At 31.6% G+C, this 71,239-nt stretch overlaps 7 protein-coding genes across 12 annotated transcripts; 4 read left to right on the top strand and 3 right to left on the bottom strand.

Moving 5' to 3' along the window:
- Window positions 1–10,020: 10,020 nt before the first annotated feature.
- On the bottom strand, window positions 10,021–10,599 carry LOC113859867. Its single transcript, XM_027492535.1, has one exon. The coding sequence runs from the start codon at window positions 10,597–10,599 to the stop codon at window positions 10,021–10,023; it is 579 nt and encodes a 192-aa protein (XP_027348336.1).
- An 8,619-nt stretch (window positions 10,600–19,218) lies between these two features.
- LOC113858854 (negative regulator of systemic acquired resistance SNI1) lies at window positions 19,219–25,357 on the top strand. 5 transcript variants are annotated; one of them, XR_003503456.1, is made up of 16 exons: window positions 19,219–19,333; window positions 19,598–19,664; window positions 20,032–20,125; window positions 20,226–20,309; window positions 20,434–20,526; window positions 21,230–21,301; window positions 21,977–22,046; window positions 22,126–22,175; window positions 22,413–22,625; window positions 22,712–22,782; window positions 22,906–22,975; window positions 23,378–23,443; window positions 23,589–23,741; window positions 24,430–24,563; window positions 24,857–25,057; window positions 25,285–25,357. XR_003503456.1 is itself a non-coding variant. In XM_027491629.1 (16 exons), exons 1-15 carry the CDS (start codon window positions 19,219–19,221, stop codon window positions 24,927–24,929), a joined length of 1,425 nt encoding a protein of 474 aa, XP_027347430.1. In that variant the 3' UTR covers window positions 24,930–24,933; window positions 25,285–25,353. The 5 variants fall into 5 exon arrangements, 2 of the variants coding, with proteins under 2 accessions (XP_027347430.1, XP_027347429.1); XR_003503457.1 differs by having other exon boundaries at window positions 24,857–25,061; window positions 25,285–25,353; XM_027491629.1 differs by having other exon boundaries at window positions 24,857–24,933; window positions 25,285–25,353.
- An 8,347-nt stretch (window positions 25,358–33,704) lies between these two features.
- LOC113859866 (peroxidase 19) lies at window positions 33,705–38,312 on the bottom strand. Its single transcript, XM_027492534.1, has 3 exons — window positions 38,046–38,312; window positions 37,485–37,685; window positions 33,705–34,283 (listed from the first exon to the last, which is right to left on the bottom strand). Exons 1-3 carry the CDS (start codon window positions 38,310–38,312, stop codon window positions 33,705–33,707), a joined length of 1,047 nt encoding a protein of 348 aa, XP_027348335.1.
- Window positions 38,313–42,070: 3,758 nt separating this feature from the next.
- On the top strand, window positions 42,071–45,921 carry LOC113858781. The gene is made up of 4 exons (XM_027491533.1): window positions 42,071–42,537; window positions 43,472–43,551; window positions 43,646–43,704; window positions 45,325–45,921. The coding sequence occupies exons 1-4, from the start codon at window positions 42,232–42,234 to the stop codon at window positions 45,627–45,629; spliced, it is 750 nt and encodes a 249-aa protein (XP_027347334.1). The 5' UTR covers window positions 42,071–42,231; the 3' UTR covers window positions 45,630–45,921.
- A 2,131-nt stretch (window positions 45,922–48,052) lies between these two features.
- LOC113857595 (apoptosis inhibitor 5-like protein API5) lies at window positions 48,053–58,036 on the top strand. Of its 2 annotated transcripts, XM_027489659.1 has the most exons (17): window positions 48,053–48,251; window positions 48,361–48,456; window positions 48,556–48,717; window positions 49,057–49,156; window positions 49,246–49,311; window positions 51,111–51,208; window positions 51,309–51,383; window positions 51,502–51,651; window positions 51,825–51,890; window positions 51,964–52,029; window positions 53,120–53,230; window positions 55,378–55,467; window positions 55,565–55,671; window positions 56,784–56,898; window positions 56,982–57,047; window positions 57,177–57,277; window positions 57,697–58,036. In XM_027489659.1, exons 2-17 carry the CDS (start codon window positions 48,370–48,372, stop codon window positions 57,884–57,886), a joined length of 1,650 nt encoding a protein of 549 aa, XP_027345460.1. In that variant the 5' UTR covers window positions 48,053–48,251; window positions 48,361–48,369; the 3' UTR covers window positions 57,887–58,036. The 2 variants fall into 2 exon arrangements, with proteins under 2 accessions (XP_027345460.1, XP_027345461.1); XM_027489660.1 differs by having other exon boundaries at window positions 48,053–48,456.
- Window positions 58,037–58,595: 559 nt separating this feature from the next.
- LOC113859865 (glutamate receptor 2.7-like) lies at window positions 58,596–62,568 on the bottom strand. The gene is made up of 6 exons (XM_027492533.1): window positions 62,295–62,568; window positions 60,888–62,185; window positions 60,153–60,470; window positions 59,866–59,899; window positions 59,326–59,723; window positions 58,596–59,105 (listed from the first exon to the last, which is right to left on the bottom strand). Exons 1-6 carry the CDS (start codon window positions 62,566–62,568, stop codon window positions 58,596–58,598), a joined length of 2,832 nt encoding a protein of 943 aa, XP_027348334.1.
- A 2,350-nt stretch (window positions 62,569–64,918) lies between these two features.
- LOC113859864 (glutamate receptor 2.9-like) lies at window positions 64,919–69,375 on the top strand. Its single transcript, XM_027492532.1, has 6 exons — window positions 64,919–64,928; window positions 65,091–65,402; window positions 65,705–66,990; window positions 67,729–68,035; window positions 68,157–68,554; window positions 68,920–69,375. The coding sequence occupies exons 1-6, from the start codon at window positions 64,919–64,921 to the stop codon at window positions 69,373–69,375; spliced, it is 2,769 nt and encodes a 922-aa protein (XP_027348333.1).
- Window positions 69,376–71,239: the final 1,864 nt, after the last annotated feature.

Here is a 71,239-nt window from a genome sequence, read left to right as displayed (position 1 = left end):
ATCTCTTTTTGATCTATTTTGTAGCTGGATCACAAAAGAAACATCACTTAAGGTTAAAAAAGATTAGAAAAAGACAGAGGAGGAGTAATTGAAGCATGAAGTTGCAGAAAAGTCAACTTCTAGAGGTTTCTCGCTGCAGCGAGAATGTGTACTGAAAAGATGGTGAATCTATTCCCATGTCACTACAGCGAGAAGTGGTCATTGTAGCGAGAGACTTTTATGTCACTCTAGCGAGAGTTAACGCTGCAACGAGAAGAAAACAGAATGACATAATTTATATCTCCATTTCTTGCTACAACAAGGCCATGTTGCTGTAGCGAGAAAAGCTCGAGTAGACCAGTATAAAAGGAAATTTTTATGTTCAAGTCGGAGGTTACTGTTCCAAAACCATTTCCAGAGGTCCAGAACAGCGCAATGCAAAGAAAGAGAGTAGGAATACTTGATTTTTTATGTTTTCTCCCTTTTGTATCTCCATTTTTTGTTGATATGGTTTCCATGAGCAGCTAAACCTTGTATGGGATTAAATGTAAATCTTCATACCTGATGTATTCTCAGTAATCTATATAAATATAGTTGTTTCTTCTTCATTTCTAATGATTTGGTGATCTCAATCCATTTTAATGGTTGAATCTAGTTATTTAATAGTTTCTGGAGTTCAGATCTAAGTTGTATTTAGGAAAATATTATTTAGATCTAGATCTGATTGAGATTACTCAATAATTGGTTGTTCTAGGAATAGATTTTAAGTTGTTGATTGCTTTTAAATCTTGATTTTAATGCTGGATAGTTTATTAACTGTTTAAGGAATTAACAGTTGAGAAATTATCTTAGGAATATATTTTTAATGAATTAAAATATATAACTTTCGTATTTTGCATCAGATTCATTAGAAATGGTTGCTATAATTATCACTGGATTACTAGTATATAGAGGGGGAGATAGATGAAATTCAATCCTAACCTTTTTTAACTTAAATTTTACCATATTTTACTTTAGTGCTTTACATTTTAATTATTGTTTAATATTTCATGAAAATCAATATATTTGAATTGCTCTCTGAGGATGATATTCTGATACTCTACTGGTTATTACTTGCAACAGACTCGGTATAGTTGCCGTGTTTGAAGGAAAAGATCCAACAATGACCTATCAAAAGAGGTTCCATGGGTGGTGAGGAAAAAGGTGTTGGTAGGGTAAAAGGTGCTGAGGTGGGTGTTGGAGGTGGTGACTTGATGCTTAGGCTGAGGATTGTGCTTAGCATGGTTAACACAATTATATTTTATGAACTGAATGTTGATGGGCCTTTTCAGCGGGATAGGTGGTAATTATGCAAGAATCTTAACTCCATGGGCTTTGCAAAGGGCTGTGATCAAGACATGGAAGCCTAAAGGTCTGAAGGATTGCTGAGACGAACTAGAGATTATATAATGATGAATCTCCTCAGAAATCACTGTAGCTATATCTACACTCACCTGCTTCATGATGTAGTAGATAAGGTAAGTTCTTGGCATACTGAGGTCCGATGTGTGTGTGGTGGGAGCTATATTTGCATACAGGAATGAGGCCCAAATCTTTGTGAGAGTCTTCAAACTTTTCCTCCTGAATTGCATTGGCTTCTCCTGCCCATTAGTTTCATAGCAGTGGCCTGGGAGGCATAACACTTTTGGCACTTCATCATCTTTGAAGCCTATGCCTATATTTTTCTTCTTCATACGCTAATAAGTGTAGAGTTAACCCTCCTCCAAAATCAATGGGTCCCTTAGCAAAATGTTAATTGCATTATGATTATACAACATCACTGACTTACGCACCCAAGATTTTCACTCTGACGCTCTAGGTTTCAATGGCCAAGCATTGACATAGAACTCCTGCATAATATCCTTATTGACTTGGTTTAGAAGGTTGCCCAAAAATGACATTTCCTTCTTTTTAGCTCATCTTGAAACTCCTGATATTCATCTTGTTCTAGCTGGATCTTCCTCTTAGGTAAAAGCTCCCTATGCTCAAGTGTATAATACCTCTGTTGTTTAGGCCTACATTGAAACCTTGACCTATTTAATGGGGGAAAGGTGGGTGGTAAGGTGGGGATTGCTTCATTTTTTCGGTGGGCTACATTGTGGGAAGTTTCACCAAGCTGAGAAGCCTTACTCATTCTGCTTGCAGGGACCTTATGACTTGCTTTTGGAGGGGCTATCCTAGATTTAAATAGCAAAACAAAGCAAAATTATTCCAAAGAAAACCAATTACTGCTAATGTAAATCTACTATACTCATATAATTATTTGCATTAACAACCTTAACTTGAGGATAAGCCAACATGTTTCTTAACACAAAACAATCAATTAGTTGGAAACACATTTGGTCTATAGTGAAAAATATGCGCTTCACCTATAGTATGTAGGCTTAAGCGAGATCTATTGTTCATTGAAATAGATTGGTTTCTGTTGACAATTTGCTTAAGTGTCATTATATGGCCCTAGCAAAAATTACAGTGGCATGGTTATTTTCATGACCATCACAGTTTCATCACAAGCATGCATAGGTTCATACATACTAACCCACAATGTTTACACAGACAAATCATCAACACAAAACCTAAAATGTTTAAACATACAAAAACTAAAAATGAAACCATGTTCAAATTATATTCAAACTGAAAAGCAAGAACTGAAACCAAACTAACAATGTAGTAGCTTACTTGATTGGAATAATGAACTTAATGACAATGTGATTGGGACTTACTTAACAAAGGAAGATAGAAGAGATAAGGGAAAAGTTAGGAGAAGTGCAAAATGGGAGAAAAAGTGGTGATTTGGAACAAAAACATAAAGTGAAAAATGGAAACGTCTTTGTCTTCAAACGACACGTCGTATTCACTTACACTACCAATAGTACGCTTAAGCTAGGATAAATTTGAAAATAATTTTTTGAAAAATTAGCTTAAGCTATCTTTTCTTGCTTAAACTGACGTAACATGGAAATATGATTGCCACTGACTTATTTTTGCTTTAGCTATATAGAATCACCTAAGCCCCTAAGAATTTGGTAAAGGTAAATTCTGGTTTATCAGTGCTAAGCGAATAAAAGAGCTTAAGCACTTGCACAAGCAAAATTAAACTCACTAAGGCTAAAATTTAGGAAAATGTTGAGCTAATCCTTCCTCGCTTAAGCCAATGATATTTAGATTTAGAGAAAATGACACAGTGAGACCAAATAAACATTGTATTCAGTTTCGCCTAAGCTAAATATTAATAGTTAAAGCAAATATCACAGATGATTTTTATTTGCAGATTTAGCTTAAGCATAAACATGGAGGGCTTAAGCTCATAATAATAGCTCAAAAGGATATGGAATAGCTTAAGCGAAGTATCATCAGATCAAGCGAAATAACTCTAGCTTAAGCGCGTAATGTGATGATCTAGGCAAATAACATGTAGCTTAAGCAAATGAGCACTTTATGTATTATCACTATCAATTGATTCCTTTTTTGAGCTCACTTTTGAAAAGGTAAAATGATCTTAACTGGTAATTATATCATTCATCAAAGTTTTGTTTTTAGTTTGAGATTCAATCCCACATTCAAAACTTACAAAATATGTAAAAATGAAAAAGAACAAAACAAAATAAAGTTAAATATTTGGATGTCTTTCTTGTGTATGCAGACTTCAAATCTGTCCCAGGAGTTGATACCTAAAACAAAAGTTTTTACTTATCATACAACATTTATACATTCAACAAATATAATATGTAAAACTGAAAATCCAATAAATTATGCATTAAATTTTTCAACAATACTTACCTAGTTAGCATTGTAATTCTCAAAGTCTAGAGGCGTGTCATCTTCTTCATGCTCCAAAGTTGATTCAAATGTAGATTATGTCATCTGACAAAATCCCTTAAGCTTTGTTTAAGAGTTAGATTTGAGAGGGAAGGGGAGGGTTAGATGGATTTAATTTATGTTTGGGAGTTAATTATTTTGGAGGGAAAAGTTTAGGGAGTTTTTTTAAACCCCTTAAAACCCTCTTAATCTTAATTTTACAAGTTCCCCCATTCGGGGGTTTTTTAAAATAAAATTGTGATTGACTAATTTACCCTTCAATTTTTTCTCCTTTCTCACTATTAGGGTTACTCTTTCATTTTATCTCTTGGGCCCTCAATACGCTATTTGCTCTGTATCTCTCTCACTCTTTTCCCTTCACTTTGTATCTCTCGCTCTTTGTTCTCTACTCTTTATCTCTTACTCTTTGCTCTCTCGCTCCCCTCTCTATCTCTGGTCTCACTCTACAGGTAATTTTTTATTCTCAACCAAACTAGTATGAGAAGACATGGTGTTTCCATTTGTTTTGTAGTAAATAGAATTGAGGAATATTTAAAATATGTAGTTACAATGTTTATTTGTGTTAGCCATTATGGTAATTACCCAGTTGATAGTTGGAGACAAGTTCTTTCTGTCACATAAAAATCACCAAAGTATGGTTTTTCTCTCAACATAGTCTTTTCTATACACATGATCAGGAATGGTGATTAAGCACAATTTGGGCTGGTAGATAGATAGGTAGCCGTTTTACTAGGTGTTCATCTAGTAAGCTTGTGACTGGTAAAATTATTTTTACTTTTTTTTTTCTAGATGAAAATTATAGTAATTTAGATCTCAGAGTTTCAGATTTTAGATTATAAATTTGTCTGGTATGATGATCTATAGTAGACTACTTGCTGCACTTTTATGTGGAAACTAAAATTTATAAATTGAACTTGAAGCATTTTCTAGCAGAATCCTTATATCCTCAAAATTCATAAAATTATTGCTTGTTTTTTCCTGTGGTCCCAAGTAATTCTATGTGTATGTGTGAGATGATTTATTCATTAAAAGCTATGTTTGGGGATTTTGTGGAGCAAGTATGCATGAACATAGTTATAAATAGTTGATTTAATAAAGACTCCAGTACTAACAGGAAGTACCAATATTTGGGTATCATGCATTCTTGCTTATTTGTGCAGATTTAGTGTTGTAGTGTTGGATGCGGCAAGTAACTTGTACAAACATTATTCAAGATGAAATATTAAACTTTCAAGTTATATATATTAATAATCTTACCTAGTAAAAAAAAACATTACAGATAGATTATACAATACAATATCTAATACTGCATATCTTTCATTTCCTACAGCTCATGATGTTTTTATCCCAGATCAGAAGTTTGTAGCTAACACATAGTAAACTGTAAACTTAGCTTTAATGACAGATAATTTCAGGACGATTAAATATTTCAATAGTAATCTTAAATTAATATATCATCTCTAGATTGCATTGAGTTTCCTGTAAAACAGACAATAATCATTTCTTGGAGAAGCAAATTAGTCAGTTATCCAAATAGTAAAACTAAATTTTATTGACATGACAAGGATGAAATTTAGAAGAATTTGATGAAATCATTTCTGGAATTTTATAAGTTTGCAGAATTTATATATTTTAACTTACAAGGTATTATTGTAGTCATATCGCTATTAGATGCTTGTATCTTATGACATTTTAAACAATTGTATATACTTGGTACGTATGTTGTAATGAACTTGTTTATTGTAACAGAGGCATTGGTGATCTTTTTAGGCAACTTCATGCTTTGGTTGAGGCTGAGTCAAAACTTTCAGTGCATCAAATAATTTTATTAGAGATTGAGGCAAAGGTAGACCCTTTTTTTTTTTAGAATGGTATGAAAACTTAGAAAATGTAGTAATATATGAACTTTGTTTTATTTGTCTGTCATTGCATTTATAATGATCAAGTGTCTTTTTTTTTCCCTGAGTAAATGTATTGTATGCATCTGACAATGCTCGCTAGTTATTTTATACTTGGAGGCCCTGTTTGTGATTCTGTTTAGAGTACTAACTTGTTACTACAACTTCAATGCTAAGCTAATTAGTTACTTCGATCCTAGAATTGTTCTCATTTAGTGCTGGCTTGATTGATTCATAACCCATTATGTTCAATTTACATAGATTTCAACCAAGTTGTTCTCTTTTTATTGTAATGAACCTTGTCAATTTATAAGTTTAGTTAGTTTGTCACAGTTTTGGTTAGACTTCATGGTAAATACTAGTTGTTCTTCACCCCTGCTTGCATATTGAAGGCTTTTAGCATTTTATTTTATTTTCATTGCATTTATAAATTAATAAAAAAATTTATTTGTTGTCACTTTAAAAATATATTAAATTATCAATATACTATCTTTATAGATGGATGAGCAAAGAAACCTTGAATTGCATAGGGAGATTCAAAGACTTCAAATGACTATTGTTTACGTTGTATACCTTGTAGTGTATTACTACATAACTAAAATTCATCCTCAAAGTAAAAGAATCTATCATTCATTGACTAAAGCTGCAAAATATCGTGGTAGAAAAGATTTTCCAACACAGAATGTATTGGTTGCATGTTCATTTGACCTAAGATTTACTTATGTTTTGTCTGGATGGGAGGGCATTGCATCTGATTCAAGAATATTAAAGATGCACTACATAGAACAAATTGTCTTAAAATTCCTAGAGGTAATTAAATTTTTTCTTTTCTCTATTTCTCTCTCTCTCTCTCTCTCTATATATATATATATATATATATATATATCAATAATAATATTCTTTTTATTAGGTAAATATTATATTCTTGATGTTGGATTCATGTTGAGAAAGGGACTAATCACACCATTTAGATCAACTCATTATCATTTGAAAGAATTCTCCCCTAGAAATCCACCTCGTACACCTCAAGAATTGTTCAACCATCGACATTCATCATTACGAAATGTTGTTGAAAGAGCTTTTGGAATTTTGAAAAAAAAGATTTCCAATTATTACAAGTGGCATAGAACCAACTTATGGAATCAAAACTCAAAATATGATCATCCTAGCATGTTGTATTCTACATAATTATTTGTTGATAATAGATCTTGATAAAGAGTTAATTGATGAGGTGGATGAAGAAATTGACAATCAAAGTACACCTCAAAATGATTATATCTTAGTAGATGATATTGAGGAAGAACATACTCGTCGAGGAGAGAATTTAAGGAATTTCATTGCTGATTCTATGTGGAGAGATTATACTTCTTAACTTATGTATTTATTTGATATATTTTGTGATTTGATGACTTTTGTGATCTTAATTAGTGTATACAGTTTTTATATAATATGCATTTTTTTATTAAAATTGGAGTTAAGATCTTCTATTTAGGAATTATTATGTCTACATCAGAAAGAGAGATATGGACACCAGAAATGGATAATGCTCTTGTTGATGCCTTTCTACATCAACAAAATGAGGGAAATAAGGTGGGTGGAAGTTTTACAACAAAGGCTTATAACTCCATAACTAAAACGTTGTAAGAAAAATTTAACAGACCTTTTAAAAAGGATAAAGTGAAAGGTTGTTGGAAGTTATTGAAAAGGAGTTTTACCAAATGTTATGACATCTTCAAAAATTTAAGTGGATTTGCATGGGATTCAAACACAAAGCGGTGGCTTGCTGAACTTGCAGTTTGGCAAAAACTAATTCAAGTATGTTACAAAATTTGAATTTCTTGATTTTATATAATTTTATAATATTTATTTCTAACTTTATTTAATAACTTATTTGACAGGCTAAACCTGAAGCTGAGAGTGGATGAAAAAGTCTATTCCAAACTATGACAAGATGGTGATCATGTGTGGAGAAGATAGGGCAACCAGAGAGCATGCTGAAACTGCCCAATATATTAGAAATAAAAGGCCACTCTCTAGGAAATTAGACTCATTGCAAACTAATGAAATAACATTAGAGAGTATCCAAGAAGACAATGAGCAAGAAATTAATTCTCCTACGGTGCAAGTTGCTCAACAAGAAACTAGGGCTAAGAGGTCTAAGAAATCCAATGATGATATTGAAGCTAAACGGATAAAAGAAGCACTTTTGAAAATTGCGAATGCTTTTAAAGATAGTAATAAAGCTTTAAGGGAAAGCACACTAGCTTATGAGAAAGCTCAACAAAAGCTTTCAATTTCTGAAAATGAGATTTGGAATCTTTTGGAAGAACTAAAAATTGAGAGTCAAATGTTTAACCATACATATTTATATCTTCTTGATAATCCTGGAAAGCTTAGAGGACTACTTGGATCTCCAAATGATAAGCAAAAGAATTTGCTAATGGAAATAGTGTTTGGTCAAGTTGGTTCCTCAAGGTAGATCTCTCTTTTCTTTCTATTTTTGTTTATAACCAACTTTTTATTTTTTTTTAAACTTCTTATTTTATTTTGGAGGCCATACTAATATCTGGTTAAAGCTATATCTGGTCTACGTCTGTCTTGTTGGTGCAGTAACATAGAGAGAGAAAATATATATTTCTTTTATGATTTCTCATTCTGAATGTATTCCCTCCTTTTCATGCTTAGTTCTTTTTTAGTGTGAAAATATATATTTGATTTACTCAACAAAGATTGCAGACTTTATTATGCTGTCCATGTGTATGTTTATATTTGATATTTAGTATTTTTCTTAGCTAACACTATTTGGTCTTGTATTCTTATCTTACCTGCATATGTATATCTGGGAATGAATATTAATGTGCAATTCTAAAAATGAAACAATGTTAAATAAGCATTAAGGCTTTAAATACTGTTGCTTGATCTTTTCAGTCTAGTTTTGGACTCTTTATTTGGTATTGTATTCGATTCAGCTAATTGAGTTCTTATTAGCAGAATTCTACTTTAAAATGGTGCTTAATATGCTGAAACTGGTAAGACACCATAACAATTTCCAATTGAATTTTGCATCGCATAGCTATTTGAACATTCCATACTAGAATTTTATCCCTCCAAAACGTATAATCCCAAGTAAATTCCAATATAGTGTCATATCCGTCTCTTAGCTTGTTGTGTACTAGTCCTGTTATCTTATAGCCTACTTGCATAACAAAGAAAACTTGGTTTGGATTAAATCACAAATTCATAAGTTCTTATAACATGGTGCTTAATACGCTTAATGGTCTGTTCACCTTATCTATAAGACTTCAACTTTATCTTGGAATCTGGTGTTCCTAGAAGTAGTACTATTTGGAATATTATGGAACTAAGCCTTCCAAATAATGTAATAACGATACAAAAGACTAAAAAGAGGAATTTTCCACTTGAGAATATTATGTGATGATAGTTTGAACTCTCAATTTACACTTACAAATCTGATACTTATTTTCATGTGTATACATATTTGTTTCTATTGTTGATGTAATTGTTATCATTATTATGAATGTCAATGTGCATACCAAGTCAAAAAGCTTTGGTTAGAGGACTTCCTCAAGCTGAATACGAATATGAATATAAATATAAATATAAATATAGCAAACTAGATATGTAACACGATGTTAACCCACATTATTTATAGTATGATTGTATTTCAATATTTTTTAGTTGTTGTTAATATTTAGATATACGGTTAATAGCTATTTTTAATATATAATTGATATTATTTATTTATTTATTTTGCTTACTTAATAAATTTGAATGAGTATTTTTCTTCATATTGATTATTAAATGAATGAAATAAAATAAATAAATAAATATTTTTAAAAAATTGTGATGTTAATTTTAAAAAAAGCATAAAAAAATATATTTTAAAAAGGATAGTTTTTAGAGTGAGAATTTTTTTTAAATATAAAAAAATAGAAATATAAAATTTAAAAATATTAATTTTTAGAGGAAAAAAATATATAATGTGTATTTTTTGAAAAAATTTAAAGAAAAAATTAACAATAAATTAATTTTTTTCAAAATATATTAAATTTTAGAGTGATATTTTTGAAAAAATTTATAAAAAATAAAAATATAATGTTTAAAAATATATTTTTAGAGTGATAGTTTCAAAATATATTAATTTTTAAAAATATTAATTTTTAGAAAAAATATTTAATATTTATATTTTTAAAAAAATATAAAAAGCAATAATGAGGACAATAATGTCATTTATATTACTAACCCCTCTATCACCTTCCTTTCTTCATATTAAACATCCAAACAAGAGAGGAGTTTTAATCTCTCTTTCCCTTCCCTCCTTCTCCCTTCCCTCCCTCTTCAAACTCCCAAACAAAGCCTTAAGGAATGGACATGTAGTTTTATTATGACCATAACATTTACATCTTGAGCACTTTCTTGAGCCCTTTGACTTCTTTGCCATATATGATGTGGAATGATTTCCACTACCTTCGCTCCTATCAGTAGCTAGATCTTTTACTCCATTCTGAATAATGTCAACTTCATCCTTATCATTTTGACCAATAGAAGCATTCTTTGACCTTAGGACCTCAAGTGTTTTGGTGACTTTGTCTCTTTCATTGTAGAAATCCTCTGAACTTTGACAAGCAAGTTTAGCTAACTCCTTATATTGATGCATTAAAACAACCAGTCTAGGAATAGAATTTGAGTCCCAATAATTTGATTGGTTATTCAAAGTGCCTTGAACTGAGTCCATTGCATTCTTTGTCCATCTATCCAATACTAGACATTTTGGCAATTCTACAATGTTTAGAAAACTGAGCACCGCTAGAATGTGGTCACATGAAACACTAAAAGATTCCATCCTTTGACATCCACATTTAAATTCGTAGTTAATTGGATGAAAAGATACATTCTTTGTCCATTTATCTAATACTAGACATATTGGCAATTCTACAATGTTTAGAAAAATGAGCACCGCGAGAATATGGTCATACGAAACACCAAAAGATTCCATCCTTTGACATCCACATTTAAATTCATAGTTAATTGGATGAAAAGATACATGCCACTCATGTTTAAAGCAATCATACTTTGACACTACATAAATATTTCGTGTAAATGACTCTTTACATCTAACTACAATCATCATGGATGACCTAATAAGTGTAACACAAAACAATAAAAATGTCCCTTTTAAATACCTTAGCAGCTGCCCTTTCAATGCTTTGATAATTTGTTTGCAATACTAAATCATCATGCATAGTAGAAAAGTCAGCCTCAAGTTCTTTGAATCGAACGATTCAAGCACATGTAAAATTGTTGTAAAAACTCTATTAAAGTACACCTTGAGTTAACAAATCTTTCAATTTGGGAGTGCAAACTCTCACATCAAGAAGTAGTCCTAGGGCCAGCAAAAAAATTACCACGTATATGACATGTCGCCCACATTTTCTTCTTTTCATACATTTTCTTAACCCAACCATTTTCTTGCAAATCAAACTTATTCACACTTTCACCCGACTTACGTCAAAACTTACCCACATTATAATCAAATAACATGCATTTCTTAAACACAACAGTAAATGCAAGAATCCCAACATTTGTAGTTGCATTATGAAGCAAATGCCATGCACACAATCTTTGATGCACACTCGGCTACACTCTCTTTATGGCATTTCTCATTGTCAAATCACTATTAGTAATAATTGATATAGGTGTCTTTTTTTCCATTGCTTCCATGAATTGATCTAATAGCCACACATAAGTTTCTTCAGTTTCATCTCCTATAACTGCAACATCAAATATTGTAGTTTGGTTGTGATGATTTACACTTGAAATTGGACAACGATACTTGTTCTTTCCGTATGTTGCATCAAATGCAACAACATCGCCAAAAACTTTATAATCCATCTGACTAAAACCATCACTCCAAAATAAGTGTTTCAATCTATCTTCCTCATCTATTGTGTGATGATAAAATATTAGCGGATCAATTAATCTCAACTCATTAAGGTATTGTAAAGCACTTATAGAATCTGATTCACTCATTTTTCTTTGCCTTCCAATCTGATTATATATATCTTTTTTACGAAAGCCTATTTTCTCATATCCTCCTGATTGGGTAGCAAATGAACCATATGTAAGGTGAGGCCCTATACCAGCTTTCTTGAAACTATTTACTTGCATTATATCTGACTTGCTCAATTTCCTATATGTTAAAAGCATTCCACAAAATTGTTCATCTAGTAGTTTGTGATTGTGGTCATAAAAAAAATCAGTTGCGTACTACCAACTAGAATTCATGTCTATATGCAATTTAAATTTTGCTTTGCAACTACACCTCATTAAAGGTTTACTTTGACGCTTACTATTCTCATTGGTTGAATTCTTCACACGAAATCCTTGCCTATAACAAACAAATGTTTACTGTAAAATTTTATGTTTATTGTTTCTAAGGATTGTGTATTTCCTAGCAAAAAAACCATTTAGTCTTACATACCATGTATAAAACAATACGCCACTTCTAAACTTATGAAATGAACATTTCTTATTTGGTAAGGGCTAGATCCATTTCAAGAATGTCTTCTAAGTTATCAATTTTAATTACCACATCATTGTCATCTCTATCAGGCATTTCATCATTTATATTAGTGTCATTTGCATCATCAATGTGTTAAATTATTGCTGATTGATTGTTAATCATATAAATTCCTTCTATATTTAGAATTTGTCAATAATATGTTTCCTGTAAATTAGTTATAGACAGCTCACTAGATTAATAGGGGAACGTAAGTTTAGGAGGAAAAATCCTTATATATTGAATGTATACCTTTTGTCTTGATATGTAAAAAATAAGGAAATTTCTAAAACCCTACAACTATGCCTCTAGTTCTGTCTTTCAAGATGGTATCACGAGCCTCCCTTTGAAAGAATTTTTTTTTTTAGAATATGTCTCGAAAATCTACCCCAATTGATGTTCAATCATAGGGCATTTTTAATGCTGGAATCACACTCATAGAGTCAAACTATGATGTTTGGTCACAACTCATGGAGATGCATATTGTAGAGCGGGAAAAAACCTCATATCTTAGCTGCGATGTGAAGCCCCCTCCAAAGACGGATGAAGGATATGACAAATGGTATGCCGAAAATCAAAAAGTGAAGCGCTGGTTGTTGATGTCCATGAACCTAGAAATAATGAAGCGTTACATACGCTTACCCACTGCCCATGAAATATGGAGTGCTTTATCCAAAGACTTTTATGATGGAAGTGATGAGTTGCAAGTTTTCTCCTTAAATCAGAAGGCTTTCTCTGCTAGATAAAGTGGTAAGTCTCTATCAGAATATTATGGTGAATTGACTGAGATTTTTGTGAGTTGGACCATCGTGACAAGGTGGCCATGAATGACCCTGATGATGTAAAAGCATATCAAGATTCTGTTCAATGGCTACGCGTTCACATATTTCTTGCTGGATTAGACAACATCTTTGAACAAATTCGTGGAGAAATTCTACGTAAAGAACCAATTCCTAACTTAGAAGAATATTATGCATTGGTTCAATGTGAGACATTGTGTCATACAACTTTGAAAATGGAGCTTGAAAATGCTGACAGCTCAGCAATGGTAGCCCGTAACCGATCAACTCAAAATTGGCGGCATCGAAATAAAGCAAACCATGCTAAGACTACCATTGGTGATAAATCTACTTATAAATGTGCCCATTGCAACCAAAATGATCATACAAAAGATCGTTGTTTCGAGATTGTGGGGTATCCTAAATGGTGGGATCATAATCGTGATTCAAGAAAGAAGAACTTCAACAAAAGCCCCACTGCAGCTACTATTGAATCAAAGTCTGAAGATTTAACTATTGAAAGGAACTTTGCTTTGGTAACAACTACAGATATTACTGGTAAGGCTTTATATATTTCTGAACATAGTTTGAATAACACATGGATAATTGATTCTGGCGCAACTGATCATATGACATTTGATTCTAGACAAGTCTCTGCTCTTAAACCATGCTCACAAAAATCTATGTGCACTGCCAACGGTAACACAACTCCAGTTATTGGTGAAGGATCTTTGACCCTCACTGATTCTTTGAATTTAGACTCTATTTTAGTGGTTCCAGATTTAAATTACAACATTTTATCTGTTTCTAAAATAACTACAACTTTATCTTGTGTTGTAATTTTTTGGCCTGAATTTTGTGTGTTTAAGGACATTCAAACTAGACAGACGATTGGTTGTGGTATTAAGCGAGGGAAACTGTACTACTTGGACTTGGAGAAAAAAAGCATAAGCAAATTACAACAAGCTTTGATAGTGAATAGTTTTGAGGAGGTGGAGAAGAAATCTGAAATTTGGTTATGGCATCAATGCTTGGGACATGCTTCTTTTGGTTATCTAAAGAAGTTATTTTCTAGTTTGTTTACACAATGTGATATTTCTAGCTTCCGCTGTGATGTTTGTGAACTAGCAAAAAGCCATCGTGCTTCATTTCCATTGACATTCAATAAAAGTAAAACCCCTTTTATGCTTATACACTCAGATGTTTGGAGTCCATCCAAAATCCTAACTTTAGGTGGATCACGATGGTTTGTTACTTTCATAGATGATTATACTAGAATGACATGGTCATACTTGATGAAATTCAAAAGTGAAGTAAAATTATTATTCCAAAAGTTTCATAACATGATTCAAACTCAATACAATGCACAGATTTAGGTTCTTCGTAGTTACAATGGTGGAGAATATCAAAGTATTGATTTTCGTCAATAGCTTGAAATTCATGGAATCATTCATCAAACTTTTTGTCCCAATACACCCCAATAGAATGGGGTTGCAGAGCAAAAAAATCGTCACTTATTGAAGGTTGTTCGAGCTTCATTAATACAAGCTAGTATGCCTTTATCATATTGGGGAGAAGCATTTACCTCTGCTGCATATTTAATCAACTGGATTCCTTCTAGCTCAAATAACTTTCAGACACCATTACATACTCTTATTGAAGCAATAGATGCCCCTGCTGTTCCAAATTGAACAAGCTGGCCCTAGAGCATTGTGGTGTGTATTTCTTGGCTATGTCGTGCATCAAAGAGCTTACCAATGTTATCATCCCCAAAGTAGAAAAATGATCATAATTATGGATGTGGTTTTTCATGAAAATACAATGTATTTTCCCTTTAAAGCTGAATTTCCAGGGGAATGTCATCAAGAAATTCAGACTCTAGATTATGAATATAATAGTTATGTGAAATACTACTCTGAAATTGGTAACCAGGAAGCAAACAACTCAAATACAAGTGGTATAAGCTTGGATCAAAGTGGCAATGAACACGTCAAAATTGAAGAAGTGACAGACACAGAAGTTGTGAATCCTCCTTCACCACTATTTGAAGTATCTGCATCTGATTCTGTATGTACCAAACTAATCATCTGCTGAAAATGCTCCTACTCTAGATATTGAACCAAATAGAAAACAATTGCCACAATGTCACACTAAAGGTATTCCTAAATCCACATATGAACCTGTTTTCTCTAATAAAGCTAAATATCCCATGAGTAAGTATGTGTCAACCCATCATTTGTCAGAATCAAATCAATCATTTGTAAATCAATTATTTACTGTGGTTATTCCTAACAATGTGTAGGAAATCGTAGCTGATCCAAAGTGGAAAGTTGCAATGGATGAGGAGATGAAATCCTTATAGGAGAATAAAACGTGGGAACTTGTCGATTGTCCAACAAAAAAGAAACCAGTTGGATGTCGGTGGATTTACACTGTGAAGTACAGAGCAGATGGTACAATTGACTGCTATAAAGCTAAGTTGGTGGCTAAAAGGTACACCCAAACATATGGAATTGACTACCCAGAGACATTTGCACCAGTAGCTAAGATAAATACAATTCGTGTTTTGTTATCTTTGGCTGCAAACTTGGATTGGCCATTGCACCAATTCAATGTGAAGAATGCCTTTTTACATGGTGAATTATCAGAAGAAGTCTACATGCATCTCCCCCCCGGATACATGATACAAAAAGGGCATAGTCAGAAGGTGTGCAGATTGAAGAAGTCATTGTATGGGCTGAAGCAATCTCCAAAAGCATGGTTTGGAAGGTTCACAAAATCAATGAAAGCTTTTGGCTATTGTTAAAGCAACTCAAATCACACCTTATTTTTAAAAAAGAAACATGGTAAGATCACTATGCTCATTGTATATGTAGATAACATGGTGGTTACAAGAAATGACGTGGAAGAAAGAAAAGCTCTACAAGATTATTTATCTGGAGAATTTGAAATGAAAGATCTAGGTCCTCTTTAATATTTTCTTGGAATTGAAGTATCTCAATCAAATGCAGGGATCTTTCTATCTCAAAGAAAATATGCCTTATATCTTTTACAGGAAACTGGAATGTTAGAATGTCAACCTATTGATACACTAGTAGAGGAAGGTTTAAAATTGTGTGTAGATCCTAATCAAGTACCTATTAATAAAGAGCGATACTAGAGACTTGTTGGAAGATTGATGCACTTAGCTCACACAAGGCCTGATCTTGCTTATGCATTAAGCATTATAAGTCAATATATGCATAACCCCGACAAGCAACACATGAATGAAGTCATGCAAATTTTAAGATATTTGAAATCTGCCCCAGGAAAAAGGGAATTCTATTCACAAAAAATTCAGATTATTAAAGCATAGATGCATACACAGATGCGGACTGGGCAGGATCAATAAATGATAGACGGTCAACTTCAGGATACTTCACTTTTGTATGTGGTAATCTTGTTACATGAAAAAGTAAGAAACAAAATGTTATTGCTCGCTCAAGTACAGAAGCTGAATTTAGAGATATGGCACTAGCTCTTTGTGAAGCATTATGGCTGAGAAACCTTTTACAAGATTTGGGATATCCATCTAGACAACCAATTTAATTGTATTGTAACAACAAAGCAGCTTGTGATATTGCCCATAATCCTGTTCAGCATGATCGTACAAAAAGTGTTGAGGTGGACAGATTTTTTATTAAGGAAAAGCTGAACAAGGACATTTTGCAATTGCCTAAAATTCAATTAGAGGACCAATTGGCTAATATTCTCACTAAACCAGTCTCAAATCGAGTGTTTTCTGCATTTTTAGTCGAGTTAGGCATGTGTGACATCTATGCACCAACATGAGAGGGAGTGTTAAATTATTGTTGATTGATTGTCAATCATATAAATTCCTTTTATATTTAGAATTTGTTAATAATATGTTTCTTGTAAATTATTTATAAACAGCTCACTAGATTAATAGGGGAACGTAAGTTTAGGAGGAAAAATCCTTATATATATTGAATGTATACCTTTTGTCTTGATATTTGAAAAATAAGAGAATTTCCAAAACCCTACAACTATGCCTCTTGTTCTGTCTTCAAGACAACGCAAGTTTCCTCAACTTCAGTTCTGTCTTCATTTTCAAAATGAAATTCACTTTCATGTTCTATGTCTAACAAAATTTTATTCAATCCCTATACCAAAAGCAAACAACACTTTCAAAAATATAATTTGAATTCAAGGTAAAAATATTGTACTACTATTCAACTAACTTTAATGATACCTTTATTGATCCAAGTACATCGGGAAACAAGTTACCTTCTACTACATTGCTCATATTATTCTCCATGTATTTATTTATATATTATCAAATTCTGAACACTTTTTACAAAATCCAAATCATGTCATCTTGTATAAATAAGATGATTAATCTTTTAAAAATTAACATGAAGTAAGAGATGTATGACAATTAAAAGTTAAATTCACTTAAACAATATCCTTACCTCAAAAGCTGACAACATAAAATATTATTATAATATAAATTTTTTACAACTTTGTGCTTGCCAAATATATTTTATTACTGTCATTTTTACTAATCATAACGTGGATTTAAGCCTTTTTATAGAAAAATAATTAATGTTTTTAAATGAAATATCACTTTAACTAAGCTGTAATTCGCTTTAGCTAAACTAAAGCTAATTATAACGAGTATGTTAAATTAATCTTTGTCTTAGATTAGCTTAAGCCACAACCAATAAGCTTAAGCAAACGTGTGTTACCGTCATATATGTCTTTAATTTGCTTATAAGCTGTGGCTTAAGCTAATTTTGACGAAAAACTTAAATTTATCTTAGTCTTTGATTAGCTAAAGCGTATATGTGTTAGCTTAAGCGAATTTAACGAACAAATTAGATTCTTCTCTGTCTTAGATTGGCTTAAGCCACAACCTATGAACTTAAGCGAATGTGTGTTAGATTCATTTATGTCTTTAATTCGCTTAAGCTCATGTGTTTTGGCTTAAGCTAACTTTGACGAAAACTTTAAATTCATCTTGGTCTTTAATTAGTTTAAGCGTATATTTTTTAGCTTAAGCGAATTTGACGAACAAATTAGATTTATCTCTGTGTAAATTTAGTTTAAGTGGATAATTCTGACTTAAGCTAAATTTATAGCGAAGTGAATTCGTGCGTTGTTTCTAGTTCAACAAAATCTCTTTAATCATTACCCTTATTCTAATTAAACAAAAATGATGATTTTTAAGATAATTGAGATGAATATATAATATTTTTAAATAAGAAAACTTTACAATTGAGAGTATAACAACCGAAAAGGAGAATGATTATGTGAGTTTAAGGTTTATAGTAGATATGACAAACAAGTTTGCATACTATTAAGGAGGAGAAATAAAAAAAAGAATTGAAATAGAAGAAAGAAAAATTAAACAAAATTTCTACGACAATATTTCAAAAGAGGATTAACTAACTTTTTTTTCAAAAGTAAATATGGAAGTGAGTTTGAGAGAACATGATATGATTTATGTGAATAAGTAATTATATTCTTTTTTAACTTTAAAAAAAAATATGTTAAAAAACAACTTATTTTAAATATTTAGAAGATTTATATCATTTATCTATAAAATTTGATAAGAATTAATTTATAAATTTTTAAAACCTAGATTGTCATTTTACTACGTTATTTGTAAGTTAATTTATCTTTCACCTTAATATAAACATTTATTTAACTAAGTTATTATATTTTGAAGTTATTTTTCACTCAATGTATTATATATTATTAAAAAATATATTTAACTTGTCTCCTGTTTAATTAGGATTCAATCAAATTGAAATCAGTAATCTCAAAAGTAGGATATCTAACGATTCAATATTTCCGAATTTTAACATTGACATTTTATAACAAAAATAAATTCTAAACCTTTTTCAACTTCCCAAAATCGGTAAAGTGAGACGACTTTGATCGATGTTATCCATCTACCAAGTTTTGGCGGGAAGATCTTAAACTCCTGATTTTGTTTGTACTAAATTTTCAGATTGCACTTTTATTAATTTTTTTAAAATAACTTCGTCAAATTCTCAACAACATCAGCGTGAAAATATAGGTGACTTTATTTCAGTTTTGTTTGAGAAGAGAAGCGAAAATGGAGAACCCTAGCGGGAGTGAAAGATGGAACAGAGCAGGGATTGAAGATAACATGTTGGCCATGTTTGATGCCTCCGAAGCTAAGGATGCTCATCAAGATGCACTCGATGACCGTACACATCACACTCTTTTTTCTGTTTCTTATTAACTTTTATATTTTTTTCTTCTTCCCATTTTCGCTTAATACTCCAACGCGTCCGTGCATGTGTTCAGGCTAATTGGACCTTTGGGTAATCGGAAAAAGAAAACTTGAGTGGAAATTGGTTCTAAGTTTCTTTTGTGGGCATGAAAAAAACCATAAACTGCTAGTTTGCAAGTGAATGCTAAATGCCAAATGGTTATATTTTTTGCTTTACCTTTTGTGTTCTTATATGTAGGAATTGCTTTTCTTGATGCTGTTCGTGCTTCTTCAATTGTGCCTGAACATGGAAAACCCCCCACTTCGTAAGTTTCTGTCTCTCTCTCTCTCTCTCTCTCGCATGAGTGCCTAAAACCGTCATGCCCCATTTCAAATGTAGAAGAGTGCTAGCAACTCACGCATTCTAATATAGTCTCAATTATTAGTTAAAATTTATTAAAAATTATAAAAGTATAAATGAGATTCAGTAAATTGTGAGACTGACGTGATTTTTGTGATTTTCAATAAATTTCAACCAATAACAAAGAGTGTATTTGAAAGAATGTATTGCTAGCATTTCTCTCAAATGTGTGGTTTCTTTTCCTCCAAAAGCGGTTCTATTTAGGAGTATGAATCGTGTTTTGTGTCTATTACTTACTGTGTACGGAACCTTTATTATTTTCCGTCGTCAAGAAAAATTTTTGGGGCGGTCTTCCACATGCTGAGGACGGGGAAGTCTTTAGAGTTGATTATGGGAAGTTATAAGCTTCTGGTTGATTTAGACAAGGTATTTTGACCGCAACATGAGTCATAACTTACTATCTTTATATTCATAGGTCCTAAAAGTAACTGTTTCCTTTACATGTGTGATTTCTTTTTGGGTTTAGCATTTCCCCCGTGTGTATTTATCTGATGTAGATGATTGCCAATCCACCTCTAACTCTCCTTCAAAATTGGTTGTGGTGAAAGAGGTATGAATGACTCTAAGTCATCACAATTGGTTACTTTTGTTCTATTATGGGTAAATATAATGGTAGTGTGGGATACTGGTTGAATTTACTTATTTACTTACACATATATAGTAATTTCCACTAGGCATGGTCTCCCATTATTAGTTGCATGGATAATGCCACTGCTGCTGTTAGTGAAGTGGGTGGCAAACAGTCTAGTGGACCTCTTGACCCCTCTGTGAGTTGGTTTCCTATGCACTCAACTTTATCCTTATAGTCTGTTAGTTCTTTCATTTAGTTGCAACAATTTTTGCTGCCATGATTACTCTTTTTTTTCCTATCCTTATGTGACCCCCCCCAAAAAGTAAGAATTTGTAACTTGAAAATTTTTTATGCATTTCAAAGTATGTACAGAATTACTGCTTATTTTTTCTTAACCTTTTCTCTTTCTCTTTTATTTTCTTGGTGCATTCATATTTCCTTCCTATTTTTTTTCTACAAATTTATGAAAATCTAATTAAGTATCTGCTTGTATGATTGCTGCAGTTGAAGTATATAGCTTTAGTTGATTTTATAACCAACAACTTATTTCTGTCTGTAAAGTTCCAAATTATTTTCAAATACATGGTGAAATATAGTGGTGGATCAGTGATAGAGCATTTCACTTATGTTCACATTTTGCATATTTCTTAGAAATTTATGATAATTTAGTGTACTGTATTGGCATCAGGCAAGGAAATAAAGCTATTCCTTTACTTTAGATAATCTATACTAATTTTATTTTGTTGCATAATATAAGAAGATAGATAAATTTTCAATACCATTCATAACTAATAAAAGCACTGCAGTTCAATCAAAATATGTGCGCGTGTGTCCTCAAGTCAATTTAATGTTGAGTTTTTATACTCATTTTCATTCTTTATGATCTCTACCTACATTAGAGCTTTCAGCTTCTGATCGAAGAGCTCACTGAAATTTTAGCTGACATCAACGTTCAAGCAGCAAGCGTGCGGGTTAGTTCACTAATATTTTACATTCCTATCTAGAATCGCACTGGTACTTGTTTTGCATGTCTCTAAAAGTAGACATACATTAATTGTAATGTTCTGTTTCCAATTGAGGGTATAATATGTGGTCTACTTTTAGCTATATTTTGCATTTACATGTTTCAGATTTTTGCGCGTTTAAAATGTCAACGTGACTTGTGTGTGTATGAGTTCATGCATGTGTGCATAGGTGAAAGGAGCAAATCTTAGTTGTACAATCATGTATGGATGATAAAATCACATGACTAATTTAAAATGTCAACATGGTTTGTGTAAAGAGCAAATCTTAGCTATACAATAATAAATAATGATCTACTTTTAGCTATATTTTACATTTACATGTTTTAGATTTGTGCGTGTTTAAAATGTCAGCATGACTTGTGTGTGTAAGTGTGCCTATGTGTGTGCATAGGTGAAAGGAGCAAATCTTAGCTATACAATGGTATATGGACAATAAGTCACAGACTCACATGATTAATTTAAAATTTTGACATGACTTTTATGTTTTAATCTTGACTATTCGTGGTACGATTTAATCATCAATATTAACTTCTCTCACTCTTACACAAGAGTAAGCCTCTCATTTGGTACATCTCCTGTATATGTGTGCCCTGGTCTGATATCATTACATGATTGTTGCAGCCCTTTCAGAACATGTTACTCTTTCAGTATATTATCACTGTTTTTGAGGGCGATTTTCTACCTCGTAATGGTATGTATGAAGTTGAACTCATATCTGCTGTCATTGTTCCTCAAACTACTTGTAAATTCTAAGAACTGTTCTGTTGCAGACACCTTGAACTGGAGCATGCAGAGGGAGTCTTTGCTCAACCTGTTACTGGTATTTGTTTTTCAAGCCAAAAGCATATTGATCTTATTGTGTAAAGAAAATTTTGTGACTAACCAATCAACAACTAATCATATTGATTTATGTGCTAAGTATGTGATAGCTAATACTATTCTTTTCATATTTACTGTTGAAATCTTAAGCATCTTGATTCTGCCAACTTGAAAGATTTTCCTTTTAGTTTTTTTTTTCTTTTTTTGCAGAAATATGTATCTTATCTAGTTTTTGCAGGTGTCTAGGAAAATAAATTACAAAAGTTTGATGAAGAATTGTATGACAATTATTTGTCAACTATCTCAACATCTTCAAAATGAATGCAGTAAATATCTAGAGCAAGAAAGTTCTGAATCTCAATTATCCAAAAATTGTTATACTGCATTATCTCTTGGTTTACTTGTAGTATTAAAGAACACACGTGTCTCTATGGAGAAACTTTTGGTGATGGTAAGTTCCTGAAAAATTCCATTCATTGTATGTATGTAAACTTTAAACAAGTCTTCTGTTTTCACTTACATTCTCAGTGATTTTAGATTATGGACCTAGATATGGCAAGGAAGAAAGCAGATATTGAAGGTCACACTACAAGAGCAGATGGTGCAAGGTAGTTTGCTTTTGATTTTCCTTCTTCACAATTTTGGAGCTTTCAGTTGATTTTCATGTTTCTTTATAGGCCATGCTTCTGATGAATTATTTGCAAAATTGTATTTTGGTGCATTTGGTACAGAACACCGTTGATGGACATAATTCTTGATGAACTAGCTTACAGCAAAGATGCTGTGCCTGTTTTTCTTAAGGTAGCACCTGAATACTGACTCTCTGCCCTTCCCCACTCTCTATTCCTCTTACATGCTTCTCTATTTTTGCACATAACTGTCTGTATGTGGGGCTAGGTGAAATAATAATGTATAAGATTGGGATATGCTTTTCCTTTCAAAAGCTCTGCTTGGACATAACTGCTGATCAAGATGTAAATCAAACCAATCTCCCAAGTAACACATGGGGGTTTAGTTTACCGCTATTTACATAGTATCTGCTGTCTAATATTGGATTTGAGTCATTTAACAAATCTTAGTTGTATAGCACTATAGCTACTTGTTAACCTTTCCAAATTCCAGTTTCAAGTCATTTTTTTTTATGGGAGTTAATAGTTATGTTGTGGCTAATATTTTCTTCTGTTTTCATGAGAGTGGCTTCAGAACTTCCGCGAACCTAATTGGAAGCTGGAAATAGTTGTGCAGTATCTGTGGAAATACATAACCAAGGTAATATACAGGTAGACTGGTTGAAAATCTATCGTACTTTCTTAATATGCTTTCTTCCTCCTGAAAGAAAGGCTCCATCAGTAGTAGGCCAGTAGCTTTTGATTATTTCTTAATTTAACTACCTTTATTATATACAAATATGCAGCCTTCTGTTTGCACACGTAAGTCAAATGATCATGCTGAAGATCCAACATTTGATGGGGCTTTGAAGTGCTTCTCAAATAAAACTGGTGCCAAGAGCTTAATTAAAAAACTTGGTGCAGATGTAGTTCAGTTCCTTCTTGCTCATGGTTTTCAGGTACTTGTCTTTATTCAATGAATCAATGCACAGTATATATTGATTTGATTGACATAATAGAAAACTACTGTAGATAAAGGGGTACAAGGGTTGAAGATTGTGATACAAACTAAGAACAGAATTTGGGAAAATTAAAGAAATACTGTACTGAAAATGAGGTTGAATGGAAAAAAAGGAGAGATGTCTCTCCTCCAAGTGCTTCCCCTTCACAAAGGATTTCTTTCACAAAGAGCAAAGCTCTATTTGCCAAATCATATAAGATAGTAAAAAGTTTCCCCCATTCTTACATTTTCCTATTTGTTTAACTCCCTAACCTCTAGATTAATATTATAACTATTCTAACTGGTTGTCCTAACTCCCAAAAGATTGGTAATCCTCCTTTGCATAACTTCCTTAATCCCTTTGCATAGTAGACACAGCAAGAACACCAGAACAAAAGGAAAACAAACCCCATTTGCATAATAGACAAAGAACTTCCTTAATCCCAGATGTTAGATAATGATCACTTTGATAGCTATTTACCTCATGGGACTAGGGGACTAACTAGAGATTTTTCTATTTGAATCTTTCTGCGTATGAGACCAGTCAATTTATCCCTTGGGAAGCTAAAATATTAGTTCACACTTGAAAAATGTACGGGAGTTTCTAAAACTAGTTCTTTTTTTAATGGTTTTTTCCTGCCTTTCAGGCTCAATTGTCAATGTTGTCAGATGGAGATGCTGATGACAACATTGCTCCTGACAAAGAAGGAAGAGCCAGTGCTCTTGTGGATTTGTGCCGGACTTTTATCTCTGCTTTTGATAGTTTGAGAAGCACATACGAGTAAAGGAACCTTTTTTGAGGATTTTTATTTTTACAATGCTTGCTTACTTTTTATTTGTATGACTTGGGATATTACAACTATTGATCATATTTATTTGCTTACAGAGAGAATGATTAGAATTGCTAGTAGCATATGAAACCACTATAATTTCAGTTTCCTTGCATGCTTGTGTATATCAAAGCTTTGAACAGATCCTATAAAATCCCATTTTTGGGTGGGGTGGGGTAACCTGTGAAGTCCTTCTGTTTAGTTCCTTAGACAATTTTCTAATTTGGTAACTGTGATGGTGTAGGCATATGGAGATTGTGTCGATAGGAAAAGAGGCACTATTTGCTGCAGCAGCTATTATCTCCATGAAGTCATAGAAGTGTAAGTAACTGCATTGATTTGATTGGCTCGTTCTGTCTGTTAACACAGGATCAACTCTATGCAACTGTATTTAATAAACCACCATTGTTTCAGTCTACAAAACTGCTGTCAGTTTGGATCCTGAGTAGGTTGGTTGTATATATCTTAGCTTTCAATCCCTAACTAACATGAAAAATTCTGTTTTTGTCAACTTTTATATTAACGTTTGAGATTTATTTTTTCTTTTTCAAAATAGAGCATTGTTAGACTTTAGAGTTGCATACTTGCATTGATCAATGACATTTTCTGCACCAATCTGGTAGATATGACTAATATCATCTTATGTTTCTGACACGTTCCATTATTTTGCAGCTGCAAGGAACCAGGAAGATGTATATGTTACTTATTGGGGTAATTGTAACTATATATATCGACTAGAAGCAGATTACATTTCAAATGACACTTGTTAGAGACATTTTTTGTTAGGGTTCGGAAGTGACATCAATGAAAAGATTGGAGAAAATTGATGGTTTTATTAATTACTTAAGAAAGAATTTAAATTACAATGAATCCTCTGGAGCTAATGCACTGAGAATGAAATTCTCCCCAAAACAATAATCAAGAAAAAGAACCCCTTCAATTTCGAACTAACCCTCTATTTATAGTTCTACCCTTCCTACTAACATAAAGCTTCCACACTTCATAAGTTTCTTATTGATATTAATCATTTGCTCTTCTGCCATGGTTCTAACATTTTTGTTTTCTTATAAGGTAAGAGCCTAAGTGTGCAAGATGGTAGCGTAAAGCGGGAATCCATCCAAATTCTAATCACCTGCTGTAATTTGTAGGATTTTGATTTTTGAAGATAGCATAGGAATTAAGGGTATAAATGAGTTCAAGCTAAATATTTAATGTTCATGTTTGGTTTGTGAAAAACCATGTTCCTCAGGTTTAAGTGTTTAATTTAATTTTACTTTTATTCCTGTTGTGGCTAATGTGTAATTTGACACTTTTTTTCCTTGAATTTAGTCTCTCAAAACATTTTAATTGCTAAAATTAAGTCTTAGATAGTTTTTCTTCCTGAAACATATAAACTTCTCTCTTTTCTTTTTTTACTTATAAACTCTGAATTGATTTGTTTAGAATATTTCAAATTTTATGTTGCGCAAAATCCATTAATCTAAAACATTTTACCTAAAATGAAAGTTCCAAACCCTTATCTTACATCTTAGAAACTTTTTAAATTTTATCAAATGATTAGTTTTTGAAATCCTTAACTTTTCAAACTCTTTAAATTTCCAACTGTTTGATGTAGGAAAAAAAAATGATGTGTTTAATTATAACAACTAAAAAAACTGGGGATTGAATTTGAGTAAAATATTATTGGGCGAAAAAAATTGCACTTTGATCATAATAAAAGGATAAATGTGTGATTAAATGCTCGGTTTAACTAGTTTGAACATATAACTTTAGCTTGATTCATTTAACATCTCTATTATTTGATTGTTATTTCTTTTATTAAACTTTTCTTAAATTAGTTTTAAATTTATTAGTTTAATATTTAGTAAACTTCTTAATGTTAGATGAAGCAAACATAAAATATGAAATTTGATTTTAAAAAGATGCTTTAAGATTAATTTAATAAAAAAAGATTATGGTACTTGTATGACACCTAGTTCTTGACTTATGTTTCTCTATACAAATGTAACCAATAAAATTATAAATTTTAAAGAAATATACACAAATTATTTATGGATTATTAATATCAAGCTTACAAAATATAAAGTTAACACAAATAATTAAGCTGAAATTCGAATTTGGATCATTTAGTTAGGCAAGTAAATTTAATTGAGCAATTAACTAATTCACTCTCCCACTCGAAAGGTTATATTCAGGGCATATTTTTTAAATTACAGTGCATATTGATATTTGGGGTCCGGGAAGTCACTCTTACAAGATCATTTCCAAATTCTAACTCATATTTCTTTTGTTAACTCGAATTGCCATGAATTAACTTCAATGTCATAAACAAAAATATTTGTTTTTATCAACATTCTTGTTCTTTTAAAATTACATTATTATTATTTTATTAATACAAGTCAAACTAGATAAATCCATTTAAAGAGTAAAAACTTTTCAAATTGAAATCAAGGTCTTATTCAAGAAAATTTAAATTTCTCTCTACCTGGATCAATAGAATTTGTAAAATTGATAATTGTAAGTATATTGATAAATATAATTTCTCTACTTGATTCAATAGAAATTGCACACTAACATTGATAAAATGAATTATTATTTACCTTAATTAAGTGTTTAATCTTTACAAAAGTTACATGATTTGAATTTAATCTCTATAAAATATTTTATTAAAATATATTTCTTACTTTTTCAAGAGCTATTATTTTTAATTTTTTTAAACTAATATTATTCAACTAAAAATTAACACTTAACAATGTTCTAATGGATTATGTTAATTGAATGAACTAAAATGAATATTTTGTAAAAAGTAAAAAAAAAAAAAGGTTTTAACAAAATATTTTATATAAATTAAGTTTAAATTGTGCAAATTTTATAAAAAAAAATTCATTAATCCTTACTATTTTACATGACCAATATTTGGTCATCAATTATTTAGAGGCCATTGCTCGGGTTAGAGTACCTGCTGCCCTTTGAATAGACAAATAGATTAATGCCAAGTATATATATTAAAGTAACATGTGATTTATTAAAATTTATTTTTTATGTTTTGCATTCTATTTCTTATAAGTAATTTAATATTTTAACGTTTAAAAGTCTACCCATCCATAGACGATTTCTTCTATCTTCAATCACGCAACCGGGCATCGTTGCACCTAGCTGCAGAAGATGTACTTCATTTGTTTTGTTGTTCTTTCTCATTTCAGTTTGCAGCTTTGATAGTTGCTTCTCTCGTTGAAACAGAAAAAACAATCCATCAAGGTCATGCTATGTTGCGAGATGGATCATATAGTTAGCAGCAATGAGGAAATGAAAACATTAGAAGCTGCTTTGTAATCAAATAGACATAGTAATTCAAAAGACAAATTTACGTAAAAGGATCTAAGAGAAAGAGAATTAAAATTTTCTCTAAATATTTTATTAACCTTGATTGAATATCACATGACCTTTTTATAAGTTTTATAAATTACTATAATATTATATTTAAAAAGCTCATATAAGGAAAAGAAAGTGGCCTAACAATTTGTTGCTTTGTGAATGTGCAACCTTTTTTTTTAATCATTACAATTTGTGGATTATAATTATCAGTCCTCTGCAACTTCAATTTCTAATATTTTCAAGTTTGTAGAATTATGTGCAACAATATGACTTTGTGGATGCCTATAATTATAATGTTGTTGCCTTCAAGAAACTCTAATAAGAATTTATTACTTTATCATGAAGTAAAATTTGCTCCAATTCAAAATTTGCGTTGTACTTGATTTATTTATGACATTGTCTCCCTTAAATCAAGTGTGCATATTAATCATTCCGAACATTTTCTTTAGTTTGTAAAATAACTCAGCTTTCAGTAGCTTTGTAAAAATATCTGCAACTTGTTTTTTAGTAAGACAATACTCGATCACTACTTCATTTTCAGTTACTAGCTCCCGAATTTTGTAAAATCGAATGTCTATATGCTTGGACCACCTATGAAAAATTGGATTTTTAGAAAGTGCAATTGTAGATTTGTTATCACAAAAGATCATTGTGGGAGTGTCTTGTTTCTAATGCATTACTTCAAGCATCCTTCTCATCTATACTCCTTGTGTAGCACAACTTGTTAAAGCCATATATATTCTGCTTTGGCTGTTGAGAGTGCAATTGTTACTTATTTCTTCGAGGACCATGATACTGCACCTATTCCAAGATGAAATGCACATCTTGACATGCTTTTTCTTATCTCAATATCTCCTGCCTAGTCACTGTCTGTGTATCCAACCAGTTTTACATTAGAATTATTAGCATAAAAAATTCCTGCGGTCAAAGTACCTTTGATGTGTCTGAAAATTCTCTTTGTTCCTTGCAAGTGGCAAACTTGTAGCTCCTCCATGAATCTGCTGAGCAGTCTAACTCCAAACACAATGTCTAGTCTCCTAGCAGTCAATATCTGAGACTTCCAATCAAGCTCTTGTAGTATGTTAAATCAATTCTTCTTTCATCACTATCCTTTTTAAGCTTCAATTTTTCTTCAACAGGTGTTGAGATTGGTTTTGAATTCTCCATTTTAAATTTCTTCAAAATGTTTGTAGCATGCTTCTTTTGAGAGATGAAAATTCTATCATCCTGTTGAACGACCTCAATGCCAAGAAAATATGACATTAGGACCAAATCTGTCATCTCAAAATATCTAATCATGGCCTCCCTGAATTTTGCAATCATCTTTGGATTGTTGCCAGTAAAGATTAGATCATCAACATAAAGGCACATAATAAGAATATCATTAAGTTCAACAAATATGATATACAAAGTATGCTCAAACGGGCATCTCTGAAAATTGTTTAATACAAAGTAAGAATCAATTTTTTTGTACCATGCCCTGGGTGCTTGTTTTAAACCATACAATGCTTTTTTCAACTTGCAGACTTTATCTTCTTTGCCTTCAATCTCATATCTTGCAGGTTGCTCAACATACACTTCTTTTTCGAAAGTACCATTTAAGAAAACAAACTTAACACCCATTTGATGGATTTTTCAATTATTTTGAGCTGATAAAGAAATAAGCATATGGATTGTATATAATCTCGCTCTAGGATTAAATACCTCAAAATAATCAATACCTGACTTTTGCTTATATCCTTTTGCCACTAACTTTGCTTTGAAGTGATCAATTTCTCCATTGAGTTGGTACTTAGTTTTGCACACCCACTTCACTCCAATTGGCCTTTTATTTGCTGGTAAGTCTGTCAGTTACCATGTTTGACTCTTTTCAATGGCATGAATTTCTTTATTCATTGCTTTTCTCCAATTATGATCATCAATGGCTTCTTCAAAAGTTACTAGTTCACAATATGCAAATAAAGCAAAGTTTATAATTTCTTCATCAGATGGGTCATTATCATTACCCATAACATAATACTCCAATATGGCTAGTAGTCTTTGTTGCCTCTATGGTCTGTCTGATATTTCTGATTCATCAAGTGTTGGATCTACTGTCCATCCTTCTCTTCATATTTTTCTGGAATTATGACAAACTCCCTTTAGGCTTTGGAATACTAATCCCACATTCTTTCTTCATCAAAGGTCATATCTCTGCTGATAATTACCTTATTTGTCATTGGGTTATAAAGCTTGTAAGCCTTTGAGTTGGTGTTGTAATCAACGAAGATGCACTTCTCTCCTTTGTTATTAAGTTTCTTTCTGAGTTGATTTTGTCATGGGCATATGTTATACACCCAAAATCTCTGAGATGTTGGATTGAGGGCCTCTTTCCACTCCAAGATTTTTCTGGTGTTTTATCACAAGCACTTTTTGTTGGATACCTGTTCAAAATATACACAACAGTAGAAATTGCTTCTGCCCAAAATTCTCTGGGCAATTATTTAGCCATTAGCATGTATCTCACCATGTCCTGTTCTTCCTTTCTGCTATTCCATTTTGCTGAGGAGTGTATCTTGTTGTCAGTTGATGCTAAATTCCATGTTGATCAAGGAAATCTACACATGCAAGGTACTATTGGCCTCTGTCAATCCTTAGTGCTTTAATCCTGCATCCACTTTGCTTTTCTACAAATGCCTTAAATGACCTAAAGACATCACAAGCTTCTGATTTTTGTTTCAAAAAATACACCCAAGCTTTTCTACTAAGGTCATCAATAAAAGTGATGAAATATTTGCTACCACTATGTGTTGGAATCTCAACCATGCATAAATCTGAATGGATAATCTCTAATAGCTTTCTTGCTCTCCAGGATTTTTTAGTTGGAAAAGATTCTCTGTACTTCTTTTCAATTTCACAAGTTTCACATACACCTTTAGAAATGTTTATAACGGGCAAACCATATATATACTCTTTTCTAGATATATAATTCAATCAAGAAAAGAGATAATGCCCAAAACAAATATGCCACAACCAATCATTGTTTTGTATAATGGTCATTTTGTCAATCAACTTACAGTAGCCATCACAAATCCGCATGTTGTAACCTTTCTCTGGTAATTGTCCTATGCTCAACAGGTTGTCATGAAGACCAAGAGCATAGAAAGCATCAGAAATGAAATTTTGAGAATCATCCTTCAACCTAATAGCAACTTTGCTTTTCTCCAAAATCAGAATATTTGAGTTATTTTTAAATTTTACGATAGATTTTACCGATTCATTTAGTGAGGAAAATAACTCTTTTTATCCACACATGTGGTTGCTGCAACCAGTATTTAAGTATCAAATATCTCCATTGCCTGCAAAATTGTTTACTGCTAGAAGTAAAGTTTGTAGGTTATCAAAACTCTCACCAGTATATTGATATTGATTTTCTACTATATTTGCCTATTGTTTGAATCTACATTTTGTAGCTCTGTGTCTGAACTTTCCACACTGATATCAATTGAAATTTGTCCTTTCTTGGCAGTGTTGCCTTTTTCTCTTCCATGGTTGATAGATCTAAAAGTGTATTCACCTATTCCTTAATTAGGTGGCCTGAGATTGTTGTTTCTCCATTGTTGATTGAAATTACAATGACCTCTTCCTCTGAAACTGTCACGACCTCTACTTCTGAAATTTATATTTTCACCTTCTCGATCTCTACCGTTTTCACTTTAGCTAGATTTCGCTACGTTGGTAAAATTTACCTAACTCTTCAAGGCTTCTTCATTTACTTTTTTAGTTTTCTCCAAGATTATGCTCACATAACTTTCAGTACTACCTTGCAACTCTGCAACTATCACGGTGTCTGTGTCATGAGACTCAATTATTGTAGTCACCACATAATTAAACTTTATCGGCATGGTGCGTAGAATTTTTTTCACCACCTTACTTTTAGGAATATCTTTTCCATACATCCTCATCTTGTTGACAAGATTTGTTACTCATGAAAAATATTGTTCCACAGTTTCTAAATTGGACATTTCATATCTTTCATATTCTCGACACATGGATTGCAATTTGGATTTCTAAATTTTCTCTACTCCTTTGTGTGACAGCTTCAAAATGTCTCATGCTTTTTTGACTGTTTTAGCATTTGTTATTTTGCCAAAAAATGAATAGTCTACACCTACTCCTTTTCTTTGGTTGTTTTGTAATAATACCAACTAGTCCTTTCTTTGAGCAGCATCATCAGCTCTTTGTTGTAGGCCTGGTTCAATACAGCTCCAAATATTGTAAGCTTTCAAATAGGTGGACATCAACAATGCCCAATAATTATAATCTAGTTTCCTATCTAATTTAGGATTAGACCAAACAATATTATAATTTGTGGCCATTTCTGTTTCTCAAATAAACTCAATTTTTTTTAAAAAAGTAAAAATTCTCTTGTTCCTTACACACTCAATATTTTTTAATACTGACTCTATCACAAACTCACAAAACTAGTGTTGGATCTAACTAGCTCTAATACCAATTTGTAATCAAATAGAAATAGTAATACAAAAAAAAAAAATCACACAAAAGGAACTAAGAGGAAGAGAATTAAAACTTTCTCTCAATATTTCATTGACTAATATTGACCTTGATTACATATTACATGGTACAAGAAGAGACCTTTTTATAGGCTTTATAAACAAATATAATATTATATTTAAGAAACCCATATATGAAGGAAGAGAAAGTGGCCTAACAATTTATTGCTTTGTGAACGTGCAATCTTTTTCTTTTGACCATTACAATTTATGGACTATAATTATTAATCCCTGCAACTTCAATTTCTAATATTTCCAGGTTTGTAGAATTATGTGCAACAGACTTTGTATGCACTTATAATTATAATGTTGTTGCCTTCAAGAAACTCCAATAAAATTTTGTTACTTTATTATGAAGTAAAATTTGGTCCAACTAAAATTTGCAGTGTACTTGATTTATTTCTGACATGCTTGAGAGACAACATGTATTTGGCCCTTCAGGTGAAAAATTAGAAACTAACTTGTACATTTAAGTTAAAGTAATTTAATATATGTAACTCAAAAAAGGATAAAACTTAAAAAAAACAAACAAACAAATCAACCAACCAGAGGAAAGGAAACTTTATCTTTTGCAAACTTAAGCTCAAAGAAGTTGTCTGAGTTCTTGAAAGAAGGCAATAACGATGGTAATTTTAGAAACATGTTTCTAGCAATGATAGGTACTATGTTTTAATATTTAACTTTATTTTAATAAAAATATAAAATTACTAATACACTTGGCATTAATTTATTTAATCAGATAAAGAGGGTATCTTAATCCCTAAATTGGCAGAATTTCCTTATTTATATATGTTTTTTAATTTTTTTAGGGCACATATTGATTATTGTGAGTATATATATAAACGTAATGTACAAATTTTTGTGCATTAAAACAAAACTGTATCATAAAAACCCATCATCGCAAGGAATACATTAAAACAACCGGTTAAATACAACGTTACCTCTGTTCGACTGGAAACACAAAATTAGACGAAACAAATGAAAAAAAGAAATAAAAGATTAACCTTAACAAACAATATCTGAACAACTATTGCATTTATAACTGCAAAAAACCATTTTAGAGTTTCAACATGAACTTAATAAAAGAAAAGTTCTGGTGAAGTCAGTCACGTATCCAGTTATAAATGCAAGAATTGTGTAAATTAGTTAATTGTACCTCAATTCTCACACATGCATGCTACAATCTCTTCTTTTCTCCCCATGCTTTTTCCCTCTCACAACTTTGACCAAACTCAGTTTGTCCATGGCAGCTATAAAAGCTTGATAAAACTTTTGCTTATCCTTTGCAAAACCTTGAACCAATGGCTTGGTTCGCGGGTCCAAAACCAAAGCTTGGTCAGAAGCTAGCAAGCCCATCTTATTTTGCAAGTTACCATAATAGGCATGGTCAAATATGAATGGTGTCGTGGCATCAAATGGGGCAACAATGTCTGAATTTCCACCAAAGTTTGGACAATACAATCTTAGTGCATGCAATAGTTTTGGGTCCATATCTGGGTCGGGTTGACCCTTGCCCCGGTAATTGTAGAGGCGGGTCACAAATTGCTTGCAATGGGCGAACCCAATTGTGTGGGCCCCAGAAAGAGCAACCATGTCTTGTATGGTTAACCCCTTTGAATTGAAGAGTTTGATGAGTTGATCAACGGTGGAGTTTGCATGAGGAATGTTGGGTCCCACCCTTGATGCCATTGATATTTTTCCATCCCATCTTCCTTTCTTCACTTGGTAATATGGCCCCCCTGCCTGTGTCACGTCACACTATATCATTGTTAGTGATAGCTAATTCATTTTCAATTAGCACACTTTTGAATGTGATGATCTTTCACTTTTATTGGCAATCAGATAACCAAAAAGGTTTTTGCTGCCGCAAGCATTTTCTAGTACATAATTCATTGATTGTAATTATAAATGGTGCTTTGACATGATTCAACTCTTTGGAAGAAACAACTATTAAGAAGGAATGTGATTTTATAAGGAATGCTTTGACATCATCCCTTGTAAATCAGTGTTGATGATCCGATTATTGCAATAGTCAAATTCTAGAACTAACTTGCCAGTTTGCTGAAAAGAAAACCAGAAAACCTTTCATTAACTAGCACTTAAACTAACTTTATTAAACAAAATTATTAATTGTGGATTCAGAAGAAGGCTTTCAATCTTGTTTGAGAGTGAGAGAAACGGAGAAGAAAGAAATAAGAAAAATATTAGGAAGAAAATTTTGATGAAAATTGTATTGTAATTTGTTTGGATAAAGAGTAAAATTTGTCTTTGCCTATTTAGATTATAAAAAGAAAATGAAAAGGAGATAAAAAAGTACATGTTAAAAAGGCCTGTGAACCAATTTGGTAACTGTAAATTTGGCCTCATCTTTCACAATAGAATCGCATGTTAAAAGGAGAGAAAATAAAACACTAGGTCACACACATTAATTTTCAATTGATCCACTACTCGATAAGAACCAAACAAGGTAAATTTGATAAAAATTACATGATTTTTTTAAAATTTTAATAAATTATACAAATTAAAAAAATTCATTATTAATAATCAATATTCTATTATGCTAAATAGGATTAAATTTAAAAAGATATTTTTTAAAAAATTAAGAAATAAATTATAAAAATTAAAACATTTTTTTTTATAATAAATCTCAATATTAGAAAAATCTCATAGTATAATAAAAAGGGAACAAATTTTAAAATTATTTTTGTTTAAAAATAAAAGTTCAAATTTAATATATTGAGGTAAATAGCTGAAACTCCTACATGGATCCACTACAATCTACTTTAATAAAATTTATTGAAGTTTTAAAGTATTCATTAGATGTTTGATTTGTTTTGAATGGGAAAGTCATTGAAACCAAACTAATAATTTTTTTTTTCTACATTGGAAGTTCATCAAATTGTTTCTAGATTCTAATTACAAAACCCATTATCTCAAGGAACACATTAAAACAACCGGTTAAATACAACATTAGTTTAGTTCAATTTTACTTTGAATTTTGTTAATCTTAAGAGCTGAGTTTAAGCATCTACAAATAAAAAAAAATACATAATTATTATATTAAAGTTATAAAAATAAATTAAATATTTCTCTTTCTAATAAAATTTTACTATTATTAATTATATATTCTTAGGCTTGACTTAGGTTAACAAAACCTTTTTACTTTTTATTTATTTCTTTTTTCTCCTCAAACAAACACAATATTGGCCTTACTCCCCCTCTCCCCTTCCCTCCAACCAAATCAATCACAATTTTGACTAAACACCAAAATATACGATGGATATAATTTTTAAAATAATTATCATAAAAAGTAATGATTTTTATTAACGTAATAATATATGATTAACTGACAGTATAATATATTTTAATTAAATTAATAATATTAAGTTAAAATATAACTATTTATAAACATGTGAATTATCGAAAATATATATTAATTTATATTTATATGGTGCAAAACTTCTACTGTTTTGCATGTATCAATCTGATATGGTATAGAAAAGGACAACACTAGAACTTAGACTTTAAGATTAAGAAGCAGCGTTGTGTTTGGTGCCCATATAATCCACACGTAAAAGTACAAAAGTTGGCTGTTTTGCAGTCAAACATATGAAACAATAGTGTAACAAAGAACTGCAATTAGTATAATAGGAGAGGCATCTTCTTATTTTGATGTAGGAAGGAAAAATAGAAAATGCTCTCAAACCAAGATCATATTGTCTGCTTCTACTTTCTAGAGCTAAATTAAGTGATTTTGGGTAATCTAGAATCGAGACCAGCCTGTACCAATGCCGAAGGCTTTGTGTCTTTTTGGCAAGGCAAATTAGCAAATGGACAACCCAATTTATTCTACACCTCCATAACTGTTAGCTCTTTTGTCTTTGTTTAGGAAGAAAAAATATGGCTTATTAGTTATAAATAAATATTAAAAATGATGTGAAAAATGTATTAAAAAATGTAATAAAAACACATCAATAGTATTCTTTAAATAAAAACTTTCCACTTTATTAATCAGTATGCTTCATATTTGTCATTTTATATACGTAAGTTATATAATGTCATAATAAGTGATAGACAAATAGGCTGCAATAAGTCTATGACACCTTTTCGCAAGTACCATAAGGTTATAATAGGCCTAAATTTTAAGAACTTTTTATTTTTGGCAATGGTATTATGTTCTTAGGAGGAGGGGCTCACTTCTTTTTTCTTTAAAACGATTTTTCTTTCGTATAAGTGGTATGAAAGCAAAGCTGCTGTTTTCTTATACAGAACAGAAAGATGCATAATGTGTATTCGAAGATACACGATAAAAAAATTATAAATAATTAGAGTTTTTAAAATAGTAACATTTAAAATTATTTCATGATTTTTAATTTATTAGATTACGTGGTTTTCATAAAAGCTTCCTATACATAAATTTTTATTATATGGTGGAAAAACTGATTTATGTAGAGTATTTTTTTTTATTGGAAATTAGAAGATATCTTAAGATATAATATATTGATAATATTAAATACTATAATTATTAAAAATTATTTATTAATTTTTTATTTGGTAATTTTGTACACATTAGAAAAATTATAAGTGAAAAAGAAAATTTTCAACTTCCACTAAAAAAATTGGTCCAAAAGAGCATATTGTGGATTTCTTCATTGTCAAATAGCCCTTGCTCTGTGGTCAATTTAAGTGGACCAAATTTGGTTACTTGAAAGAGCACAACAACAACTTTTCAAATTAGCAATATTTTTTAGTTTGCATTGCATGTGATCTGACACCTATGATGTCAAAACTTATGCACTGGAAAGCATTACCATAGTGCCCACATTTTACAGTGGGAAGTGGAAGAGACCAAAATTTAGAGGTGGAAAGAAAAATGCAAAGATATTAGATAAAAGTATATATGGTAAGCATGATTGTAATTGTAACAAAACACCAATAACTTACCAAGTGTACATAATCTCTGGCCGCAATTACAAGAATGTCCGCACAGGACACCACACCAGGGCACTTTCTCTCTACCAGTTCCTTAGCCTTTCTTACAGTCTCAAAACTTTCCACCTTCAATTCTCTATTATCCTCTGCATCCTTCTCTGCCAAATCCTTGCTTCCAGGCTTTGAAGCTATTAAAATTGATGCATCACACCCCTAAATTCACCCATTCAAGAATTATCATAGACCCTTAAGAAAAAGAGCACCAAACCACAAAATTCACTAAATGACTAGTTTAAATGCTGCAGGGATCACTGAAACACATTTGTTCTAAAAACCGTTTGGTTGAATTTATCTTAGAAAAATAATAAATTTACTTTGTCTACTCTATGAAACAGCTTCTGAAAAATAGCAATTATTTTTTAAAAATAATAAGTTATGAAACACAACTGGTGGATGAAGACAAGAAAATGTGTTTTTTCTCTTCGGTTTTAAATCTTTGACAAAAACTAGTAAAACAATGGCATGCATGCAATTTTGCAAAACAAAGTTTTTATTCTTGGGAATCGAGCTTACGTCTACAAAGCAATCGTGGAAGAGGAGGCGAATGGTGGCAGGGCCAGAAGCAGGTGATTCTTTGAATTGTTGAGAAGTGACTAAACCAACAAGTTGCTCTAGTTGGGGGCAAGATTTGGCATAGTGATCTACTGAGAGTTGGCGAGTGGGGCGTGTAGTGTTGAGTTTTATGGCTAAGGATGATGAAGTTGTTGTCAAAATGAAGAAAACAAACAAAGAAGTGAGTATAAATGAAAAAGAAGTAGAAGCAAAAGAAGGGATAGACATAATGGAGCAGTTTAGGACATGGAGGAATGATGGTGGTTTAGAAGATCAAAAGTGAAGGCAAGGTTGAATACTTGTATAAGGGTATGGGAGAGGTTGCCAAATCAGAATAAGGGGGTTTAAAAATTAGAGGGAATCAATGCCCGTGAGTCTCATAGAAGAGAAAAACGAAGCTAAATTAATTGGTGGTGGTAGTATCTAATGCAGAAAAATCCTGACAAGCCAAAAAATAACTCAAAAAAAATCCAAAAGACATACCCTTCAAAATCTTGTTGAAGTTCACCCACCTGATTCTAGCACATTTTTGGTTCAATCATAATGGGTTTATGTATGGTCAAATGCAAATGTAGGGTCTACCTAGATGCCTAGATGTATCATGTCACTTTTGATGATATCGGTATGAACTTTCTCTATATTGAAATAATCAGTGACCGTTGATCAAAGGAAAACTGTGGGTTATCAGTTATCATTGATTATTTTTAAGTCAGTAAAGCTGGAAAAGGTTAATAATACCGATATAAACTACCTTATTATATACGTATCTCAAATTGTGATAAAATATTAATTAAAAAACATGATTTGATGGGGATGATGAGATTCATTCACAAGTCTGTATATGCAATTGATGTTAGTTCATGATTTTTGAGGTTGACTACTGATCAATGGGTACCTCCTAGCAAAATTTTTTTTAACAACTATTCAATTTCTAGCTCATAAAATTAAAATTCTTTTAACAATAAAAATGCACTTTTTCATTTGTTTAAGGTCACAAATTATGAAAATATTTTTAAATTTAGAGAATTTATGTGATAAAAAAATAATATTTATAAGAGTTAAAAGTTATAGTAAAATGAATAGAACTTTTTTTATAGATAAAAAATAATTTACATTTTTTGTTTTTAATAGTTTCCTAATTTAATTTTTATAAAACTGAAGTAATATAAATTGCTTTTGATTTATAAAAGAATATATTACTGTTTAAATATTTATCTAAAGTAAATGATGATCTATGATATTTGTACATTATGCTATCAATCAGTATATTTCAACGCTACTTCTAATATTTCGTACAAAATTAGTTTGAGAACCAATTGCCCCATAAAACGCAATAGAGGAAAAAGTAATATGAAAAAGAAACATTTTCAATGCACAAAACAGGGTTGACTGTGGAGAAGTAATTGGAGTGAGTGAGTGAGTGAGTGAGTGAGTGAACCCCACCAAGAACAGTGTAGTGCAGCCCTTGCATGAGTTATTAAATGCTGGGCATGTGCAACCAAAAGCCCCACCAAATTATAAATAAATGAAGGCTTTTGCACTATTTAATCTACTTCACTGTCTTCTCCATCCCCTTTTCTGCACGTAAAGGACCAAAATACTGAGTTGCTTTTCCCTTTTTTGGTTCATCTTTAGTGGAAGGAGCCTTATGTTGTGACTGCATTAAAAAGCTTAAGGACCATCTCACCAAATTCATTCCCCTTGTAAGTTTGGCTTTACAAGGTACTTTAGCATAGTAGGAAATTAATTTTGGTCATTCAGTGAGTAATGTCACAGTGACACAGCTTTTTCAGTGGCCCTCCACCCTCCACTTTTAGGCTCAACTGCTTTATCTACGTATTTTTACATGTCTTATTATTTTAACGGTTTTTTTTATTTTATTTTGAGTTTTAGAATTGAGTTTTTTTATGAAAGAATAAGGAAATTAATTACATAACATACAAAATAGTTAAAATTATCTCCTACATCAAGATTGTGTGCGATGAAAACTTATGAACATGTTTTAGTTTAGTTATTTAAAATTTTTAGAAAAACACTTAATGTTCAACATCATTTAAACATTGAAATTATATAACTTTTTATTAAAATATTTATTATATTAAAAATATAAAAATAAAGACTTTTTTTTTTATAAAAGCTACTATTTTAAATTCTTAAATTCAATGTTAAATATTTAAAAAGTTCATGCTTTTATTATTTTAATACTTAGTTGTTGTTGGAGTGAGTGTCTTGTTTGTCATTTCAGATCACATGGGCAATTAAGTAATCATCGAGGGGTTCCAAATAAGGTTAGTTGATTAACTAATACTTGAGCTTTGTTTGGAAAGCAATATAGGGATCAAAGAGATTTTCAAACAATAAAACACACTTTTTAAAAGTTTCTTTGCCTTGAAACAACCAAAAAAACAAAAGAAAGAGATTAAAAAAAAAAAAAAAAATACTTGTGTGACTAGTGACTATTTTGCTTTCTCTTTAAATGGAAAAAAATTAAAAATAAAAAACATTGAGGAGGAAGAAAGGTTTATGATAAGGATAAAAATATTAAGAGTTTAATTTTATTTTTATATTATAAGGATTTAAGTATCATTTAATATAAAAATATACTGAAATTTTACTTATTTTCCCTCTTATCTCTTGCTTCTTTTCTGTTCAAACATATAGCTTAAAATAAAGTTTTGGGTGTGTACAAAATAAAATGGACCAGTCTATTTTGTTTTCCTTAATTCTGGTAACATTAAAAATTATTATTTTTCAAGTCCTATTTATAGTTTTAATTTATTTTTAAATACATAAATACGATTTATATATTATGTTCGATCTTCTTTTAACTAGTGTATCAAATACTAGCCAAACTTAATTTTTTAAAGAAATGATCAACTAAGCAAAAATGTGAGTCGTATCTTCAGTGTTCATTTATTTGCATGCTTAGCAATTTTACTTGCATTTCAGTGTAATGATACTACTTCACTATGCTTAACTTTATATATATTTTTAGTTGATAAACAAGAGACTAATATTTCAAGAAATCTTAACACAAAGATTCTTCTCGGCAATAACTTTCTTTCTACATACAGGGATTTCAGAACACAAGGATATGTCCTTAAGACACTAACTTTTTTATATCCGTGACTGCATGGTAATTATTGAAGATTTTTGTAAAACTATTTTTGGAATGATTCATGGTGTATAATTTTAGTGCATTATTAATGTAAATATTTTTATATTATTAATTAATTAAAATATATTGTTATATTAATTTCATATTAATTATAACAGAACTTAATAATCCTTATGAATATAACAATCCATAATTGGATGATAATGTAAATTTTTTTTACATTGTTAATGTATTTAAATTAAATTTTAATTTTAGACTTGAGCATGCTAAAATGAATCACATTAGAGTATATAAAAAAAAAAGAATGAGAAAAATAACTATTGATATTAAAAATATCAATAAATTAACTAATTGGTATCATTAATGGAGATTAACATATTCAAAGTTCCACATGACATAAAATTTATTATATTTAATTATATTAATATTTTCCTTTATAAATTTTTTTGGAAGACATTTTGACTTTTTAAAAATTTTCCTTAATCAATTCAACATTTAGGTACAATAATATACTTGAAAAATATTAATAAAATAATTTCACATCAATTAAATTGATTTTTTATATTTTTCAAAACTAAGAGTTTCAAACTTTTTTTCATTAATCTAATTTTTTATCACAAGTACTATAATCTTTTATTAATTAAACACATTTTCTATTAAAAAAAATTCAATTTTTTTAAAATAGTCATTATAATAAATAACATCAATTAAATAAAATATTGTGTATTTAATTCAGAATATTCTTTTTTATCGTTAGAGTTAAGTTTTTTTTTTCGGTCAAGTATAAAATTGAGAATTCAAAAAAGCTAAAAGAAATGTGTAATTCATAACATAAGCCCATAACTTTAGTTTAGGCCCAAATGATGATATGCGCTTAGTTCTCTCCTTCGAGACTCCGCCGTCTCGCTCCGATTTTCGCGTCGCCGGCGAACTTCTGGCCGCACCTCTATCCATCCCGCTGTACCCTCAGCTCTCTGCCACTGTCCCAATCGTCAAATTCGTTTCTTTTTCTCATTTTCAGATTCTGCAATGCAAAGGGTGTCCTCAGCCTCCAGAATTTGGAGGAGCATAGCCTCTAAGGTCAGAAACCCATTTACCTCCACTGACTCTTCTACGCGCTCTTTCTCTGCGGTTTCGGTCGTATCAGGTTCGAAGAAAGTGCATCAACCGGAGATTCCCTGCGATTTCCTCAAACGGGGTTCGCTTGGATTCTGCAGAACGTCAAAGTTTGCCTCTGGGTTCAACCCTTTGCAACCGAAGCCGTTGGATTCCATTGTAGATGTTCACGGATTGAAGGATCGGTATCCTGAGGACATCGCTTCAGTTTGGGATGATGTAATGTATCATTTATTGTGATATTCATTACTTGTTCTTTATCACTCTCTCTTGTTTGATTTAATGTGTATTTGTAAACACATTAAAATTTCATTATATAAGCTGAAAAGAGTTTATTCTGAATAGCTTATTGAAATAAACTGCAAAAAACTTGTGAGGGTAGCTATTTTTAAAAGCTCTTCCAATCGAGACCTTAGTGTGTTTGTGTGTGAGAGAGAGTGGGTGAAGCTGGTTGGAAGAATATAATATAGTATTAGTCTGCGTTCGGAAACTCAATATAATCAAGTTAAACCACGTTTCAAAGTGAACATTGTAACTGTTTTTTATACTAATCTTAAATACGCAATTAGTGTGTGTGTGGGTGAATATGGTTGGACGAATATAATATACTATTACCTTGAATTAAGAGAAAAAATTCTAGGAGTTTTAAATGCTTTTTGTTTGTCTTTGTCAGTTGCTTTTGTTAGGCTTAGATGTGTTTTAGTTGTTGGAGAGTATGAGAAAAATTGAAGAAGATAGGTTGGATAATATCTCCAGGAATAGTAAAAATGGAAATAACAAAAGAAAATTTGTACACTTGGTTAAGCTTCTGCTTGTTGATCTATGGGAAACACTTGCCTTCTCCACTGTGGGGTTAGTAAGTTAAAGCCGAAGTGTCCATGATCTTATCGTAAATCTGATAATAATCTTGGTAGTAGCAATCAAGTTTTCTTCTCTAGGATTTTCCTTTGAACCTGCTTTTAATTTGGTTGTTGTGTTGGACTATATACAGAAGACTTTTATTGCAGCATCTTTGTTATGTCAATTTTATTCTCATTATTGATGGAATGTTGATGCAACTTAAGGGAAAACTGTTAGGTTGTTTTGCAATTATGGGGCAAATTAATCGTACTGTCTTTCAATCAAATGAATTGATTGTTTTTTTCTTTTTTAGTATCACATAGGAAGAGGTCATATTGGAGCATCTATGAAATCAAAACTTTATCACTTGCTGGAGCATAGAGCGTCAGAATGGTATTCATTTTGATCTATACCGATTCTGATAGTCTGATACTATGAATTTGTGCTGTTTTAATTTCATGTTCTCAGCTTTATTTATCCTTGGCAGCCGATATTTTGTAATTCCTTTGTGGAGGGGCAGTGGATATACAACAATGTTTGTTCAAGGTTTGTCAAAAATTACTCTCTTATTTATTCCAGAATTTTCAATAATTGTTATGAAACTAAAGACTAAACTGTGTTACACCTGATTGCTTATTTGTATATGGAAGTTTGGAAAAGAGAAACCCCCCGTTTCTGTATATAGGTATTTTGATATTATTTATTCCTTTGATGTGGGGCACTATGAGAGAACTTGAAAGACTGAAGTGAAAATGAAGAAAGGGTCATTCTAGAAAGTTGTTGATGTTTAGGTTAGATGAAAAAGAGAAGAGAGATAGGGATAGACTGCCAGTAAGTATAGTCTATGAAAATAGTCTGAATAATTGAGACATAACACTTACCTCCTACCTGATACTCTCATTTCTCCAGTTCATACCTAACCTAATTACACTCACAATGTTTAACATGCTACAGCTTAATAACACTATCTGGCTGTATTAAACTTATACATGGACAGGTATATGTTCTTATCCATTGATAGGGTAGGATTTCTTGTCCTTCGAGATATTAATATCTGTAGCTGCAGTCAAAGATATTGTATTTGTAATACGTCCGCTTATATCATGGACTCTATTGTAATACACAAAGCAAATAGGGATATCCTAATCCATGGATAGCAAATTCAAAGGGTAGCAAGCAATCAGTGATGCCATGTAGCCCGTACAGTGCATTGCAAATTGCATAACCATTACAAAATAAACAAAAGGTGAAGCATTAATAAACATGCATGATCATGTTTGCCTGTTTGGTTACTATTTTTATCCATGCCCCAAGAAAAGATTTACTTGGACATGCAAGTTCACAAAAAACTTATCTATTATCAAATTCACGTCTTTTTCTAGCCTGAAGAAAGAGATGCAGTTGCAGTTACCTACAGAAAAAATTGTTAATAATTTGCCACCAGTTCCTGGACAAATTCTAGTTTCACATAATTACAGTTGACGTCCTTTAATTATGCCTCTGGGAAACTATTTTCATTGGAAGTTCTTGGGTCAAAAACTAGTTTCCAAAACCTTGAACTTTTATTGCTTTAAGATATTAATCTCGTTCTGTTTGGGAGATTGTCCATAGATTAGCAAAAGGTGTTGGGGAGTATTGTTTTCCCTTGCGTTCCAGCTGCTATATCCTTGTATCTTCTTTGCAATATTAAAGGACTGCCAATGGTGAAATGCTTTTTTATATACCTGTTTTATTGCCTAGGTCACCTCTAGCTTTTAACTATTTATGGAACTTCCAATATGATGACAGGTTTTAGAAATTTAAATTTAAATCGTAAAATGTATTATAAATTTATGTTAGTGGGAAATCTCCTTGATAATTGAGACAAAAAGCCAAAGGCCTTTGTTTTATTTATTGATTTGGAAGGATATTTATGGAACCCAATAGCATCATGTGATTTATGTAGTTGACCTCACCAAGTGAGATAAGGTTATTATTATTGTTTGGAGGGATATTTGTTGGTGGGATGAAGAGAGGAACATTTTAAGAATGATTCTTCCGGTTAAATTTTTTTGACACACCAAAACTGGAATAAAACATGTTGAAACAAACAGTTTATTAATTCTACATGTTGTCTTTTTACATCTTCATTGTTGTCTTAAATACATATCCCTTCTTTTCTTGCAGTCCAGGCGCCACACATACTTTTTACAGGTCTTGAAGATTATAAGGCCAGGGGAACACAAGCAGCTCCATACTTTGTTGTGACCTTTTACACAGAATTTGCAGACAGCAAGGACTTGGTACTGATCCGTGGGGATGTTGTATTTACCAGCAAGCTTACTGATTCAGAGGCAAAATGGCTTTTGGAAACTGCTCAGTCTTTTTATTTAAATGATGTGAGGTACAAACTGGTTGAGAGGTTCAACAGAGAAACGCGTGATTTTGAGTTCAAGGATGTCTTGCAAGTACTGGACATGCCTGTTCTATAAGTTATAACCATTTTTTATTGGACAACTAAGCTAAGCAAACGTGGAAGAGTTGATTAGAGCAAGGATGAAGTTGGAAAATGAGAAGTTCATTCTGTTGATGTTTGGAAGAGTTCTTTTTAATGTTATAAAAGTGATTATGACATCTTTATAAGCATATTTTCTTTTTACCTATTTCAATAAGTTTTATGTAGAATATAATTTTTTAAGCTTATTTCAGTCAACTTTATTATCAAGATTATAAACATGCTCTTATTTTATAAGAGTTTATCAAATAGTTGCTACAGTTATTTTTCTAAATGTGTTCTTAGTTGTTTGTAAGAGCTCATTTAAGAATCTGTTTAGAGTGGTCATAAGTTTTAAATTTTAAATGTAAATTTTGATACAAAAATGCACCCCATTAATCAAGATACACCTACGCCTATAAATAACAGAGGCAAATCCCTTCATATACGTAGTTTATCTAACCTTAGTGTTAGTGTAAGATGATAATTAATTATTATATCAGGTTGACACATAGTTTATAATTTATTTGTAGCATAAATATTTAATAATAAAAATAGCCACAAACCACCAATAATTAAAGGATAAAATATATTGTTAAATACTTAAATAATATGAACCTATGTACACACAACACACATATATTATGGCTATAATAAAACAATTATGCCAAAAATTAGATATCTTAATAAAATGTTATTAAGATGATTTGAGAGAAAAATAAAAATAAATTACAAAAATTATTAAAAAATTTAAATATAATAGGTAAAAATTGATAAAATAGTTATGTAATACTATAAAAAGAAATAAATAATATAATCAAAATAATAATATCAAACACATATTATCATAGCTACAGATGAGAATAATAGTATCACTTGAATATCCAACACATATTTTCATATTTTATTTTTATAAAAATATTTAAAATAAAAAATTAATATACTTTTTTAGTTTTCTAAAATGACATTTTACATCTTTTTCAGTATATATTATTTTACACTGAAAAAATATACACGGATACAATTAATATTAATTAAATATGATAATCATTGTGTAGGTAATTTAGTTTTCTTTAACATAATTTTAATATAATTTTTAGCAATCATATACTAAAATATAAAAGTTAGCTATTCTTATTAATCTAAGAATAAATGATTGAATGACAAAATAAAAGATTTTTATATATTAATTAAATTCATTTATGATTAGTATTGATATTACTATGATTATTATAATTTATAAAAATAAGTGGAATATTGATAGTTACTACATCATATATTCATACATAGCTTTAGAAAATATTTTTTCTTATTTTTAAAAAATTAATATATGTATCAAATATTAAATGTACAAAAATATTTTTTCACTATTTACTATTTCTAAAAATTCAAAGTAAATATTTACCATTAAATTATACGTAATAAAATTTTTATTCTTAAAATGAAGCCTCAAATTTGTTACATAAAGTTGAATTTATAATAATAGAATAAGATTTATTTAGAAATTATTTCATATTAAATCTTTTCTAGATCTAGTTATATAAATCCTGTTAGTTTTTACGGCCTGCGAATTTTATTATTATTTTTATTATTTGAAAAATTACGAAAGTATTTATAATTTAATAATTTTAAAGAATTAATATTTTTTTTTTATAAAATATATAAATATTTAAAAATATTCTTAAAATGATAAACCAAATTCATTATAAATTATTTTAAATTGTTGACACTTAGATTTTGTATTGATAAAATAAGTAATTTTATTTTTTCATTAAATTAAAATAATATAATTTTTAAATGTATTGTAATAAAACAATATCCTCCTAATTATATTAATTAATTAATTAATTGGTATATAATTCATAAATAGTATATTAAAATTGTTTTAAAGGAATATATACTCAGTATAATATTTACTTAATATTAATTTCATCCATCCACTATTTATTATATAAAAAAATACAAAATATAAAAAATTATTTTTGTGATTTTGATTTTTGAATATTTTACTTACTTTTATAAAAGAAAGTAGTAAGCAAAATAGGTAGGAGATATTAAAGTGTTGTTTTTATTCTTATCTTTAGCTCTGATAACATGCGTTTATTATTATGTTGAAATTTATTATATTAATCATTTTTATAGACTTTTTTATTTATTACATTAGTTTTATACCTGTCATATCTTATTTTTTAATTTGTGTTTTTCTATTTTGGATTATTTTAATATTTTTCTTAGAGATGTATTTTTTAAAATTACTTATTTTAAAGAATTTATTTATTTTTAAAATTTTATTAAAGAAACCAAAATTTTACATTAATTATAATATAAAACCGACAAGAGCAATTGAAAAAAAAAAAAGGTTCCATCTCCGACTTGTTTTGGCATTTGACGTTTATAAGGCGCAGTTAGGAGAAACGACGTGTCGTCCACTTGCTGGAGGAGAGTTTCGTTGGCGGAGAGATAAGAGGAGAGGCGATACAGTGTTTGTGCTAGTGTGTTGTGGTGGTGCAGTGTGTAGTGTGAGGAAAGTGAAACTCGTCCCCATCGGAGAGCAACTTGACCTTAGATCACTGAATCCTTCCCCTTTCATTCAACTCAAAACTATCTTAACCCTCTTCAGGTCAGTTACTCTCTCTTATCTTTGAAACACTCTGCAAAACCCTCTTTCTCCCTTTTCGTATGCTATAGCTACTTTCGTTCTTCAATTTCAATCGCTATCGCAATTGCAGAACCTTCCAATGACTGATCCTTCCGAAGAGGCTGCTTACATCGAGAAGCTCTACGAATACGGCGAGCAACTCAACAATGCCAAGGACAAGTCTCAGGTCCCAAATTCGTGCTTCCGTTCTTGCTTTTCTCTTTTTAGGGTTTTGAATTGTAACGTTCGGGTTTTCAATTAGGGTTTTGAATTTTGGTGTTGGCAGAATGTGAAGGATTACCAGGGAATCATAGATGCAGCCAAGACGAGTGTTAAGGCGAAGCAGCTTGCTGCGCAGCTCATTCCCAAGTTCTACAAGTTCTTCCCTGAACTCTCTGGCCCTGCACTCGACGCTCATCTTGATTTGGTTGAGGCTGAAGAACTTGGGGTATGTATTTTGCTCCCCAAATTATGGAAAAAAAAGAATGTTTTGTGTCTTTTTTCTCCAAAAAAGTTCCGGAATGGTGTCCTTCTGTGTGTATCTTTTCTCTCCAATATTTTAGCAATGGTTTAGAAACCAAATCAAATATCAAACTAAATTAATAAGGAGTAGTTTTGACCGAAGATACTTAATGAATGATACATTTGAAGGTCAATAATGCCATTTATAAGTAAACAGAACATTGTGAAGTGGAGAAAGAAAAGTCAAGCATTGCTGGGAATTATTGGTCAATTCCGTATGCTGAGGTTTGTGTCCACTGTTTGGTGTTTTTCTGTTTCTGTTCAGGTACGGGTGCAAGCAATTAGAGGACTGCCTCTTTTCTGCAAGGATACACCTGAAAATATTGGGAAGATGGTTGATATTCTTGTGCAAATTCTTGGGTCTGGTAAGTTGTGGTCTTTGATGTTTTTGTACAGTTGAGAGCTTACCCATGATTATGATTCTGATATTTTCTTTTCCCCAAATTTCTTGTAGAGGAGTTTGTGGAGCGTGATGCTGTGCATAAAGCTCTTATGTCTCTGTTGAGGCAGGATGTGAAAGGTACTTTCATATAACTTTACACTGCTGAAGATGTCTTTGCAAGAATATTGTGGGGTTTAAATAGTTTAAATTTGGATATGGAACTTCAATCCTTTCACGGTCAAGCTATAAACAACTTCTAATTTTGGGTATTGTGCTGGAATTATGATGATTGATGAAGGCTGAATTGCATCTTGTATGTAATCGGGAAACAGAAAATGCCTCAATCTCCATATTTATTAGCTGATAGTAAACTGAATGATCTTAAACTGGAGAACCTTTATAGGTATCTCAATCTTCTTGATCTTTTAACCTTTTTACTGAGATGATGGTGCATACGACTTAGTCCTTCTGCTACACTTTTCCTTTCCCTTGCAGTGACAATAATACTTGCCAATCTGTACCAGAAAAAGAAAGAACCATTCTAAAACTAGTCTCATCTAGCACCTATTTAGTAGGCATAAGATGTACATTGAGAAATACTTCTTTGAAACATTGGCTTCACAATGGTTGAGATCATGGTAGTCAAAATTGCAAGTTAACACGTAAAATCATACGATTTTACGATCTGCCGCAGGTCCAACGATCCCGATCCTGAGCTGGAACTCGTTTTGGTGGGATTGATGGGATCGCACGATCTATCGTGGAATCTGCGATCCTGGGCGAGTTGCTTCTGCCCCATTTTTAGGTTTTTTTTTTTTTTCCACTCTTCTCTCCGATCTCTTGCCTCTTTGCAACCTGCCAGACGCACTTCTCATCTTCCTCAGCACAGCGAATCTGTTTATTCCATTCTTTACCCATTCTCCTTCAAATCGCCTCTTTCTCCACCATTTTTGGATGCGGCGACTTCATTCCTCTGTTCTGCGATCCCTATATTCGTTCTGATGACTATGTCTACTCCGACGACCTTGTCTGTGCCAGCGACTCTGCTTTGCGCCGGTGATCATGTCATAGTGGAGCGTTTTGCTGTGGTGGCCATCGCAGCTGTATTTGCAGCCAACATAGCCTAATTTACAGTGCAGCTGGAGTAAAAGTTATCAAGCTCCCTTTCTATCCCTAGAATGAAGCAGATTTTAGGGTTTTTTAAGGGTAAAAAAAAGACTTCTCATCATTTAAAAATAATCTGACTTCCCCCTTTTACCCTTAAAGTGGCTCTGTTTTAAGTTTCTTTAAAGATGAAATAGTCTTTTACCAGAATACAATACTTAATCTATCTTTTCCCTCTCTGTTTCTGTCCTTAGTATCTCTGTTTTGAGATGGGTGGCTCACTTCTCTCATTTATCCTCTGGTCTTTAGATTTATATTATTTTACATGTATTTATAGAATTTTGTAGGATCTTACGATTCGTGTTACGATCCTACGAGTTGCGATTTTTCATTTTCTCTCCGATCCTACTTAGAATCTCGATTTTGACTACCTTGGCTGAGATCCTCTTGATGTAATTGTAACCTGAAGAAATTGCCATATTTAAAAGTATGCATAGTGATTTTTTTAATACTTCCAGCAAGATGATCGCCTGCAGCTTGTTGATATGGTGATTGTTTAGGAGCCTTTAGGTCAAAATAAAACTTAAAACATTTGTACTTGGATAGCAACGGGGAGAATTATTATAAAAGTCCAATAATTTTGTAAAACTGTTGCATGCCTAACTGATGGTCCAGAGTTAAGTTTATTGCTTTGAATGTTATAATTACACAAAATCCTTGTTGGTGAATGCTTAATTTTTTGGCAATTATCACACGGTATGCTTTCCAGATTCTGAATGTTTAAAATCAGTGCTGCATTTTGGTTGTCTCTTATAGTATAGTTGTCAATGCAGCTTCTTTGACGGCTTTGTTTAAGCACATTGGCAGTGTTGAAGAGCCAAGCACAGATGATGCTATTCGTGAGAAAGTTATAAACTTTGTTAGAGATAAGGTGAACAGACCAAAGCTTTATTAATGGTCCCTTTATTTGGTTGCACCATTAAAGTGAAAGCTAATACTGAATACTTAATATCTTAAATTCTTAATTATAGGTTTTTCCTATTAAAGCTGAACTGTTAAAGCCCCAGGAGGAAATGGAAAGACATATAACTGATCTCATAAAAAAGGTATTCATAGATTCATAATTGCTTTGACTCATTATTTTTATAAGTTCAGTTGTCAATCCATTAGTGATTTTTGTAATATGAGCAGGAGTTGATATATGTTGTGGTAATTTAATTGCAGAGTTTAGAAGATGTCACTGGTATAGAATTTCGAATGTTTATGGATTTCTTGAAGAGTTTAAGCCTATTCGGAGAAAAGGCTCCACCTGAGCGGATGAAAGAGCTTATTGGAATCATTGAAGGGCAAGCTGATTTAGATGCACAGTTCAATGTGATTACTTTTTTTTTTATCCAATTAAACACACACATTCATTTTATATATGAAAATAATCTGTTTTAAATTAGTAAAATAGTCTCTTGATTTTATATGTCTGGCTGGCAGAAGTTAAAGCTACATAAGTAATATATATTTCTGTTTTTGGTTTTTCAAATGGTAATTTGCAGGTTTCAGATGCAGATCACATTGACAGGTTGATATCATGCCTTCACATGGCACTTCCATTTGTTGTGGTAATGGCTCTTATCTTTTCTCTTTGTTTTCTTTTTAGTTTTTTCTTCAACAAACTCATGTTTTCCCTTGCAGAGGGGTGCATCTAGCAGCAAATTTCTCAACTATATAAACAAGTATATAATACCCGTCTTTGACCAGGTATTAACTTCAGACCATTTGAATAATAAGCTTGTATTTTTATTATTTGTTCAACCCATTCAATATTCTTCCTCTTTTAACCTGGCATGTGCGTCTTGCTTTTATGCATTATGCAATTAGTCATATCATAGCCATAATTGGATACGTATTTTATGATTAATCTCAATTGTGTTAAGTATCTCATTGACTCCTTGTATAATTGGATATTTGGATTCTGGAAACTCTACATTTAAAGAAATGTATCATCTGATACAAATTATAGCCTTCTAAGGGGGTAAGGGTTCTTTCTTTTTTTTTTCTTTTCCTGGGGGGGGGGGGGTGGAGGGGAGAGTTTACATTGTATTATATTTGACAGCTATTATCTTAGTCTTATATAGTCTTTTTAAAATAATATTGAAGTCATCCGACAGTCTACTGGTTTAAAATACCGTGAAGATATGTTTACCTATCACTTTTTAGTGTGAAATAAATCACTTCTACAATGCACAGGTTATTTTTCTCCATTTAGATTGGCAATTCTTTTAATCTAATTCTCCATGTATTAACATTTTATTTGCAATTTATGGTGTCGAATTGCCATATATTAATTTATACAACTCTTTTACTCCTTTGATTTAACTGGCACCAATCAAGAAATATATTTCCATCTGAACTTGCACATTATCTTGTTCTAACTTCTGTATAACTTTTTGTCTGATTTATTCAGATAAAATACAAATAAGGAATCTTACCTATGGTAATTTTACTGATTAGCTTTCTAGATCTTTGATTGGCTGGTTAATTTTTTATTTAATGGAATCTTGGTGCAAATTGCAATTATGTTAATTTTCTGAGTGTTTTTTTTCGGCTGAGGAACTTATTTATATTAATTATTTTAGGAAAATATTAACCTTACTTTTTTGAGCTGATGATAAGTAACTAAAGGTACTAAGTTTTTTTTGGAAAAAAGAGTAATTATTACCTTGAGAATATAAAAGTGTAATAAATTTTATATATATATATATATATATATTAAATTACTATTTTTAGATGCTATGATCAGACCTAATGGTTGAGGTTAACAAAACTAAATATTATTATTCCTTGTCAGCTTCCTGGAGAACGGAAAGTAGATTTACTCAGAAGCCTTGCAGAATTTTCACCTTATACAACACCGCAAGATTCACGCCAAATGCTTCCTTCTATTGTTCAGTTGCTGAAGGTAAACCTTCCCTTGAAAATTGGGGTAATTGGCATGAGTAAATATGGAATTTCATTCTTGAAAGTGGCAACTTGCATTGGTTTGGTCTTTAAAAGTCTATGTATATTCAAATTTAGTCCCCAAGTCTATGTTGAAAATTGGGAAGATTGGCATACAATTTCATCCTTGAAAGTGGCAACCTGCTTGATTTGGTGTCTGGAAGTCTATGCATAAATGATTTAGTCTCTAAATCTATCAATTTTACCAATGTTGTCAAACTCATGTCCCGACTTGTTGGATCATGGATCATGAGTCCGAGATGTTTTTTTCTCTCCTGCAAGTTGTGTCCAGCTGGATCGCAGGCTTAGGTGGAGCGTTCTGGATGATCATTCCAAGGTGCTGGATTGTTGAAGTGGGGGCACAGAAAATGCGCCACAGGTGCAAATTGGGCAGATCAGGTTGCACCACCCAGTTTACATAAAAAACCAATTTCTGCTTATGTCCTAAATGCTGTCTGCCTCTGGGATTCCCCCCCCCAGTCTTCTCTTATGCCCAATCCTTTCCCAACTTTTGCTTCATCTCTCTTCCCTAATTGACAGCATGCTTTTCCCTCTCTGTTCGCTGATGCTGCTTCACCCTCTTCCCTTGTGCTGGTCTTTTGCTGTGTGTCCATGTCTCTTTTTTCTTCTTTTGTTTTGTTGTCGCTGCGTGCTGTTCTATAAGGATGCTACTATGTGCTGTGTTGTTAGGTTACTGCTATGGGCTGTTGTTAAAGAAAATTGCTAGTGGAGGTGCTGGTGGGGCTATTTAATGTTGGTCTTTCTTTTATGTTTTAGTTAAACTTAATGTGACTATTGAGTTGTGTAGTACATTACAACCCTTCAATTTTATTTAATTAAATGTTGTGATTTAGGAGTTATCTTTGTTATTTTTTATGTGTATAATTTTGCATTTTAGTTAAAACTTACAATTTTTGTTAAGATCCAAAGATCCTATTCCTCCATTCCAATGTAGGAACTTGGAACTCTATTTTGACAACCCTGAATTTCATGACAAATTAATCCTTCCAACATGAAGTTGATTGACAACAATAACAACTAAGCCTTATTTTATTAGGTGAGATCGATTACATGGATCATACAATGCTATTAAGTTTGGTCAAATCTTAAATTCTTATTGCTAGATCCTTTCTAACAAATTTTTTTAAGTTCTTTTAGGTCTCCCTTTATTCTTTTTCACTGGACTAAAAGTCATGCAATCTATTATTCTTATTGGTGTCTTCGGTAATCTTATTTGTGTGACCAAATCACTGTAATCTCTTTTTTGCACTATTGGTTGGTGCTAACCCATGATTTTGTTGTATATAATAATTTCTGATTTTGTTCTTTTTCCTGTGATCATTTATCCATTTTCACAACTCTCACTTTTTTCACATATTGTTCTTTTAAAGTCCAACATTTACTAGCATATAGGGACTAAATTGGTCATGAAGTTGGCAGATTTAAGGAGTTAATTGTCATGAAGTTGAAAGATTCAAGGACTAGGTTGACAAAAAAGGACTAATTTGTTGTGAAGTTCATTGATTTTTGACTGACCTCAATGATTGTTGTTGTTATACATTATTTTAGTTAATGCTGTTGGATATAGTGTATGTTAAGTGCATTGTTGACTAACAAAAGTGGGATGTTGATTTGTCTAGCTTGGATTATTCTTACTGTCATTTTGTTTCATGAATTGACCATTAGTAAGACCTATGGGTCATCTTTCTATCATAATTGATGTTATAAATTCATTACGTTATCCATATATTTTCAGCTCCGTCCATGCTCATTATTGTCTGAAGCATTTTATTTTGAGAAAATTAATGTTTGATCACCAAAAGATTGGATTTACATTACCTTAATCTTCCAATATTTATTTGCTGGATCACATTAATTTCCATGGTTGATTCAATCAGTTCCTTCAACAGATTAAATTGATTTAAACCCAAATTTTATGCAGCTATATTTCCTTGTTTGAGTCATTCAAATAGTGATGTAGTTAACTGTTGTAAATGATCTTTGGAGAATCAAATCAATTTAAACACCATCTGTTAAGGATTGATATATTGATTTATTTTATATTTCATTTAAATTAAAATGATTCATTAAGCTGTTTTCTTTTTTCAGAAATACATGACTTGGAAGAAGACTGGAGAAGAGATGAATTTTACGTATGTTGAGTGCTTGTTGTACACATTTCATCACCTAGCCCATAAGGTGGGTTACCTTACGTTTATCTGAGCATTCAGATAATGTTGTACTGATGTGTGAGTCACTTATATTTGGTGTGCAATTGAACTTGGTGATGATGTAGGTTCCAAATGCAACAAATAGTTTATGTGGATACAAAGTTGTTACTGGCCAGCCATCTGATAGGCTTGGAGAGGACTTTTCAGAGCATTATAATGATTTTACTGAGAGGTATCATCACTCTTTCATAAATTGCAGTGTAAATTATTCAACTATTCAGTGAATAATAGTTTTGCCTTGGTTATCAAGTTTTGGGTTAATTAGACTGCATATGGTTTAAATTTGAGGTGTTATTGTAGTTTTTCATAACATTTATGCTTGTGATTATTCTAAGTTTTATAGTGTGACATGGGTTACAAAGAATGCCAGTATGCAATTTCTAGTACTGAATATTCTTGAAGATGTAGTTAATCCAATGAGTTCCATTGAGGTGGACAACTTGAAACAATATGGTTGAACAAATATTAAGATATTATGAGTTTGTTTGCTAAACAAGATAGGATAAGAAATAATAAGATATGAGTTTGATATGGATAAGATGAGCTAATAGTAGGATCAGCTCTTATTTTATTATATATTTGATGCAAATTAAAATAATAAATCAGCTTTCCTTGACATTCCTTTTTTTTTTTTTTCTCTCAAACCGTTTTTCCCTTCTTGTCTCTGTGTGTGTTATTTTAATCACAGCCATGCTTCTGCCATGACCCACCATCCGCCCTTCATAACATTGATTATAAGATAACTTAATAGAATAAATTATCTTATTTTGAATTGATGCCTTTTAAGTTTCTTTGTCCTTTTCTTTTTTCTTTCCATTTGTTAGTTGGAAACTAAGCAGATTAGCTTGCCTCCATCATTTATGGAAACTCATGCTACTACCCTTTAATTTGTCAACACAATTGCTGCTTTCTTCCTTGATAATTCCACCATTCTTCAGATATGGGTGCATCAATTGCTCTCTCTTCCCCTTCTGATTTCTTGAGTTCATTATTAGTGAGTGTCAACTGGGTCCAATGTTTAAGCAATGTCTGGTAGGTTTTGAAGACATTTGAATTGTATGAAGCATGCAAAAGTGGCAGGGTCCGATTAAGGTTTTATGTTAAGAAACTATTTGCAGAGTATCAGTCTAAAGTCTAATAAACAAACTTCAGATGTCATTGTCTAGTAAACTTTTCCATGTTTTACCATTCCACCCCCTTGTATATTTATCTCTCTTCAGGTTTTTTTTCCTTGTATTTTCTTTGCTTTTCTTGTCACGTTTTTGGTTTATTTTCATTTTTTAGATTGAATAATGTTGAGGAGTTCACCCGGGCTACAATCAAGAAATTAACTCAAGGAATGGCTGAAAACAACAAATCTATGGCAGATGCTAAAACTGATGAAGAGAAGGAAAAAATTGTGAGTCTTACATGTTTTTTTACGGCTCTCTGTCATGCCTTTCACTGATTATATCATGCTTACATTTTTACATCATTTTGCAGAAAACTAAAAAGCAGAATGCTACAACTGGGTTGCGGACCTGCAATAACATTTTGACAATGACAAAGGTAAGAGGGTTGCAACCATTTTAACCTTTGCAGATGAGTTATTGACTTGCTGCTAGCAGGATTTTAAATTGATACCCCCTTCCACCAATTTTTCTCATTATTATTATATTGTTTGATTTGTTTGGTCAGCCATTGCACGCTAAAGTGCCTTCTTTTATTGGAGATAAGAGAATCAACCTTTCTTGGAAAGAAGCAACAAAAACTGCATCTTCTAACACTCCACCTGCTGGGTATATTATCTTTTCCTTTGCTCTAAATGATTGTTTTATAGCTTTTTTTCTTTCTTTTAAGAAATGGAAGTACTTTTTGACAAGTTTAAATTTTTTTGGAATAATTAGATGACTTTTTCAAGGAAAAAAAAACCTGTTTAGCGCATCTTCCAGATACTTTAAAAAGTAGCTTCTGGAAAAATGTTCCAAGAGAATGTTATCACACAAGTACTTTTTTACAATGCTTATCCAATCCAAATACTTTTTTTAATCTTTTGAGAGTAACTTGTTTCATTGTCTCTTTGAGTGATACCTAGCTGTTACTGACAATATAGATAGAAATTTTTTTTTTCTTAAAGATCTCATTTGGATAGGGAGTTAGTACAACAGAATTATAAATGAAATTGATCAACTAATCTATTTAGTTTATACTTCTGCAGAGCAAAACGCCCAGCTAATTCCGCCAATGGATCCAACAATATTGCATCAAAGAAGGGTCGAGGTGCTGGTGGTTTGCAAAATCAGCTTGTCAATAGAGCGCTGGAAGGATTATCTGGTGGCGGGAGAGGGGGTATGAGGGGCAGAGGCCGGGGCTGGGGTGGTCGTGGAAGAGGAAGAGGGTATCGGTAACTTTGTTGCAGATGTTGTGTGGAACATCAGATTTCACCAGACTGTACCAGAATACGAAATAGGACCCGTTAATGTACTAAAATTCTTTGTCAGAGGAAGTTTTGATTATAGGGGACGATGAGATTTTAATTTAGCTGCACTTTCTACAAAGCTTGTTTATGTAGAATGATGAGTTATTGATAATTTTCTAATCCATTTGTTATTGCAAGCAGCAGATGAGGACCGGCTAACCAGAAAGTATGCTCGTTATGTATGCATGTAATTTAATGATGAGTGCACTTATACGAAGACCATATCTCACTAGTGGAAATGTTACCCGTATCAAAAATATGAAGTTAAAATGGTTAGGTTCTAATTTCAATTGTCCCCGAACGTTGTCAATCTTAATGCATTCAGTGAGGGTATGTCGGCAGGGAGGGTTTTGAAAAGGAACAAAGATAGGAGGAAATTTGTTAATTTTAGATTAATTTTTTTAAAATTTATTTATGATAATAAATTTATATTATATTAATTTTATGTTAATATATTAATTTATATATTTTATTTTTATTTTCTTTAAAATATATTTATTTAAAATATAAATTTGTCTTTTCTTCCTTTTCTTCTCCAAAATCTTTTCTTGAACAAACATGGAAAAGTTTTGTTGAATAGAAACCTTAAAAAAAAAGCTAATGATTAAGGTACAGGGTTAGTTATATTTGCTAGTTGATCAAACGTTGTCATTTGTAACCGTTGGTGCGGAAGACACCGTTATGATTTGTGGTGATTGAGGAGCCATTCCCTGCTGATGCTTAACGGTGTCAATGGTGTTGATGAAGTCCCCTCTGGGAGAACAATAAGTGACATCTTGCTGTTCCTTACTAGTGTTATTATACTTCCTTCCAAAAGTCTGCTTAGCTATTATAATCACCCTTTTCCAGGGCCTCTCATCTCTTGGATTGCCATTACGTTCTTGTTCCTCATCTTGGCGTGTTTGACTAGATTTTATCGACTGAATGGTAGAAATTAGAAAACAAACGGTTGAAGTGGCACCAGAAATCACGTAGAGAACCCAGAAACTTCCAAGCTTCAACCTTTCTGTATTCTCAGAAGTCGAATTGTAGCATGCGCCTGCGGGGTTCAACCATTTCTCTTCTAACCTCTTCAATTCTCCCTGTTCTAAGAGCTGCAATATAGCTTTAGAAACATCTCTGGTCAAAGGAGAGCCTTTCTGGAACATCTGCATCATGGGATTGATGGGTAATTACCATAAACAAATTGACTAATTTTGCAAAGATACAAGGCATATTGTAACACAAAGCTTGAGTGCTTTTGAGCTTTTCTTTGAAGCCAGAGCTTCAGAATATTTATAAGAATGGGGTTTAGTTTTGTTGAATTATATATAGAAAACAGTTAGTTCATATAATGGTAGTTTTGAGAAGAATTGTACTGTTACATACAAATCCCAGTCCTCCAAATGTGATGGTAGGTGTAGAGGCAGAGTACCCCTTGCAGTATTGACTGATGTATACTTTTTCATAAGGGAGTTCGAGAATAGCAGCTGCTATTGAGTTGTTTCTGAATGCATCGTCATAACTGTATTCACTCTTAATGTTTACGATGTTCTCTGGCTTGAATTTTTCAACTTGCTCTAGGTATGTCCAAACAAATGAGTCTCCATCACAACCAATTTTCATGTTATTCTTCTTCAGGCACTCAATATCCGTTGTATTTGGTTGCAGCCGTTGAACTGTGAGCATTGAAGAAAGACTAGCGGTGTAACTTGAGTTAAGAATCAAAACTAGAAACAGCCACGATATCATCACCACACGAGTCAAGTTGCTATACATTTTCTCCCCTGCAACATGAAACCATAGGCATCAATTTAGTTAAATGCAAATCGGGATTTTTTTAATTGTATTTTAACATGTGCAGTAAGAGTTTATATATAATATTTTTTTTATTCTAAATCACATACTAATATTTTTTTACTACAATACCTCTGTTGAAGTTATTGCAATAATTAGGTGGTGACTACAAAGTTATTTGGCAAAAGTTATCTTTAATAAATAAGAGTGTTATTGGAAAAAAAAGTGATAAATACTATTTTGATATTATAAAGTGACAAGTAATTTAAGACAAATAAAAAATTTCAAATAATATTCAACCAAAAACTTACTATTTGTTAATCTCTAGTTGTGTACTCGGACACAAATTTCAAAAAAACGTTTATTTATACTGTTTTCCAAAACTAAAGTTGATCAATGTTGTTAATTGAATTAGAAGCTTGATACTCACTATGAGCAAAGAATAGAGAGGAGAAGGTAAACGTAAGAGCAATGCTGATCTGGCTTTTCCAATTGCCATGAAACTCTGGATTGGGTTCCCGCTCCAAGTACCACACTATTAACATGGTGTAAAACAAGATGGCACCAGTTGCCCCCCACATTTGCCAGGTGAAGGGCATCATAAACATCCATGCCGATTCTTTGGACTTTTCCTTAACTATCATTGACAATCCTGATTCTGCGTATGGCACAGTAAAATCTACATATTGCAATCTTTCTGCTAGTATGGTTATGTCGCCAACCACAGCCTCATAAGTCTTCAATCATTATTAAACCACATGCCAACCATAAAAGTATTAGATTAGTAAAACAAGAAAAGAGCATAAAAATAATAGAATTGTACGGAAAGTTCAAAAGTAATCAGAGTCAACGTTGCACTTTAGGACAAGTGAATATTTTATTTATTTATTTGTTTTGTCGATTAGAAAGGAACTTGGTCATATAGGTTTGCCTTCCTAGCAATAGCTAGAAAGATTCGCACAAAGAGGGCGTTAGTTCCCACAAGGAAAACACAGAAGGTTGCACAAGCAAATAGGAACATCTTGAATAAGCATAAGAAAGAACTCTGAATATACTATTGACCATTTTGTGGCATGTGTGTGAGCAAAATAGAAGATATTTAACAATATACACAAGAAATAAAGGGCTTTTCCGTAGAATGAGTAAGGTTTTACCTTGTTATAGACAAGTTGAACCAGATCGGGGTAGGTTCCATTGATAGGATGATACTCATATGGCAGATCATACTCCAAAAGGCCTAAAACCTTCTCAAAAATTTCAATGCAGAATCCACTATATTTGTATTGATTTACATGCTCGTCATAATCAATCTTCACAAACTTGGAAAATGAGGTTCTTCCAGGGACACCAATTTTCATTGGATTTTGTTTAGTAGGCAGATTCCAGCCCTTTGGAACTTTCAGTGATTTCCCGGGCCAAATTACAACCCCACTTAAAATTCCTGTGTTCCTAGAAGCACTATTTGAAGCTTGTAATGTAGGGAGGCTAGCGATGAACCCACGTTCTAGAGTCCAAAAGTCTAATTCTCTGTAACTCTTCTTATCTACATTTACAATCCTTAAGGTAGGATTCTGCAAGAGCTGCCCTGCTTCAAAAAGAATTTGTCCACTTAATCCATGGAAATTGCTGGACAATATTTCTTTTAGTAGTGTCTTTCTGCCACTACCATTGCCACTGGCCATTCTATCTATTGCTCGTGCAACAATCTTAATGCTATCATACGCTTGCAGAGCATAAAATCCTGGGTTGCGGTTATCTTCCTTCGGATACTTGGCCTGAAAAGATTGCCGGAACTGAGCCTCAAAATTTTGATACTCTCTGCTATTTTCAGAATAGTAGGTCTTGATTCCTAAAGCTCCTTCCATATAGGAAATGGAAGACTTATTGATAGAGTCCATCAAGTTAGCTATGCTCTCTGGGAATATCCAAGCTGATTCTCTATCCACAAGGCCTATCTGTGAAGCTTCTCTGAACAAATGAATAATCATTTCTAATGATGATTGAAGAACAATGAATACCCGAGATTGTGTATTTTTAATCAACTTAAACAGCTCTTCGCGAATGAACTCTGTGGGATTAGGCAGATAAGAAGGTGATGGAAGAGTTAAACGGTATTCAATCATTGAACCAACATCTTGGAGGGCCTCAGATAGCAGTGCTAGCATTCCATAGTCTCCACCATTTGCATCATCTTCATAAATCACTACTACTCTCTGCCAACTATAAGCATGCACCAAATCTGCAACACATTTTACATATGCATTACTATTGTTAACCATGCTTACCAAAAAAGGCCAGCGAATTGGCATCAATGGCGGGGTAATGGTTGGAGCTGCGAAGGATATAACAGGAACTTGAGTTTGACGTCCTAATTCAGCTACTGAAGCTGCTTCTATCCATGTGTGCATCCCTATAATCACTTGCACCTTCCTTGTTTTAATCATCTCTTCAGCTGCAAGAAAGAGGTTCATGTCAATATTTCACATATTTAACCAAGTTAAACCAAAAAGGCATAAAAAAAAAAATAGTCCTTTTGTTAGCAAATGATTGATATTACTAACCAAGGGAAGTGGGTCTGACGGGTTCTTTGTTGGGTTCCTGAAAATAAAGAGCCAGCTTGTAGCTCTTAAAAGTATTATTGTAATTTTGAGCTGCAATGTTCATGGCTACTCGCTGTTCTTTCCCAATGCGTGAGTTAACATCAATGATTGCACCTATAGATACAACTTCGCTGTCTCCATTTGTAACCTCAGCTTGGTGGCCATCAATGAAAAGAAAGTAAATGAATAAATAGGAGAGGCAGATTCTTGCAAGTGCTTGAGATGGGAAATTCATTTTGTTTCAATTTCTTTTGCTCATGAACTATATGCATTTGTTAGAAAATTTGTGCATGGACAGGTTTCTATGGAATAATTTCATGCAATGCAATATATGAGTAAAGTTTTGAGGAGAGAAGCCATGAAAAATGGATATAAATAGTACTACTAGACACCAGTGATTTTGTGGGGACTGGAACTTTCCTTTTTGATCTGGTCAATTATGCAAGGCTTGTGACTACAAGTTAGCTACAAAACAAGGTCGATCTTGGAAGAAGATCTAAGTTCAATTTAAATGGTGTAGAAAATTGAACACACAAATTGCTCTGAACCTTCAGAGATTGGAGACTTTGAATGGTATGTTGAAATGGGGTAATGGAATCTGGAGACAATTCTATTGTCTGAGATATTATTGATCCCTTCAAATTGAAACGTCGACCCGTTCAAAATCACGTTAATGAATGTTTAAAAAAAGAGAAATATTAATTTTATGGACTCATGAGGAAATCATCATGTGAGCAAACGTACTGTGTACTTTGAAAAAATGTTTTGGTTTATATTTTTAAGGAAAGTGTTAAGACATAAAAAATAAAAATAATTTGTTGAAGAGAAAGGTTAGTAACATATTCTTTAACACATTCTTTTTTTTAAATATTTTTAATTATTGACTAAAATTTATTAAAAATTATAAAAATTTTGTTGGTCTTACTTTTAATTTAATAATTTTTTCTTGTATTTTTATAGTTTTTAATAAATTTTAATTTCATAAATATATTAAAAAAAGTATTAAAAATGTACTTTTAACATTTTTTATATAAAAATGTAAAGATATATTTATTTTTGTATTTTTATCTGTATTTTAATATAATTTTTAATGAAAAATTATGATTCCTTAAAATCTTAACTAGTGTCTTAAGAATATTGATCAACAAAATTTTATTTTAATTACAAAATTGATCATCGTAATTTTATTTCATGTTTTTTTTTTTTCAAAAACTTGTATGATAAGTAATGAAAATAATTTTTTTAAATATTTTTAGTTTTTCATGTATAAATATTTAAAAGTATAATTATTTTCTAAATGTATAATTATGTATTTTTTTTTACTCTAATTTACTCTCTTTTCAATCCTTAAATTTTAAATGCACAATTATGCATTCTTTAAATCTTTTAAAATATATTAGTTACAAATTTTTTTTATCAAATATCGAGAGAAATAGTCACACTTAAATAATTTTCTAGAAATTTAAGAATTGTATTACATATTTTTAAAGTTTAAAAATTAAGACTGATTTTGACATATTATCTCACTCTAAATTAGGATAAGTATTAAAAAAATTTAAATTTTTTTTTTAAAATATCAACATTTTATTAAAGATAAAATCAGAATACAAGTACTCTAACCCATTATATCTTTAAGAAGAATTAACAATACATGTGAAGAAATCATTAATCCAATTTATATATGTCTTGTCACGAGTCACTTTCAAGAATGATACTTAATAGAATTAAACATTTTACTAACATTATTCTTCTCAAGATACTAATGTAAACCATATAATTACAACTCTTTTCCATTTCTTTTTTCCACATAGAATTCTACATATGCTCATTAATGTCTCATGCAAATTTTCAATTAAGAATATATTGATACTAGACCGTTCGAATACCAAGTGTCTCACAGAAGTATTGTAATGCAAAAAAAAATGCAGAAGCTCTTGATCTTTAGTATCACAAATACCACAAGTTTATGTGAGAATCATCAATTTGTGTTTGATTAAATTTCTTCGCATTGAAAAAATTACATTAAGCAACATATGCCTCTCGAATACCATTACTTTTCTTGGTGCACAAATCTTCCAAAATTTGCATAATACTTGCATTAGACACAACTCCAAACCGCTACTTGCAATGCAATGAACTACGGTCTTTATTATCATTTTACTTCCACATCAACGTGTCATTCACATTTTTTCTCTGCCTTTTATCTTTCATAGTCTCTCACAATTGTTGCTATAAATCCTCCTTTCATGCAAATAATTGCTTTCTCCAATAAATTTCTCATACTTATTATCTCATCTCAAATCATCTATTATCCATTATCCACATCATTTTATTAGTTACTATAAAAAATAACCTTAGCAATTTATTCCTCTAAAAACTAAAGAACATCGTCACCGATTCCTAAAGTAAAGTTTAAAAATACAAATATAATTTGAATTTTGTTCCAACATATATTTTACAATTCTACAACATAAATCACTCACTTTAAAGTATAATAAATTTTATAAAATCAAGATGGCTTAAATACGGTGGTCCAAACAGTCCCTAAAACAACTATCTACGTAGACTAAATTGACAAGACGACCATGGATCCTGGTGACTGTTGTTCCGCTCCAAGAAGTTTCAACTTTCGTATCGAACGGGAAATGTGGAAGTGATTGAACTTATGGAGCAGTGCCACACAACACAAGCACTTGACTTGAGCCACTATACGAGAGCAGTTACAATTCAACCATCCATATAGCTGTGTTTTTCCAGAACCTGGTTCTCACGTTTTCGATTCATTGATGTCTTCCCCTTCCATTTTTTGGTCCAAAACTTCAAATGTTTGCCACTTCCTTCCTCCACTCATATTCTTCTTTTCCTTATTTCACGTTGGAGCTGAGGCCACCAACAATCAAAATGTCGTTGCCATAGGAGCAATCCTCAACCTTAGCTCTCGTGCTGGCAAGGAAGAGAAAGTTGCTATTGAACTTGCAGCTCGAAATTACAACGGCAGTTCAAAGTACCATAAGCTATCTCTACATTTCGACGATTCCAGAGGGATCGCCATAAGAGCATTTTCTATCGGTTAGTTTTCACTTGAAATAGTTGCTTTAAGTTTCTATGGTTTCAAAAATATGTTTTCTATTTTCAATTACCAAACTGTCTCCTTATTTTAGTTCAATTTTTAAATATTTGAATTAAAAAATAATGGAAAATAACTTTTATTTTGCTTTTTTTTTATTTTTGTATAATTTTTACAAAAAAAAATTAGACTAAAAATAGTTAAGAATTTTATAATTTAAAATAAAATAAAAAATGTTACTGAAAAAAACAACCCTGTTTCTTGGAATTTCTCTCAAAACAGTATAAAAATTATTTGTATGCAGCCGAAGAGATGATTAGAATGAAGAAAGTGCAAGTGATAATTGGCGGGCTCTCATGGCAAGAGGCAGTTTTGGTAGCTGAGGTTGGAAGTCAAGCTCAAGTTCCTGTTATTTCATTTGCTGCACCAGTCACCACCCCACTGTTGTCATCATTTCATTGGCCTTTCTTAGTATTAATGGCTAACAATTCCACTGCATTTGTAAAATGTGTTGCTGATGTAGTTCATGCCTACAATTGGCAAAGAGTTACTGTGATTTATGAAGAGGATGCATATGGTAATGCTTATGGGATGCTAGCATTTCTATCTGAGGCACTGCAAAATGTTGGTTCACAGATTGAGCTCTCTTTGGCTCTTCCTCCTTATTCTTATTCTTCTGTGGCTCATCCTGGTGGAGAAGTTCAACTAGAGCTGCTGAAGCTACTCAACACTCAATCTCGTGTCTTCATAGTTCTGCAGTCATCAATACCTATGGTAACTTGTTTGTTTGCAGAAGCTCAAAAGATGGGACTTGTGGATAGGGAAACAGCTTGGATAGTTCCAGAAAGCATTACATATATGCTAGATTCTGTTGCTGACTCTGTCATTTCTTCTATGGAAGGTGTTTTGGGAATCAAGACTTATTCCTTACAAAATAGCACTGAATATCAAAGTTTCCACGTTCAGTTCAGAAAAAGCTTTCAAAAAGAAAATCCAGAAGATGACCCTAGACCTGGATTTTATGCTCTGCAAGCATATGATAGCATTGGAGTTGTTACAAGGGCCATGGAGACATTAAGAAATGATATCAGTAGTCCTAAGATATTTCTAAAAGAAATGCTGTCTTGCAATTTCCTTGGTTTGAGTGGAAAAATAGAATTTGAACATGGGCAGGCCTTGCCCTCACCTATATTTAGGATTGTAAATGTAATTGGAAAGAGTTACAAAGAAATAGACTTTTGGACAGAAGAGTATGGATTCTCCAAAACCCTTTCCTTTGAATTAGCTGGTCAGAATGCAATAGAAGGTTTGGCTGGTCCTGTAATTTGGCCTGGGAATTTAATGAGGCCTCCAAGGGGTTGGAGTATGCCTACAAGTGCAAAACCAATGAAAATTGGTGTTCCAAGAAAGACTCCATTTGAGAAGTTTGTGAAGGTAGAGAACAATGAATACTCAAATCAGACCAAGTATAGTGGATTCTGCATTGAAATTTTTCAAAAAATTATTGATCTATTGCAGTATGATCTACCATATGAAATAGTTCCCTTTAATGGAACCTATACTGATCTGGTTTTTCTTGTCTATAACAAGGTAGGTACTTCTATTATTCCTTTGTTTCTTTCTAATGCCTTTTGTCTAATATCTGAGAGAACATTTTGGGATATTTTTGAATTTAACTTTGGAGAGAGAGAGAGAGAGGGGGGTCCTCTTTGGGTGAACTTTAAAGTCTTTATAAAAGAAAAAAATTAGTATAAATAATGAATCAAACTTACTTCTATAAATTAAAAATAACAAATTTTAGAAAAGTTAAATGAAAGAGTTTCTCAAAACTTTTCAAAAATAGAGAAGTATAAGTTGTTTTAAACTTATGGGAGAAGTTTTATTAATTTTTTATATTTATTTTTTCTTCTATAGAGACTTATGCAAAACTTTACTCAAATAGGACCTATGGCTCAGACATTTTGTTATTTGCCCTTAAGGCCTAAATTCCCTTTGTTAACTATTTGTTGAGTAAATACCTTTTTAAGTCCTTAAAATTGTAAATGTTGATTAAATTAGTCCTTAATTTTATAAAAATCTAAGTTTAGTTCTTTTTTACTTCATTTTTTATTATCTTTTTTATATAAAAAAGATTAGAATGAATATTATTTTGTAAAGTCAAGGATTAAAGTGATACTTTTGTAAAGTCAAAGACTAAAATGATATATACTTACAATTTAAGGGACTAAAATGAGTATTTACTCATTATTTGTTCATTATTTTTATTACAACCACCTTACTAACAAAAATTCTCGATACCTGCATTTTGGATGGGGAAAAAAAATGGAGACTTTTGATGCCGTTGTTGGTGACTTAACCATTGTGGCTGATAGAATGCAATACGTGGATTTTACATTGCCATATGCAGAGTCAGGATTGTCAATGATAGTTCCAGCAAAATCTGAGGATACAACTCTGATTTTTATGAAGCCCTTTACTTGGGAAATGTGGATCGTTATAGTTTCTGTCTTGATCTACACCATGTTAACAGTTTGGTACTTAGAGCGGGATTCCAATCCAGAATTTAGTGGTCCATGGAAGACTCAAATCAGCATTGCTCTATGGTTTACTGTGTTTTCTCTATTCTTTGCCCACAGTATGTATCATTGACAACATTAGAAGGCCACTTTATACTTGTGGAATACACACATAAAATTTGTAATAGAAGCATTCAATTATGAATAAAAAATTTCCAATAACCATTGTTCCTCTTGCAGGGGAGAAAATCTATAACAATTTCACTCGAATGGTGATTGTTGTGTGGCTCTTCCTTGGTTTGATTCTAACCTCAAGCTACACTGCTAATCTATCCTCAATGCTCACCGTTCAACAATTACAACCAAATGTTAAAAATATTGAGTCACTTAAGTGGAGCAACTCTAAAATTGGTTTCTCAGGTGATCCATTTGTGAGAAAATATTTGGAAAGCGTGCTTCATTTCAAATCACAGAATATTATCAAAGTTAGCAGGGAGTACAACTATACCGAAGAGTTCAAAAGCAAGCGTATAGCTGCTGCATTTATTGAAATCCCCTACGAAAAGGTATTCATGAGCAAGAATTGTAGAGGATATTCTGCCTTCACACCTACCAACAGATTTGGAGGACTAGGCTTTGTAAGTAATAACAGAAACTTATTTTGGAAATTGGAACTCTATTTACCTTCTTTTCTAAATGGAAACTGAAAATCAATCACTGATAGTTTTAGTTGAACATGATATTCATAGACTATGGTTATGGACGTTACATATGTGATACAATCACAAATATCAAAGCAGACACCTTATTTTAAGGTTTGATTTGAATTTTAAATATTAAGTTTTAGGATATTCCTGATGTAGATGAAATTGAAGTCAAAGGAAGAGAATAATGCCGATGTACTAAATCATTAACTTATTCAGCTATATTACTTTACATTCAATCTTTCTTTCAACACACTTGGAAATAAAGGTCAAATATTCCATGCTCTCTCAATATGCAGATGTTCCAGAAAGGTTCTCCAATTACCAGGGACTTTTCCAAAGGTATATTGCAGCTCTCAGAGAATGGAGACTTGAAGTCACTAGAAGATAAATGGTTGAACAACCCGGATGAGTGTTCAACCAATATAACTACCAATGCCAACGGAAGTTTGAAGCTTCAAAGCTTTTGGGTTCTTTTTGCAGTTTCTGTTTTCACTTCAACCTTTTGTGTGATAATATCCATGGTGTTGTCAATGAAAAATAATGAACAGTATCAACAAGCATTTGAAGGAGATTGTGGGTGTTCAGCTGTAGAGACTGTCTGGAAGAAGGTGCTCATTCTAGCAAACTATATATACTATACAGAAAGTAGTAAACAAAGTCAAGCCTTAAATTCAGCTCATATAGAGGGTGTAGAAGAATTCTCTTTGGAGCTCCAACAAGGCAGCACTTCTAATACATTGGATCAAAATTAAGCTTTGCCACCACCAGAAAGCTCCTTCTCAACATAAGGAACTGAAATTCTGTAGTTAGTGCCCTCCAATAGAAAACAAAATTGCTGAGGTCAAGGGTAATTTAAGTATTTTACTTCAAAATTATGTTATTTTACCTTACTTGTGTTTCAGTGTGAAAATTGTAACTCTGGTTAAACAAAACAAAGGAAAGTGCCTTTCGGATTGTCTCAAAGGCTTGTAGAGTTTTGGTTCCTTTGATACTGTGGCTTCAGCTTTCCTCTTGAATTTTATTATTATTCTACGTTGTCATAGTTGGATCCCTTAACGCTCTTCATTTGTGAAAGATAATATAACAAAAGTCAATCCCACAGTATTGATTTATATTCATTAAAATTTATCATGTTCTTGTCATTTATATCTTCTCAGCACTTATTCTAAGACCTTAACATATTTGTAGACACCCGTGTTACAATATTAACTAATCTTCCATACAATAGAAGATCACACAAATCATTTTTCTCGTTCATTTTCTAGAGTTGAGAAATACATGAATGACTTTGGTTTATAAATAGAAAACATGATAATCGTCGTTTTTCACATCCCGATTTTGAAATTTCTTTACTAGCTAGTTACCTGACTTAAAATCTTAAAATGCAGTGAAGGGTTGCTGTTGTTGGTATAGTCAACATTTGATGTACATTCCTATTTAGGCATTTACTGCCATAAACAAAAGGCACTACTAGTAATGTTTATCTATCTCTGGTGGAATTGGAGTTTCACTTTAATTCAAAATCCCAATATCGTTAAAATCCTCATTGAGTGGCAATGACTTATTTTCAAATTGAGGAAACTTTGTTTTGAGTCCTTAGTAGCTCTTGAAAGTACTAATATGTTAAGGTCTTAGAATTTATAGATAACATTTTCATTTTCATTTTCTTTTATCCATTTTCATTTTCTTTTAGATTTGGTGTATCAATTTATGGTTAATATTTTAGGTTTAGCAAGGAATTGGGTGTAAAGATAAAAAAAAAATTAAATAAATGTATTTTTTAGTTTTTGTGTCAATTAAAATATATTTTTAATATTTAAAATTCTATAATAAAAAATTATTATATTTCTTAAATTTTTAAGTTAAAAAGACATGTTAAAAATTTATTGTTAAACATATATTCAAATAGTACTTAGTTAATAATTTTTACTTAGATATAAATATATTCTTATATGTCACTATAAAATGTTTTTAATTTAATAGCAAAAAAAAATGTTTTTAATTTTAATTTTATAGTTTTCATATATAAAATGATGAATTTCATTTTTAATTTAGTTTCTTAATTTTATTTTTTCAAACATGTCTCCCAAAGTTTTATTATTATTTTTATTTTGTGTAAAAATCGTTAGGTTAATATTTTAGGTTGAGAAAGAAATTAGGTGCAAAGACAAATAAAAAATAACCTTACAATTTTAAAACAGAATAAATATTTTCTATTTATGGAGTTCCATAAAATTAAAAGTGGAGTTTTTTACTAGTGCTTGAAAAAAAATAGAGTTCAATGGTATAAGAGGTTTATTTGTGGAGAAAGATTTCATATGATGCAAATATTTTTGAAAAATAACACAATTAAAATTATCTATAGAAATCTTATAAAGAAAATTGAGTGAAATCTAAGTCATGAGTGAGTTTAGCTAGCATACCTCTGTTTCAATTTTTCAAAACTAAAAAAACAATAAGAACTCCTACTAATGAAATTAGAAATTAAATTATCAAACAAAAAAAGAAACATATTAGAACCTCAACTCTTCTTATAGTGACTAAATTTTCATATAGAATATACTAAAAATAAATTATTTTTTAATTTTTTTATTTAGTATAATTTTCATATAAATT

This window comes from Abrus precatorius, unplaced genomic scaffold (genome assembly GCF_003935025.1).
Source record: "Abrus precatorius isolate BTA unplaced genomic scaffold, Abrus_2018 Scaffold2, whole genome shotgun sequence".
Lineage (NCBI taxonomy): Eukaryota > Viridiplantae > Streptophyta > Magnoliopsida > Fabales > Fabaceae > Abrus > Abrus precatorius.
This window is presented reverse-complemented; position numbering and strand designations above follow the sequence as displayed.

Coding starts and splice junctions, on each gene's coding strand:
- LOC113859866 (XM_027492534.1), bottom strand. CDS start 38,312: ATGTCTATCCCTTCTTTTGCTTCTACTTCTTTTTCATTTATACTCACT. Junction 37,686..38,045: donor TCCACGATTGCTTTGTAGAC/GTAAGCTCGATT, acceptor GGGTGAATTTAG/GGGTGTGATGCATCAATTTT. Junction 34,284..37,484: donor CCAGAGATTATGTACACTTG/GTAAGTTATTGG, acceptor GACGTGACACAG/GCAGGGGGGCCATATTACCA.
- LOC113858854 (XM_027491629.1), top strand. CDS start 19,219: ATGGAGAACCCTAGCGGGAGTGAAAGATGGAACAGAGCAGGGATTGAA. Junction 22,176..22,412: donor CTTTGCTCAACCTGTTACTG/GTATTTGTTTTT, acceptor TAGTTTTTGCAG/GTGTCTAGGAAAATAAATTA. Junction 22,976..23,377: donor CTGTGCCTGTTTTTCTTAAG/GTAGCACCTGAA, acceptor GAGTGGCTTCAG/AACTTCCGCGAACCTAATTG.
- LOC113858781 (XM_027491533.1), top strand. CDS start 42,232: ATGCAAAGGGTGTCCTCAGCCTCCAGAATTTGGAGGAGCATAGCCTCT. Junction 43,552..43,645: donor GAGCATAGAGCGTCAGAATG/GTATTCATTTTG, acceptor TATCCTTGGCAG/CCGATATTTTGTAATTCCTT. Junction 43,705..45,324: donor TACAACAATGTTTGTTCAAG/GTTTGTCAAAAA, acceptor CTTTTCTTGCAG/TCCAGGCGCCACACATACTT.
- LOC113859867 (XM_027492535.1), bottom strand. CDS start 10,599: ATGGAATCTTTTAGTGTTTCATGTGACCACATTCTAGCGGTGCTCAGT.
- LOC113859864 (XM_027492532.1), top strand. Junction 68,036..68,156: donor TTCTCTATTCTTTGCCCACA/GTATGTATCATT, acceptor TTCCTCTTGCAG/GGGAGAAAATCTATAACAAT. Junction 68,555..68,919: donor GATTTGGAGGACTAGGCTTT/GTAAGTAATAAC, acceptor CTCAATATGCAG/ATGTTCCAGAAAGGTTCTCC.
- LOC113857595 (XM_027489659.1), top strand. CDS start 48,370: ATGACTGATCCTTCCGAAGAGGCTGCTTACATCGAGAAGCTCTACGAA. Junction 49,157..49,245: donor TGTGCAAATTCTTGGGTCTG/GTAAGTTGTGGT, acceptor AATTTCTTGTAG/AGGAGTTTGTGGAGCGTGAT. Junction 51,384..51,501: donor TAACTGATCTCATAAAAAAG/GTATTCATAGAT, acceptor ATTTAATTGCAG/AGTTTAGAAGATGTCACTGG.
- LOC113859865 (XM_027492533.1), bottom strand. CDS start 62,568: ATGAATTTCCCATCTCAAGCACTTGCAAGAATCTGCCTCTCCTATTTA. Junction 62,186..62,294: donor CGTCAGACCCACTTCCCTTG/GTTAGTAATATC, acceptor TCTTTCTTGCAG/CTGAAGAGATGATTAAAACA. Junction 59,724..59,865: donor TTGCAATAACTTCAACAGAG/GTATTGTAGTAA, acceptor TTCATGTTGCAG/GGGAGAAAATGTATAGCAAC.